Source organism: Benincasa hispida, chromosome 1, assembly GCF_009727055.1.
Source record: "Benincasa hispida cultivar B227 chromosome 1, ASM972705v1, whole genome shotgun sequence".
Lineage (NCBI taxonomy): Eukaryota > Viridiplantae > Streptophyta > Magnoliopsida > Cucurbitales > Cucurbitaceae > Benincasa > Benincasa hispida.
In genome coordinates, this window is record NC_052349.1 from 35,455,878 (window position 1) to 35,527,966 (window position 72,089).

Consider the following 72,089-nt stretch of genomic DNA (forward strand, 5'->3'; position numbering starts at 1 on the left):
ACTAAACATATTGAGATTGATCATCACTTTATCCAACTGACTAAACATATTGAGATTGATCATCACTTTATCCAAGAAAGTGTTACTCGAAATCAACTAATTGTTCAGTTCGTGCCTTCATATGATCAGTTGGCAGACATTCTCACTAAGGCATTAACGACTACTCGTTTTTTCAGCCTTCAGACCAGGCTCACAGTCCTTTCCAAGGTCTATTCGCTTGTGGGGGATGATAGAAGATATTTCTTTCTTATGTTTTTACTGTTTTGTCTCTGTTATTTCCATTATATTTTTTGTTTTTATTGTTATTGTGTATCGTATCATTGTTCGACACATGTCACTATTTTTCCTATTTAAATGAATGCCTCGGCCTTTGTTTTCATATAGAGAGCATATTATCCATTTGTTGGAGTTAGTTACCGTAGGTGATCATCGAATTGGCCGTTAGAGGTGGTAGCCATGCGAAATTGAATATTAAAGGTGGTATTCGCCTAAGTTAATCGATGGAGGTGGTGGTCATTAGAGGTGGTTGTTGGAGTTTGGTGGCTAGAGGCGGTGTTAAAGTACGTTGTCGACAGTGGTTGTTATGGCATTGGGTACGAAGGTGGTTGCCGATGATGATTGTTGTCGAAGTTAGTCGTCGGCAGTGGTTGATGGATGGATTCATTAAAAACATCGAAGAGAGGGAAAAAGTAAGAAGGGAAGATGAAATTTCTCGATAAATGTTCAAACTTCAATAGTAAATACTGTTGAAGTTGATGGAATTAAGTTATTTAATACCGACTTGTGAAGTTGGTGGGCCAACTATTGAATTGAGTTAAACCCAACTCAACTCAACCCAAGTTAATGCCCTAAACACAACCATCTCAACTCAACCCAAATTAATGCCCCAAAAACCTCTATGTGTAATTGAATGGATACACAAACAGTTGAAGCAAACAAACATAACTGGAAGAAAATCAACGTTTTTAAGTTAGAAAAAAATTGCACAAAGTATCCCAGCTGAACTCAACTTTGCACTCCAAATAAAGTTTCATTATTAACTTTAGAGACAATTATTACGTGTTCAACTTAACTCAACTAGACGTTAAATGTTTTATTTATTTATTTTTTATATATTAGGGGCACTTGCAAGAATAGCAACAAAAAAAAAAAATTATTAAATTTAAAAATTTAATAATGGTTTTTCAAAATTTACGAATATAACAAAAAATCATAAAAGCAGATTTCTATTTTTATCATTCCAAGTTTACCTTTATTGATGTATCAACATGTATATCAATAGTATATTTGATATACTTTATGTCTAGTATATCGGTCATTTGATATACTTTATATTTGGTATATCAAATGACTAATAAACCAAAGATAAAGTATATAAGTTATATAATAGATATACCAAATTTATCATTCATATCATATTTATCAATGAAGAAGTGCTTGTTTATTTACTATTATTTGTTTGACTTAATTTTAGTTCTTATTCGTTTGTTATAGAATATTATTTTTCTATTACATTATAATCAGCTTATAATGGTTCAATCCGTTGTGTAAGTAACCATTTTGAGTGATTTGAGTGAATGTTGATAAACTATTGGTACACCAATGTTACACTTGAAGTTGAATTTTGAACATATGTTGATATATAATTGATATACTTGAACACATGTATCTTTAATGATATACCAATGTTTTATACTTGAAATGAATTATGAGTTAATGTTGACATAATACTAATACACCAATGTTAAAAGTTTATTTAGTAGAAATGATGCTTTACTACTCCTATATTAATGATAACTTGAAATTAGGATTTTTTTTAATGAGCATCGATACAATATCGATAACTAATTTATACGTTAGATGATTTTTCAATAAGTAACTAACTATAACTTATAATGCACTAATAATATATACGTTTGAAATTGAATTTTGAATGAGCATTGATATACTACTTCTACACTAATACAATACTTAAAATAAATTTAGATCATGAGTAAGTATACTATTGATACACTAAATATGTATATGAAATGAATTTTCAATGACTACTAGTATATTATTGATTGTTACAATTTAAATAAAGTTTGAATGAGTGTTGATACATTATTGATATACCAAATATTTAGTATTGCATTTGCAACTCATTATGGTATACTGATATACTTGTAATTCATTTTGAATTAGTACTGATACACAATTGAAATACAATGTTAAACTTTAAGTATAATTCTAAATGATATACATCATATTTGGTATATTTACAATAACATTTATATGCTTTTTTTATTTTTTCTAAATTAGGTATATCAATCAATTAACATACAAAATATGAAATATTTATTATACAATTGATAGACCAAATTAAATATAATTCATATACCATTAACATCGTATAAAAAGTTTGAAAATAAAACAGATTAACTAATATAATTTATATTTGATATATCACTTGACAAAATTAATGCATTTAACGTAAACCATCAATATCAAAGTTGAATAATAGAATGAAAATAACTATATATCATCACGAAAAAGATAACAATAAAATTTGTCATAATCTAACAAGCAATGTTGACTATAACACAATTAAAATCATGATATATCACTTATATAAATGATATTATTTAAATGAAATTGATGTATCAAATATAATGTATATTAGTTGACTGATATAACAAAATATAAAATACATTAGATATACCTATTGATACATAAATGAGGGTAGAAACCGTAAAAATAAAAAAATGGTCAGGATTCTGATTTAAATTTTTGTTGCTATATTTGCAATTTTAGAAAACATAATTATATTTGCAAATATGTTTTGTTTTTTCATTGCAATTTCCCTACACATTATTATTTTTGAACTGTAAGGCTAAAACCCCAACATCACACATTGTATGTCAGCTGATTGATTAAAGTCACTGACGTTGAATATCTCCGACCGACTAGACAGGGATTTTCCTCTCTCCATTTAACGCCTTTTTTCTGTTTGGGAAAGTGTTGTTATTGTTTCGTTTCCTATCCTTACACGGAACGGAAGCTAATTACAACCTAATTCTCCGATTCCACTTTGATTCTGAAAATTTCCCGGTTGTAGTTCTCTTCCGTTCGGTAGATCAGCCATTGATTCTTCCACTCTTCTCATCCCTGATTACTGTATTCGTTTTTCCCATCATTGAATTTCTCTGTTGCCTCAAGCAGCAAGCAAAATGAGCTCCATCTCTCTCTCCAATTCGCATGCTCTCGCGCGGGCTTATCCTCATCATCTTCCTCACTCTCAGCGTCAGCAATGGTGTCCTCGCCCTCTGCTTTCGTCCAATTCTCTTTCTAAGCTACAGCGGTTTGGGATCTCCGACCGATACTCTGCTCGACCTCCCTTGCCTTTGGTTCTTGCTTCTTCTGGAGCTGGCGTAGTTGATTCCTTTCCGGTTAGTCATTTCCTTCTCACATTCTTTTCGCTGCATTTGTTCTATTCAACTTCTTCATGGATACGTTTGTTCTTAGGTTATTTACTGGAAATGGGACTCTAATTACTGGTTTATTGTCATGTAGTGAACGAGATGTTATCTTCTGGGATTCTTTTATGTAACGGGCCTCTTCGCTTAATTAAGATTTATGTGTCTGTATTCTACATGAATAACTATGAACATAACCGCAAAAATTTGCTTTCATTTCTGCTGTGAAGTAATAGAGAGATTGTACTTTTTCTTCACGACGATTTATCCAAGGAAAAGAACCAGCGCCGTCTATGATTATGCTGCAAAATTTTAGAATGGAACACAACTAAAGCAGCTGCTCGAAAGTGCTTATTAACAATTATCGGTCTATTCCTTTTGGTGCTACTGCATATAGGGTATACGTTATGTTTATAATGTGTTTTGTTTTAGAGAGGGAGAGTTTGGGGAATTGACTTGTCTATGACTATTTTAGACCTTCGGTTTTAAATTTCTGTTCGACTGCTTGGCTGTCGTGTTTCGCTCTTATTGTATCATGATGATTTTCAGATCAGAGGAACATATACGGTTGGTGATTTTATGACGAGAAAGGAGAATCTTTATGTTGTTAAACCTACAACAACAGTTGATGAAGGTGCGGTTGATTGAGGGATTTAATTTTAATTATTTTGGTTAGAGTTGCTCATGATAATTGTTTAATTCATCGGCTTTTGTGGTTACAGCATTAGAGGTCCTGGTGGAAAAGAGGATAACTGGTTTTCCTGTTGTCGACGATGATTGGAATTTGGTAGAGTTTTTCCTTTCACCATTTTTTGTGTTTCTCATGAGTGTTTTTATATTGCCATTGCCAACTTAATGTGGAAGTGAATTACCGAAGTTTGATGATATTCTTGTGGAGGGGACTGGGGAAGAGGTCTTCTCTTTGTTGTCAGTGTCACTGAGAATCTTGCAAAAAGTATCAACATTATTTTTCATTTCGTTTTTTGAGGGGTTGGGGTGTATGTGCATCTATGGTCAAAGCGTTACTCTTGAGCCATGTCAGGAATTTTAGTCCATATACGTTGAGAACTTAAAGGGTACTGCTAGTAAAGAATCCAAACTGTTATTGAAGCTGATTGATTACCGTTCTTTCTTAATAATTTAGTTTTTCATTTTGCTGTGGCAGGTGGGAGTCGTCTCAGATTATGACTTATTAGCACTCGATTCCATTTCAGGTATTTTAACTTCTGCTAGCACAGATTTCAACTTAAATCACCATTATATGAGGAATTGTTCTTGCATATTTTTCTGTTGAAATCGGATTTCTATCAATTTTTTATTTGTTAAATTACTAGTAATTCTTCTCATTTTAATTCTTAAATTTGAGGTGCTTCCTTCAAATAATTTTTGTTTTATGAGAGACCTGAAACATTTTGAATGATTGTTTGGAATGTGAACATGAAATAAATGTCAATTAAAATTTTACCACCGGTTGATTTGATTCTGTTAAAAGATAGAAAATAGAGAACACTAGGTTTACGTGGAAAATCCTAGAACAGAGAGAAAAAATCACGATAGAGAGTCTCTTTTTATTATTTTTAACTCACAATGAAAGTTACAATAGAAGTCATATTTATAGGCTCTAGCAAGCCCTAAAATAAAAAGGAAATAAACCTAGGGTAAAATAAAATACTAAAATACCCTTGGGGTTATAAACTATCAACAAAGCCTCTTATTTCCAATACTCCCCCTCAAGTTGGGACATAGATGAATCCGACCCAACTTGCTAACACGAGTCAAAACTTTGCCTGAGTAACCCATTGGTGGGAACATCAGCAACTTGTTGACTAGATGGAATATACGGAATACAGATACTGCCACTGTCCAATTTCTCCTTTATAAAGTGTCTGTCAATCTCCACATGTTTCGTTCTATCATGTTGTACAGGATTATTGACTATGCTTATAGCCGCTTTATTGTCATAATATAGCTTCATAGGTAGAATACTGTCTTGGTGTATATCAGACAATATTTTCTTCGATCAGATTTCTTCACAGATTTCCAAACTCATAGCTCTGTATTCAGCTTTAACATTGCTTCTAGCAACAACATTTTGCTTCTTACTTCTCCAAGTAATTAGGTTACCCCACACAAAAGTACAATATCCAGAGGTAGACTTTCTGTCAATAAATAATCCTGCCCAATCAGAGTTGGTATAAGCCTCAATGCATTTTCGGTCAGTTTTTCTGAACATCAGACCTTACCTGGTGAGCTTTTCAAATATCTTAGAATCTGATTCATAGCTTCCATATGTTCTTCGTAGAGTGCGTGCATAAATTGACTAACAACACTGACAACATGGGAAATATCTGGTCTAGTGTGAGATAAGTAAATTAGCTTTCCCACAAGACGCTGATACCTCTCTTTATCAACAAGAACTTTGTCAATAGAATCTCTCAGTTTCACATTGAATTCAATAGGAGTGTCAGTAGGTCTACATCCAGTCATACCCGATTTTTTTTAAAAGGTCAAGAGTGTATTTCCGTTGTGAGACAGAGATCTCTTCCCTTAATCTTGCCACCTCCATTCCAAGGACATACTTTAGATTCTCTAGATCTTTGATCTCAAACTCATCAGCCATTTTCCTTTTCAGCCTAGTGATCTCAGCAGCATCATCTCTTGACAGGACAATATCATCAACATACACAATTAGAACAACACTTTTCCCAAATACTGATCTTTTTGTAAACGTGTGGTCAGAGTGTCCTTGAGTGTAAAGACGAGACGCATTCTGCCTCTTAGAATATAATTTCTATACTGCATCCTAGATATCGCTAGCAGTCGCAGCATACAACAATGGTTTCCTTATTTGAGGTTCCATACTATTAATCAGCAGTGATTGAAGTAAGGAGTCTTCTCTTTTCCAAATGCGCTCCTAAGGATCCCCTGGCCTAGGTCTTGGTATCTCACTAGTTAGATACCCAAACTTGTGACGCTCTTCAAGAGTCATTTTAATGGACTGAGACTAGGAGAAATAATTTTGACCATTCAACTTTTCTCCTGCAATTAACCCTATGGAATTTCCCATAGTAGTTAAAGCAAGGAAAGAGGTTACCGGATTCTTTGGATACATTGGTAGACCAGAAGGAATATCAAAATTCACTGTACTAGAATTTAAGTTTGTGGACGCACGTAGGGTTGCCCTAAGAGCAGCGATTTGTTGTTGAAAACTTGCCTGAAGATTAGCCAATTGTTGTTGAACCATTACCAGAGATAAACCAATCGAACTTTGATGTTCATAACTAGGCGGCTCATGATGAGGAAGGCCCGACAGCTGCAGATAGGTTGCTTGCGACTGAAAGGGAAAGGAGCCGGGGATTCCCGACATTGCCGCGGTAGGGGATTTACCTTTGTGGTAGGCGGACGACTCACCAATCTCGGCTTCAAGGTGTAGGTTTCGGCTACTGGCAGTGAGGTTGGAGGGATAGGCAGCGGCAACTCTCGGTAACAAGGGAGGAGTGCTGGCGGCATTGTGAAAAAGGGCGGCGACAATAGGGTTTCCATCAAAGGGTTGCAACGGCGCTAGAGTTGGATGGATATGCAAGGATTGGAGGTACCGATTAACCGCGGTTTGGACAGCAGTAACAGCGACAGTATCGACGGCGGCGGCAGTAGCGTCGGTGATCACCGGCAGCTGTGGTGGAAGCGGGGCTGGTGCAGAACTAAGATTATCTTACATCGGTTGGTTTTTACCGGTGGCGGCTAGGCTTTCTTCACCACACTCTGATATCATGTTAAAAGATAGAAAATAGAGAACATTAGGTTTACGTGGAAAACCCTAGAACAGGGAGAAAAAACCATGATAGAGAGTCTCTTTTTATTATTTTTAACACACAATGAAAGTTACAATAGAAGTCATATTTATAGGCTTTAGCAAGCCGTAAAATAAAAAAGGAAATAAATCTAGGGTAAAATAAAATACTAAAATACCTTTGGGGCTATAAATTACCAACAAAGCCCCTCATTTCCAACCGATTCATTGAACTTTATTTGATTCAAAGGGTGGACAAGTAACAGAACGTTTTGCAGTTTTGGATAGTTCATATGGATACCAAAAATTTGTCATAAGGAGTTGTTTAGTTTACTCTCTCTTGCTGGACTCTGAATGCAAAACTACATGCCCTCTCACATCTTTATATGGATACAGTCTCTCAATCAAGTATCATTAATAAATTTTTTGTTCTCTTCTCCTAATAATTTGTACTCACCCCACATTTTTTTGCTGCACATGCACCCATCTTTTCATTCGCTCATGCATGCATAAAATTCAGTCTCTCATTTCAGAATCTCTCTTTTGCTTGCTTGCTTTACTCACACCCATGCCTTCCTTTGCAAAAATCTAGAGTACAAACAAACATTCTTTGCAAAAATCTAGAGTACAAACATTCTTTGCAAAAAACCTAGGAGTACAAGTTTTTGGATTACCTTGGGTCCATCATTCTTTGGATGGAAATTTGGTTGGGATGACATGCAGCCGTCCTCTTAAGATGAAAGCAAAGAAACTGTGGGTCAGTGCTAAGTCGACACTCTGAAGTATTTGTTGGAAAGGGAAAAAGATTATTTTGGGATATGCTCAGGAGGCCTTATAAAAGCTAGAATTTCAAATATATTCTTTTTTGAAATTGAAACAATACTTTTCATTGATATAATGAAAAGAGTCTAGTGCTCCAAAATACAAGATACCAAGAACAATTAACAAGGATATATATCGAGTAATACAGAGACAGAGAGACATAAATTAAGCTGAATTAATGAAAATATTCCAGTTCAACAAATGTCCTGAATGTAATAATTGGCAAAATCTTTAGAATGAGAACACCATGATGAAGCAAGAAAACAAGCTGAACTCAACCAATCTGTCCAGTCAAGCGGCTTGTCATGGAAAATCCTCAAAAGCTGCGTGACATTCTCCCAAAAAGAGCTTTCAAAGACCCAATTCGCTGACACTTTTCCTAACTTGAAAACAGTGAATGATTAATACTCCAAATCTTTGAAATGCTAATCAATAGGCTTTTCAAACTCAAACCAAACACTCCAGATGACTGCCAACCAAACCTGCGTGAGATTCTTCCAAAAAAAAGCATATGAATCTCCAACTCCATTTGAATGATAAAGCCAAATGCTAGAAATTCAAATATGAAACAGTTACTGATGGCTGATTTGCTCATTTGCTGATGGCTGCCATTGTTCTAATATCTTGTCTATATTACAATGAACATCTTTTTGAGCAATAGTTGGAAACTGTGTTATGGGTTCTGCAATTGTCAAGCTGATAGATAGTTCAATGTCTCATGTTTATTAATGTGTGTTCATACGTCGTCAATCATTTTCTTTGTATTGTATTATATTCCATTTATTTCATTTCTTCNCACCCCCATTATTGGCAATTAGGTGGTACGCAAAGTGATACCAATCTGTTCCCTGATGTTGATAGTTCGTGGAAAGTATGTAAGCAATGCCATTTATCTTCTGATTATTTGCCTTTTCTTATTACTCAAACATGAGGGATGTTTAAAAAATGCAATGACCCAGAAAACCCGATCAATGCAACCAAACTGTTTGGATTGGTTTTCAGTTATACGTACCCAAATCATCAGAAAGTTTTGTTTTCTGTTTTGATTAACTTTTTTACTCCAAAATATTATTGTCCTTCTGTCTCTCTGTTTCTGTCTCTTTTGGAAAGTACTACAAAATATCATTGATCTTTGGAGTACTCATTTTCACAAAATGAAATATTTATTTATGCATTTAACTACTGTTTGCAATTTATGGCGTGAAAACAGGTGAATAGGTTATTGAATTATTACAATTTTTACTGTTTTTTACGAAATGTTGAAATAAATAACTTGTGCTTATTATTATTTTTTTATTAGAGAAAAATAAGTTATAAGTCTAATAACCCAACTCAACCAAAAATACTACGTCAGCCGGATTGGGGTTTCACTCTCATCTGATCAGGTTTATTTGGTTGGACAAATTTGCAACTGAATATTTGTGTTGGGTTCAGAATGTCTCTTAACTTAATTCAGCATTTCAGCTCAATTTATTGGAAGAAAACCTTCAGTAGTTTACATATAGGCATTTTTTTCCGTTTTCTATAGTTCTATTCTTTTTGGTTCCAAAGTTGTGTTAAATTTTCTATATAGCCAGAAATTTTCTCTAATATTGACAGCCCTTGTTTAAGTAAAATCTTTTGGAGAAAGAGTCACAGGAATTAGCTCTTCCATTGACATCTCTTGGTTAAGTAAATTATTTAGAGAAAGAAGAGTTACTGAATGTAGCTCTGCCGTTGACATCCCTTTATTAAGTAAAATTCCTTGAAGAAAGAAGAATCACATGATGATCATGACCGTGAATTATGTGGATCGGTGGTTCACCACCATTTTTTAATTAAAAAAATGATAGAAGTATATTTTTGCTGAATATGGTTGTAGACATTCAATGAGATTCAGAAACTGCTCAGTAAAACAAATGGTAAAGTTGTTGGCGACCTGATGACATCTGCGCCACTAGCTGTTCGTGAAACTTCAAATTTAGAAGATGCTGCCAGGTAATCATTTTATATCTTTCTCTTCCGCATTATTTTACAATCGGGATCTACATAATCTATGGTTCCTTCAATGTTTCCACCTAGATATTTAATCAATTATTCTTTTAAAGTATGCCATTTCATTTTATTAGGTACATTCTTAAAAAAATGAAAAGAATACTTCTTTTTCCCCTTTTTTATAACTGTTATTTCTTAAAGATTATGATGTGTGGGCGTCCATGTTATTCCTTAACAAGCATCATCCTTCTCTGTACTTAGTTTTGTTTCAAACTTCTCCATTCTGTGTACATCAGTTGTGCAGATTTTTTCCATCTTTCAAAAAATAACGCTTAAATGACAAATTTTAGAGAGAAGACTGGAATAAAAATTTACTCATTCTTTTACAAGTTAATCTGTGGCTACTAAGGTTTGAAACTTTCTATTGTTTATAGGTTGTTGCTTGAAACAAAATATCGTCGGTTGCCAGTTGTAGATGCAGATGGCAGGCTGGTAGGAATATTTATTTTTCTTTTCTATTCTTCCTTAAAGCGCAATAAAATTTTAAATCTCCCTCTGTCTTAGTTGCTTCTGTTTAAATGTTAAAGGTGGGGATCATTACTAGGGGAAATGTTGTTAGAGCTGCTTTGCAGATTAAACGGGCTGCTGAGAGGTCGACATAATTCTAGAACATCGACTGGCATCACTCTGAGGTAAACGCTACCCAGAAGCATAGTATTATTTGTAGATGATGAATGTAGTATCTTATAGTTTACACAGGGTTTGGATTGTTACAATTACCTGAAGTTGTGGGATTCCATCCTGAAGTAAACTAGAGCTTTGAAGGGAAGTTTATTGATTCTCTAAGATTCTTTCTTCCCAATTTCCTTACTAAGAAGTGTTGGTCTATGTCAATATTGGGTATCCCCAGCATTTCAGGTCAGCCCACAGTAAGATTTCTCTATTAAGTTGGTCATTATAGTTTGGAACCTCATTGTTTAAAATTTTCAGACATTTTGAATATAATTAGCATCGTTTTACTTCTTTTGGATTTTTTTAAATGTTAGTTTAACACCATGTGGGGTGATAAAGATTCAAATCTCTAACTTTTTTTGTCGCCTTTTGTAATTGGAAATAGTGGTGAGAATACATAACGAAAAATCTACCTTTTGTCCTATACTTCCATAAATTTTGTTTGAGCTTGTGGATCGCAAATCATTTGAGTCATTTTCATTTTTTAAAGGAACTATTTAACAGAACTATGACTTCTAACTTGTATTAGTGAATGAAGCTAACATGTAATATAGATTATTTGTTGGGTCTCTAAATCCAATAAGTTTCTTGTCGAATGATTAGGGGTAAATTACATAAACCATTTTTGTTTGAAGTATTGGTGGAAGTAGAGAGGGGAACATGGAGAAGGGAAGCTGAGACTTGAGAGTAAAATGGATTAATTTTTTTTGACAGAGAGTTTAGGAGAGCAATTTATCACTTGTAAAAATCCAAGGGTTTATCTTTTAAGTGTGACTGTGCAATTACCGATTATCAATAACATATATATTTTTAATAGGTTGAAGTTTAGAAATTAAAATAGTATAATTAAGATGGGCATGGCTTAAGTATATAAATCTTAAAATGTGAACATAAATAGAAATCACTGCAGAGTGTGAATTCTGAACTACAAATTAGATTTGATTTGAATTGTAAACAAGTTCATGGCTTAAAATTTCTGAGAGTTTGTTCAGCTCGAAATTTCGGTACGGGGGAAATTTTTATTTTTCCCTATTCTCAAAATTTCGTAATTTCGAGAATTTGATGGAAATTTTGATTTTTTTTAGCAATTTGATTCTATGGAAGTTTTTAAGGTTTATAGGCTTATCTTGATTATATGAATGGTATAGTTTCGTACATCAATGTATCATTTCACTTTAAAATTGGATCGATATAAGTTTTGTTTTTTACCATCCAAAGCTTTCATTTCTAAGAAACTAAAATTGAGAAAATGATAACATAAATTTATTTTTAAATTTATTCAAGTTTTTTTCATTGAATTCTTACCTCATTTCACCTCAAAATTGAGAAAAATAATAACATATATTTATTTTTAACTTCATTCAAACATCTTTTCATTGAATTTTCACATTATTTCACCTCATAATTGAATCGGTGTAAGTCTTAGTTTTTTTACCATCCAAAGCTTTCATTTCTAAGAAACCAAAATTAATAAAAGTAATATATCTGTCTCTTATACACATCTAGATGTGTATAAGAGACAGTATATTAACTTTTAACTTCATTCAAACTTTTTTCGTTTGAATGTTTACATCATTTCACTTTAAAATTGAATTAATGTGAGTTTTGCTTTTTTACCATCCGAAGTTTTGATTTCCAAGAAAGACTTAGAAAACTATGGTTATAAGCAATAGTAATACACAATAAAACTATGGTCCTTCAATATTTGATCATAACAATTTCAAGCCTAACTTTCCACCGAATAATTATTATCCATATGAAGGAAGAAAATCATTGACCAATAAGATGTATCCATCAATAGGGCTATATGTTGGTCATATGCATCCTATCATTTTAATTTAAATAATTATTTTCAACATTTTCAATATAAGATAACCTAGGAGCAATTTTGTAGTTTCTATTCTAGATTAGATGCTCCAAACTCCAAAGTTATCTTCTTGGTATTAGACATGTAGGTTTTGTAATAAATAACTTACAATTATTTTTTATGCAAACATTTCATATCCTTTAATTTTACAATTAATTGTCAATATTTAATTTAATTTTATAATTATCTTTATATTTCTTTTTAAAATTTTTGCTCTCGCATCAACATTTATACGATATTTACACTATATCTCTAAATGTTGTCTTACTTTATAGAAATAACGATTAAAAATGATCAAATATAGTCTAATTAGGTCATAATAAAAATTTTATTAATTAAGTATAACAATTTTCATAAAGTTTCTCGAAATTTTCATCAATGTCAATATTTCTATCGATACTTTCATAAAATCAGAACCTAGATATTTTCGTCGACATCGGTATTTTGAACTTCATATATAATTACAAGAAAATTTTAATAAACTACATGGAGCAAATTACAAAATTAAAAGTTTATGGATGTAATGGTGACAAAATTTAATTTAGGGGGTAATTGATCAAATTAATAATTAGGGGTGTAATTCTTGGTTTGTGCAGGTAATTTTTCCAGTAGTTTATTAGGAAACTCGAAAATTAAAATAAACATAAGAAAATGGAGGGAGTGCACTAAGAAAAGGTAATTTTTGGCAAGAAAAAATTATAATTAAATATAGAAATTTAAAGCAGAAATATTGAGAAAGATTAATATTTGTTACATATGACATTAGAAATAAGTCACTTGCATTATTTTTCAAAAAAGAATGACGCATTGTAGGCCTTTGACCATGACAAAAAAGAATCCTTGTGACGTATGATATTAGAAACAAGTCAGGAGACATTATTTTTTCTAAAAAAGAATGAAACTTTGCCGGCCTTTATTATTACAAAGATGAATATTTGTGACATATATGGGTTAGAATCAGAATGAAGGTATGAAATATCAATGTCGATAAAATTATAGAAATCCTAATTTTAAGGAAATGTTGATGAAAATATTGATATCAATAAAAATTTCAGAAACTTTATGAAAGTTAATCACAATGGTTATAATTAGTTAATGAAAATTTGATTGTGGAAAAAATGGAAAAATAATTACATATAAAATAATTGTAAATGGTTTATTATAAAATGATTTAAAGAGAAATAGAAAAATAATTATAAAATAATACCAAATCTTGAAAATTAATTGCAAAATTAAAAAAAAAACATGAAATATTTGCATATAAAATAATGAAGATAAAAAATTGAAAAATCATAGCATTAAACTAATATAACATAACATAACGAGGATAGAAAAACCATACTATTAACCATAACAATGATGTAAAAAGCATAACATTAAACATAACACAACATAATGGGAAAGAAAGAAGAAAAAGAAAACTCTACAAGTAGATAGATCTTGAGAGAAAATGAGAGAAATATTAGAGAATTCACATCAATTTAAGTTTGAGGTGAAATGATGTGAAAATTCAATGAAAAAACCTTGGAATGAAAATATGTTGTTTTTTGAAAATAATATATTCTTTTAATGTTAAAAAGAAAAAACTTCAATTGAGTTAGCATATGTAATTCCTTAAAAAAAAGACCCTAAATTTCGATAGAAAATATCAAAATTTTGAAAAATTAGGAAAAAATTCAAAATTTCCCCTCCAAAATTTTGAGTCTTATCAAAATCTCAAAATTTAATTGAAATTTCAAGATTTTAATAGAGATTTTAAATGATGATTAGAAACAAGCCACTCAACATTATATATTTATAAAAAATAAATCATTACAAGCCTTTGAAAATTATAAAGATTTGGTGATGCATGTGCTTGAAACAAGCCACTCGCACTACAAGAACTAATGCATATGATAGCTAACGAAAAAAGTTATAATAAACTTTTTATAGTTTTTAACTTTTTTCGAAGATCATGACAATCTATGTTATTAAAAGTCTAGGACTTTTTATAGCGCTTTTATATGGTTATAACAAATGCTATAATAGAGTATGATGATATAGCATATATACATTACTGAAAACTTTTTATAGCATTAGTTATTAAGGCTATCTTTAATGTATAATAGCTTGTTTGCCACATGATAATCTTTTTCTAATGCTATCTTTACCATATAATAACTTTTCCTTAACGTTATTTTTAACTTATAATGATGTCATTGTATCATATATCTAGCTTTACTTTTATACTACAACCAACTTACATATTAAAATTTCGTAATAATTTATATTACAAGTACTTGTTTTTAAGCTAAATACACACACAAAATACTTCATAATATGTAAAATACTACGACCTCTTTTCATAATTGAAATTTCATAATCCCACTTATACATTACAAATTTTTTTTTAAAAAAATTATTCAAAATTACAAGAAATATTCCAAATATAATTTGCAACTATATAAGTTGACAAAATACAAAATTTACAAGTGGTCAAGATTGTGACACCACGGTATCGTTTCATCAATTAGATTTAAGAGCTTGACGTTGTCGAGTTGGATCAAGTGCAAGCTAGATCATGAGTCGAATTGAGTCAAATAATGAAAGCAAATTGGGTGTTGAAGTTGTCGCTTGAGGTGAAATCAACATTGAGATCGTGAATAAGAAAAATGAACTAGTTGGTGGAGTGACATTGAAGAAACTTTTGCTATATAACAAATCAAGAAACTTTACATAGAATATTTCTGAGAAGATCTTGAAAAATTTCTGAGATAAAATTGAATACAAACTTTTAAATAAATTCCTATTATAAAGAACCATGACAGACAAATACTTCACTAGAAAAAAAATGTAAAGAAATATTAGAAAATGTTAAGAATATAACAACAAAAGTAACACCAAATACATCACAAAAACACAAGATTAACTTCAACAAGCTCTCAAAATAAAAAATCAAAGAGAAAAAAAAAAAGATACATACCTTCAAATGTTTCTCCTGTGTTCAATTACCTTAAACTCTTGAAACCCTCCATTATAAAAAGGAAAAACCACAAGAAAATTAACAATCTAACAACAAATCAATACCTTTCTGTTGTGGTGAAAAATGATCTTAGCTAAGGTGTGTGCAGAAAATAGGACAAATGAAATCCCTCAACTTTTGTTCAATACACCTGATAAGTTATAACATCATGATTAAACTAAAGCCATAAGAAGCATTTTCTTGAAGTATGATTGCTTCAAAATTTCTTGTTTAGTTTTATATGTGGACATGCCCCACCAAATTTCACTGGATACATACTTAATTAGAATTTAATATAATGTAAGTGTTTGAATAGGTAACAATGAGTAATAGAGTAGCAGTGTCATATTTCCTTGCACCTACACATTGACAACATTAAATTTCAGCTCAAACATGTTTTTCTTCAGAGCTACCTGTTAAAATACAACCATAGAAACAAACTAAGCAAGACAAATTATTGTTGAGAGAAATCTCTATCAAACATCTATATGGAAAACAGTCAAAGCAACATACTTTGTCCACTTAATATGCCAACGAATACATGCAAATATATTCAATAGAAATACATTTAGTGCTGCAAACATGAGTACTCAGTTTGAAATCCATGAAAACTAAGTTAAAACACTTAAAATTTAGTGCTACAAATGTGATTATTGTCGAAAAGTTTGTCATTATTAAACTTTATTTGTGGCATTTAGTGTGACTTTTGGGTTTTGTGATTTTTAGTTTTTTGTAACCAATAGTGATTTTTGAGTTATAGGAGTTATGTGAGTTATGAGCATTTGATGACATTTATAGCTTTAAACCATTGACATTCCTATGGTTATGTTTGTAAGCCTATATAAAGGCATGCTTAGTTGAATGGAAAATATATCTCTCATTTTTCATATTTGTCCTCCACGTTTTTTTTTTTCTAACATAGTGGTATCAGAGCTAGTAGAAAATATTGAGAGAAAAATGGCCAATGGTGGGATAGGTTCACTTCAACTACCAATGTTTACCAAGCTCAACTATGACAATTGGAGCATCAAGATAAAAGCATTACTAGGAGCATAAGACGTGTGGGAGATCGTGGAGAACGGTTTCCAAGAGGCAGAAGCTGGAGCCGATCAAGCGCAAAGAGATGCGTTAAAGGAGACAAGAAAGAAGGAAAGAAGGCCCTTTATATCTTGTATCAATCGGTGGACGAAGATACGTTTGAGACTATCGCCAATGCAGAGGCGTCAAAGGCGGCATGGGATAAGCTCCAATCAACTCATAGAGGAGCCGATCGTGTGAAATAGATACGGCTGCAAACCTTACGTGGTGAGTTTGAATTTTTACAAATGAAGGAGACGGAGGTGATAGCGAAATATCACACAAAAGTAATGGCTGTCGTCAACCAATTAAGATGGAATGGTGAAGAAATCACCGATGTTCGTGTCATGGAGAAGGATCTACGAAGCCTAAATACAAAGTTCGAGATTATCGCCACGACGATCGAGGAGATACAGGATCTCGAGAACATGACAATTGAACAATTTATATGCTCGTTATAAGCCTATGAGGAGAAAAAGAAAAGGAGGATGGAGCAAACAGAGACCGTTGAACAACTTCTCCAACTCAAAATCAAAGAGGAGAATAGTCGTGGACGTAGAAGAGGTCATGGTGGTCGAGGCCATGGTGGAAGAGGTGAAGCCAACACCAATGTTTCTCAAAACTCGTCTGAATCCTCAAGAGGAAGAGGAGGTAGAGGTCGTGGAAGACGTGGTGGAAGGTCTGGGAGAGATAAATCTCAGGTAAAATGTTATAGTTGTAACAAATATGGACATTATGCGAATGAGTGTTACTTATCTCAAACAGAGTCGATTGATCGAAAGTATCAGGACCGATCAACCACTAGCACATCAAAAGCCCATCAAGGGCAATCCAATTATGCAGAGGAGAATGGAACCTTATTTATGGTTTCAAAGGGAGAAGAAAAGAGTCAAGATAGTATGTGGTATCTTGACACAGGAGCCTCGAAATCACATGTGTGGAAAACGCGAGATGTTTGTGGAGTTGAACGAGATGGAGAAAGATAATATTGTCTTTGGAGACAATTCTTTAGCTGCCATAAAAGAAATAGGTAAAATTCTCATTCGGTTAAAAAATGGAGAAAATCAATATATCACAAATGTTTATTACATTCCCAATGTAAAAAATAATATATTGAGTGTAGGACAATTGTTAGAGAAAGGTTTTGAAGTACAAATGAAAAACAATTGTTTGTATTTGAGGGATAATCATGAGAGACTTATTGCTAAAGTCTCCATGACCACAAACCGATGTTTCTTTTGAATATATGTAATGATGTTCCAAAATGCTTGAAGACGTATTATGAAGATCTCTCTTGGCTATGACATCTACGGTTCGGGCACCTCAATTTTGGAAGTCTAGAAGATTTGTCGAAGAAGAAGATAGTGCGAGGTTTGCCACACATTCACAAGCCAAACTAAATGTGTGAAGGGTGTTTTCTTGGCAAACATCATCGAAGTAGTTTTCCGAAGGAGTCTATGACAAGAGCAAAGAAGCCTTTAAAACTCATCCATGCTGATGTGTGTGGAATGATCAAACCAGAGTCTCATGTTAAAAGTAAATATTTCCTTCTCTTTATTGATGGTTTTTCTAGAAAAACATGGGTATACTTTTTGAAGGAAAAATCTGAATTTAAAGCACGTGTGGAGAATGAAAGCAACCTTACAATCAAGGCCATGAGAACCGATCGAGGTGGTGAATTCACATCAAATGAGTTTAAACAATTTTGTGATGCAAAAGGAATCCAACGCCCGTTAACAGTCCCAAGGACACCACAACAAAATGGCGTGGTGGAAAGGAAGAATCGGACAATCTTGAACATGGCAAGAAGCATGCTAAAGACAAAGAAGATGCCGAGGGAATTTTAGGTGGAGGCCTTAGCTTGTGCGGTTTATTTGAAAAATCGAGTACCAACTAAAATTGTGCTTGACAAGACGCCTCAAGAAGCATGGAACAGAAGAAAGCCCGGGATTGGTCACTTCAAGGTGTTTGGGAGTATTACATATGCTCGTGTCGGAAGAAAAAAGGACCAAGCTCGATGATCGAAGCGAGAAACTCATCTTCATCGGCTATGATGCAAGTTCAAAGGGTTATCGTCTTTACAATCCTTTGAATGAAAAGGTAATGATTAGTCGTGATGTTGTTTTTGATGAGGAAGCTTCTTGGGATTGGAATATACAAGAGAAGGAGTATGATTTCCTTCCATATTTTGAAGAAGATAATGAAAATGAGCTGACCAAGGATGAAATGGGTGAAGGCTTGCCCATTCCAGTGCCACCTCATTCGACCGATCGATCATCATTTTAAGGTTCATCCAGTGATTGGAGAATGAAATTGGCCCAAGAGGAACTCGAAGTATACGGGAACTTAATGAGTTTTCAAGAAGCCATTACAAGTAAGAAATGGAAGGATGCAATGGATGAAGAAATTCGAGTGATAGAGAAAAATGACACATGGGAGTTGACCAAGCTTCCAAAAGGGCACAAACCAATCGGAGTGAAGTGAGTATACAAGACAAAGAGAAAAGTCAATGGCGATGTTGAGAGGCACAAGACGAGACTAATGGTGAAAGGGTATAGCCAACGACATGGCATCGACTATGATGAGGTATTTGCCCTTGTTGTACGCCTTGAAACTATTCGTTTGATTATTGCTTTGACAGCCCATAATCATTGGAAGATACATCAAATGGATGTCAAATCGGCATTCTTGAACCGAATTCTTGAGGAAGAGGTCTACGTGGAACAACCATTGGGTTATGAAGTCAAGGGTGAAGAAGATAAAGTGCTTCGATTGAAGAAGACACTTTATGGTTTAAAGCAAGCACCAAGAGCATGGAATTCGAAGATTGACAAGTACTTTCAAGAGAAGAAGTATATGAAGTGTCCCTTCATTGAGCTGCCTCTACATCAAATGTAAGGTGAAAGCATACTAATCATTTGTTTATATGTTGATGATTTAGTATTTACCGGAAACAATCCTAGCATGTTTGATGAATTCAAAAGAGAGATGGCAAAGGAGTTTGAAAAATGACGGACATGGGTCTTATGAGTTACTATCTTGGGATTGAGGTCAAACAAGGTGAAGATGATATTTTTATATCCCAAGAGGAACTATGCTAAAGAAGTGCTCAAGAAGTTCAATATGAATGATGCTAATCCAGTTCGAACCACCGATGGAATGTGGAGTCAAAATCACCAAGCAAGATCGGAGGAGAGAAGATAAATTCTACATATTTCAAAAAGCTGGTTGGAAGTTTGAGATACTTGACATGTACAAAACCAAATATTCGGTTGGAATTATTAGTCGATTTATGGAGGAACTGACAACAACATTTGCAAAATGGCAAAAAGGATAACGTCGCTACATCAAAGGAACGATTGGGTATGGTCTTTTCTATGTCTCTTCTAGCATTTTTGATATTGTTGATTATTGTGATAGTGATTGGAGTAGTGATTTGGATGATCGAAAGAGCACTATGGGATTTTTTGTGATAGGTGATTGGAGCAATTTTTATTGGTGAAACGGCGTTCACATGGATGTCAAAAAAGACCCATAGTCACCATTATCAACATGCGAGGCATAGTACGTCGCAAAAAACTTCATGTGTATGTCAATGCAATTTGGCTAAGAAACTTAAGTGGAAGGAGTTGAAGTTTCAAAATGGAAAGGTCCAATGGAGATTTTTGTTGACAAAAAATCGGCCATTGCCTTAGCCAAAATCCGGTATTTCATGGGAGGAGCAAGCACATTGATACCCGATTTCACTACATTCCGGGATTGCATTATGAAGAAAGAAGTGGAACTCAAATATATCAAAGTCAACAAGACCAAGCGGTGGATATTTTCACAAAGCCCCTCAAGTTGGAGCTTTTATCAAAATGAGGAGTTTACTTGGTGTAACAAATCAAGTTTTAAGGGGTGGTTGAAAATTTTGTCATTATTAAACTTTATTTGTGGCATTTAGTGTGACTTTTGGGTTTTGTGACTTTTAGTTTTTTGTAACCAATAGTGATTTTTGAGTTATAAGAGTTATGTGAGTTATGAGCATTTGATGACATTTATAGCTTTAAACCATTGGCATTCCTATGGTTATGTTTGTAAGCCTATATAAAGGCATGCTTAGTTGAATGAAAAGTATATATCTCATTTTTCATATTTGTACTCCACGTTTTTTTTCTAACAATTATTCGGTTTCAAATGCAACTAAGTTTCTCACCTTGAAGAAGAATCTACAATATCTCAAGCATAGTAAGCTTCAAGTTGGTAATCTTTCATGGGTACTGAGTCTACTTAGTTCTTGATTTCAACCAATAAGTAAACAGGTAAGGCATAACCATCAACACAAATGATCAGCCGTTGTGGTGATGGTGAAGCTTTCTTGAACTATATTGAACTAAACACAAACATCAAACCACTTAATAAGTATGACTAAACTTATCTAAAAGCGCATTTTTAGATAAGTTTGATCAAACATATTAAAAAGAAGAAAACGAGATCTATTCCAAATGTCAATCGAAATGTCACCGAATCTTCAAAAGCCAAAAAAAGTTCCAAAAAATAGCAAAGAAAAAGAATCAAGAAACAACATTACAATTTACAAACCACAGGTTTCACATCATACAACTCATCACAATGAACAAACAAAACAACCAATGTTTGAAACGACAATGAAGAGATATAAGTTAATAAAATATCCTGATTAACAAAAACCAAAGCAGACATTACAAAAACGAAAGCAAACATTGATAAAAGAAAGAAAACAACCAGACAAAAGCTCATAAGAGTGATAAAAATTAGAGATGACAGCAAAAGCAAATCGAAATCTCAATTGAAAGCCGAAAACGAGATCTAAACAAAAGCAAATCGAAAGAGGACTGTACTAAGTCAAGAAAAGGAAGAAAAGAATGAAAATGGAAGAGCCAATTGAGAGAATTGATTAGCTACTCTCGTTTTCAGGCTCAGCCTCTCATGGTTGTAAAGACGAGGAGGTGGAGCAAAAATAGAGAGAAGGAAGGAACTCCAGTGGAAAAAAATAATTTATTTTGCACATGAGGTTCTTTTTGCCCTAATAATGTTCTCATATCCCCACAGAGACCAAGTTCCTCTCGTCTACAGCAAGCTTTATATCTAACTTTAAAACATTCTTGATCATTTCCACCAGGTTTGAGACAAAACTATACGAAATAATGAAAACAAAATTAAAAGAAAAAACTATTTTCAACTTGTCTTCAACCAAAATAATTTGTTGCTATCTGTGAGAGCAGAAAATAAAAATGAAAAAGGAAAAGGAAAGGTGGAAGAAAAGAGAAGTGAGTCACTACCATTCTGTTGAGAATTTGTTTTCTCTCCACCAATCAAACTAAGCCAAGTGTGATATTCTTTATTCTTTTTGTATTATTATATAATCATATTGTAGGGCAATGAGTGTATAAAAGTAAATAGGGTGTAGCTACCAATTATTGATTAAATACAAAAGGAGAAAACAAGAAAGTTGAAAAGGCTCCCAAAGTCAAAATCTCTTCATATTCAACTTGGTATTAAAGCCACCATGGCCGACGCCACACTCACCGGAAGTTCCTCCACCGCGAACCAGTGAAGTTCACCACACCACCCCTCAATCAGCTCCTGGATGAGCTCACCACCACGAAGCTAAAATGCGACAACTTTATGTTGTGGAAGAAGCTCACGCTGCCTATCCTCCGAAGCTACCAGCTCGAAGGACATCTCTCAGGACAAATACCCTACCCACCGATGTTTGTCAAGTCTACCTCTGAAGCAATGTCCAACTCCTAAACGATCAGTGACAACAGAGTCAGCTCATCGGTTGAATGGTCACTGAATCCTCAATATGAAGCATGGCTGGCCGTTGATCAACTTCTACTAGGATGACTGTACAACTCCATGGCTCTAGATGTAGCAATTCAACTTATGGGGTACGAGAATTCCAAAGAAATGTGGCAAGCCATCCAAGAGCTATTCAGAGTTCAATCTCGAGCTGAAGAAGACTACCTAAGACAGCTGTTCCAATAGACAAGAAAAGGCAGTCAGAAAATGAGTGAGTACCTTAAGCTGATGAAGATGAACTCTGACAATCTTGCGCAGGCAGGCAACCCTTTGTCGACAAGAGCACTAATCTCACAAGTTCTCCTTGGCCTTGATGAAGAATACAACCCAGTAGTCATAGGCATCCAAGGTAAACCAGGTATTTTTTGGTTAGATATGCAATCCGAATTTCTTTTTTATGGAAAATGATTGGAACACCAAAATTCTATCAAAATACATAGATTTTTTGCCCAGCAGCCTTCTGTCAATGTAGCTTTTAACAGGAATAAAAATGGAGGGAAGCCACATTTCAATGGGAATAGGCAATAGGGTAATAGCTCCAAAGGCAACAGCTCTAATCATAATCCATTCAATGGACAAGATGGCGGCCGAGGTCGAGGAAGAGGTCGAAACAACAACTCAAACAAACCAACATGTCAAGTTTGTGGGAAGTATGGTCATTTAGCCTTGGTATGCTATCATCGGTTTGACAAGGAATACTCTCAGAACAATGGACAAGGCAGAAGAAATCACGAGTCAGTTGGCCCCAACAACAATGCTGCTGCTATGTTCACATCCTCATAGCCCTCCAACCTCTTCATGGCTACACCAGAAACAATAGTTGATCTAAATTGGTACATTGACAGTAGAGCTACTAATCATGTCACTCTTGATTATAACAACATCAACAACCCAACCGAGTATGGAGGTAATGAACTGGTCATTGTAGGTAATGGTGAAAAACTACATATATCTCACACTGGTCAGTCATGTTTATCTGATGGAAGAAATGAGTTTATACTAAATGATGTCCTATGTGTGCCTAATATAGCAAAGAATTTGATTAGCATATCCAAGTTTGCTCATGATAATGTTGTGGTTGTTGAATTTCACACTGACTATTGTGTCATTAAGGACAAGGCTACGGGCAAAACATTGCTGAAAGGGGAGCTTGACAGAGGATTATACCATTTATAAGGGACTGAAGTACTAAAAAACAACACAAAGAGAAGAGGGAATGCTCTGTATAACAACCCGACTGCTCTAGTTCTTTCAGAAATTAGGATAAATTTGGTTGAGTCAATTAAAATACTAGATTATGTTATTAGAGAATGTAATTTACCAGTCAAATCGAATGAAGGAAATGAATTTTGTGATTCATGCCAATTAGGAAAAGCAAGTGCCTTACCATTTCCTAACTCTCAATCTCGAGCATCTAACAAGTTTGACTTAATACATACAGATGTATGAGGACCAGCCCTTATTGAATCTACTGATGGATATCGATACTACATACTATTCTTGGATGGTCACAGTCGATATGTGTGGATATACCCTATGAAACAGAAAAGTGAGACATTGGCAGCGTTCAATCACTTTACTCAATTAATCCAAACTCAATTCAAATATGGGACCAAAATGCTTCAATCAGATAATGGTAAAGAGTATGACAGAATACATCACCTCTGTGAGTCCAAAGGCATCTTAATAAGAAAATCATGCCCCTATACCTCTGCACAAAACGGCAGAGCTGAGCGCAAGCATTGACATATCATCGAAACCGGACTCACGCTACTTGCACAGGCATCCATGCCTCTGTCCTTTTGGTAGAAGGCATTCTCAACAGCAGCTTATCTCATAAATGGAATGCCTACCACAGTGCTACAAGGTAAGTCGCCCGTCACTGTGCTGTTTGGTTCTAACCTTGATTTTTTTCAGTGTCAGGACATTCAGATGTGCTTGCTACTCTTACCTAAGGCCATACCATAGTAAAAAAATTCAAATTACACTCAGAGAAATGTGTGTATATTGGTCCCAGCTCATATCACAAGGGGTACAGATGCCTTAGTCCATCGAGCCGAATTTACACCAGCAGACATGTGAAATTTAATAAGAATGACTTCCCTTTTGCATCCTCACGTGCACCACGATCGCCCAGACGACAGACAAAATGATTGCTAAACCTCCATCATTTAGCACGATCGCCCAGACGACAGATAACATGATCGTTCAACCTCCATCGTTTAGAATGATCGCTGAGGTGACAAATAATGCGATTGTTCAGCGCCCATCGTCTAGAATGATTTCCCAGACAAAAGACAACGCGATCGCTCAGTCTCCGTCGTTTAGAACGATTGCCCAGGCCAAAGACACAATGATCGCAGAGAGTCCATCAACTAGACAAATCGGCGAAATCTCATCGCACAGAACAATCACCATAGCGAAGAACCCCATGATCACTGACATTCCATCGTCCAACACGATCGTCTAGGCGATAACCCCTCCCATAGCTGAGTCTTTAATCCCGAGCCTTCAACCCATACTCAATAACCGACCTCAGTCACAGTCATTCCTACAAGTAAATCCAACACCACCATATGCTCCCGACTATGCTCCAAACACCACAAACCAAACATCTTCACCAGGCTATGCATCCCACCACAACCTAAATCTCTCCCCGACGGAGAGCCCCACCCATCCCTCACCGGTGCCCTTGACTCAAACCAACCCAGTTCGACATGACAATCCCACTATACCACATATATCACATCCTACTGATAATTCAACCTCTACCACCCTGCCAAAGCCTACCATCTCCTCTCGCCCTTCACCTGTTCCCACTCACCCTATAGTAACAAGAGCCAAAGCTAGCATATTTAAACCCAAAGCCTGGATAACAAGCAAAAGCACTGATTGGTCCCAAACAGAGCCCACAAGAATCACAACTGCACTTGCAACTCCTCAAAGGAAGAAGGCAATGGATGAGGAATACACGGCTCTCATGAAGAACAAGACCTAGACACTCCCCCATCTTCGTCTCACAATATAGTTGGGAACAAGTGGATATTTCGACTCAAAAGGAACATGGATGGCTCAATACAGAGATACAAGGCTCGACTAGTTGCAAAGGCCTTTCATCAACATCATGAAGTAGACTTCTTCGAGACATTCAGCTCGGTCGTGAAGTCTTCCACAATCTGAGTAGTCATTAGTGTTGCTATGTCACATGGCTAGACCCTAAGGCAACTTGACTTCAACAATGCATTCTTAAATGGAAAACTCGCCGAGGATGTCTATATGTGTTAACCACCCAGGTATGTCAGCTCTCAGTACCCGAACCATGTCTGCAAACTAGAAAAAACTATCTATGGCCTGAAACAAACACCACGAGCCTGGAATACAACTCTCAGCTCCGTCCTCACAAAATGGGGATTTTATCAGTCCCAATCGGATACATCCTTGTTCATCTACCGCACGAAGGGATCTATTATATTCCTACTTGTCTATGTCGACGACGTCATTATCATAGGTAACAACTCTCAGTTAGCAGAGCAACTTATAGAAACTCTTGATATTCAGTTTGCACTCAAGAACTTAGGACAACTTTGATATTTTTTGGGAATACAAGTTCACTATTTAGACTCCGGCCTACTGATCAACCAATCGAAGTATGTGGATGACCTACTGCATAAACTTAAAATGACGGATGTGAAACTAATGCCCTCGTTAAGTGTGCAAAGCAGGAAACTATCAAAGACTAATGGACAGCCCCTCTCGGAACCTTACGTATATCGCAGCACCATCGACGCTCTTCAGTACTTAACTCATAAACGGCCGGACATCACCTATGCTGTCGACTAACTAAGTCAATTTCTTCAAACTCCAACTGATGTCCATTGGCAGGCAGCTAAGAGAGTCCTTCATTACATAAGTGGCACAAAACACTATGGTCTTTACTTCCAACAAAGCCCAAATCTAAATGTCTCTGCCTACTCTGATGTTGATTGGGCATCCAATCTCGATGATAGAAAATTAGTGGCTGCCTATTGTACCTTTGTAGGAAACAACATTGTATCATGGTCTTCGAGGAAGCACACGGTGGTTGCACGGTTGAGTACAAAATCTGAATACAGGGCACTCGCTCATGCTACATCTGAAGTCCTCTGGCTTCAACAACTACTCAGTGAGATGGGATTACAGTCAAGAACTCGACCGACCATATGGTACAATAATCTAGGGGCAGGTACCTTAGCTGCCAACCCGGTGTTTCACTCTAGAACTAAACATGTAGAAATTGATCTTCACTTTGTCCGGAACCATGTTTTAAAAGACGACATCACTATTCGATATGTACCTTCGGTAGACCAACTAGCTGATTACCTCACTAAACCACTCAACAACTCACACTTCTATACATTACGGTCCAAACTGGGAGTACTTGAAGTACCCTCCAGCTTGAGGGGGGATGTTAGAGCAGAAAATAAAAATGAAAAAGGAAAAGGAAAGGTAGAAGAAAAGAGAAGTGAGTCACTACCATTCTATTGAGAATTTGTTTTCTCTCCACCAATCAAACTACGCCAAATGTGATATTCTTTATTCTTTTTGTATTATTATGTAACCATATTATAGGGCAATGAGTGTATAAAAGTAAATAGGGTTGTAGCTATCAATTATTGATTAAATACAAAAGGAGAAAATAAGGAAGTTGAAAAGGCTCTCAAAATCAAAATCTCTTCATATTCAGCTTTATCTCATACCATATTTTAAAAGGATTTCAATAGGGAGAGAGCGACCGATTTACTCCATCTGAACTTTGAGTCATCGTCTTCTGGGATAAAGTGGCTGATGGCTCAACAAAAGAAATCTATAAATTCATGGAGAAGAAAGAAGTAAGAGAAGAAGAAGAGGGGAACACTGTTTAGGTATAGAGAGAAGATGATAAGGGAGAAGTGTAAAAACCACAGAAAATTGAGGGAGGCATTTGAACAATGGAATTTTTCTACCTCCCCCCAAAAGCTTAACATTTTTTCGTGCCTTCCCCACAAAAAATTTCCCCTGTTCCACCTTTTTTTCCCAACTTTAATAGTTAATTTTAGACAAAGTTATCTTCAAAAGCTATAAAAAGAAGTATTTGTTGTAGTGTTGGCATTATTAATCAAACAAAGAATAAAACTTTGCAACATATGGTGTTAGAAACAAGCCACTCGAATTTATTTTTTAATAAAGAATGAAAATTTTCATGCCTTTGATCATTACAAAAATATATTTTTGTGACATATATGATGTTAGAAAGCCACTCTATTGATTGTTTTATGAAAAAGATTGAAACTTGGTAGGCATTTTGACACCTACACAACTGAATATTTATGACGTATTGGGTTAGAAACCTGAGCGAAACTTTGACTAAAGAGAAGTGCACCTAAACTCTACATGACAACAACAATAAATTTATAATTTAAGGAAGAGATGACATGCCAAAAAAAAAAAGACTCATATGCTAAAGTCAGAGATCAAAGTTGTAGAATAGAGAAAAAGTCAGAAGTTTAAGATCTAGATCGCAGATCATGATCAAGATCTATGTCCCATGATCAAGATCTACGTCCAATTCAAGATACCTCGTATGAAGTATCTATTTATAGAAAGAATGTGATAAAATTTACATTTTCATTTTAGAATTGGATTAGATGGATGTTTCCTTATCATATATAGGATTAGATCTAATTAGATAAATGATTTGCTGATACTTGGCTCGTATAGATTGACTTAAGAAAAAAAAGTGTTTTTCAAAAAACTCATTTTTATTTAAACATTTTTTATAAAAACTTATTAAAATACACTTGAAAAAACTATTTTGAGTGATTGTCAAACACTTCAATTTCTTCTAAAACAACTTAGTTTTAAAATTAAATACTTGAAAATGTATTCCAAACACACAATTAAACTTATTTGAACCAAGTCCACTTTATTTTGTATTTATCTCCTCTTATCTTTCCTTGATTTTTTGCCTATTTCGATAGGTCCAAATTCATTCATGACAAAACTAGCCCTAAGCATTACTTTTCAAAAAAAGAGAATGACACTTTACAGGCCTTTTGGCCATTACCAATATCCCATTAAATACAACAAACAAATAAAAATAAAAATACAAGTTAGAAACAATCACAATAAACAATACTACTTGCCGGTTAAAATGATGTAAATCACAAGCATCAAAATCGTCTCCTTTCATTCACATCTTCCCATATAAAACTATATTGAATTCATCGACCTTCATTTGAGTCGTTCATTAATGGCGGATTTCCAAAGCTACATAATTTTTTGCCTCATATGGTTAGTTTCCACCTTCACAATTCGCTTAATCTTTGCCAAAAACAAACATAACGTAACTCTCATCTTCCTCCAAGCCCTTTTGCTCTCCCTATCATCGGCCATCTCCATCTCCTCGATCCGTTGCCCCGCAAAGCTTTCCACAAGTTCTCGACCCGCCACGGACCCTTAATGCATCTCCATTTAGGATCGGTCCACTTGCGTTGTAGTTTCGTCACTCGAAACAACGAAACAAGTCTTCAAAACTCATGAATCTTCCTTCTCAAATAGACCCCATTTGTCAGCAGTCGACTATTTAACCTATGGGTCAGCTGATTTCTCCTTTGCTCTGTATGGACCTTATTGGAAATTCATGAAGAAGCTTTGTATGTAGGAGCTTCTCGGTGGTAGAACGCTCGACAACCTCCGCTCTATGAGAGAGGACGAGAAGCGGCAGTTTCTACGGTCATTGCAGTCGAAGGTGGCGGAGGGGAAAGAAGTTGATGTTGGAGGAGAGTTGATGAGGTTGAGAAACAATGTGAAATCTAGAATGACATTGGGGAAAAGATGTGCTGAGGAAGAAGAAGAGGTTGAGGGGATAAGGAAATAGGTGAAGGATATAGCTGTTCTTTCAGGGACTTTTAGGGTGTGTTTGGTGTGTGATAAAAGTAAAGAGTTTAGTTGAGTTGGGTTGGTAATTATTATTTGGAAAGTTAAATTATCTGGGGATTAAATTGTCTGTTCTGTTTGCAGAGTTGAGTTGAGTTGATAATTATTGTCTGTATTTGTTGTGCAGAGTCGAGTTGAGTTGAGTTGGGGATCTGATGCAGTTTTTTGTGAATGAGATTAGTTCTATTTTTTTATGTTTGTTTTTTATTTTATTTTTTTATTTTTTAGTTTTATGCTTTACTATTGTTGATTAATTTTCAAATATACACGTATTTTCTCAAATCATTTATGACATAAACTAGACAATCTCAAATTTTTCTCAATTTGTAGAACATAATAGATTATTTTTCATATATTCTTTTCAAAAACTATAATAATTCTAGTTCTCTTCAATCGGTAAAACATACTAACAAAATATATTTCATATTGCTGCTCAATTAATTGGTATATTGTATATTGTATGTATATATATTGAATGTTTGTATATATATTGAAGGTAATTATCCCAATTACTAATTGGTATATTGTATGTATATATATTGAATCTTGCTAACTTAACCTTATTATTTCATATATCATAGTTTATTTTTATATAATATGGATAATATATTTGGAATTAAAATTGTACATAGGATAATTACCTTTCATTTGATTATGATGGTGAGAATGTAATATAGTACAATAACATTTTTCATAAGATCACAAAAATAATATGAACCGACCGAACATGTGGTCGTTTCAAAAAAAAAAAATTCACAAAATATATGTTCTTTTCGATACTTATAATATCCGTGTTATAATACAAACACAAAAATTACATGTCATGACGTATGCAAAAGTTATCATTCTTTTTGACATGACAGTCCATTATCCATTTTCTATTATCCAAAAGAACTATAAACAAAATATAGGGGTGTGGTCAGTCTACATGTTTCTTCCTAGTAGACGGAGGCAATACCTCTTCCGTGCGTGTTCTGGTACTGCAAGGAAACAATCTGTCTTCTGAATGTCTGTGACAAGGAGGTCAATAAGGGTGACCTGATCATCCTCATCCAGGCCATCAATGTTGTATATGGCATTTACTACTTCCTTCCGATGCCCGAACTCCAGCTCATACTTTTCCTTTTGCCACGATGTAAGTCTACCCATGTGTATGCTCTGCATTTCAACAGTCGATCTCATGATGTCGATCATTTCCGTTTGGAATGATGACCTCTTCCTCTTACTGCCTCGAGATGACTCGGCAGGTGCACTCGCTCTACCTGTAGATTGCTCTACTGGCTCTTCATCTATTTCATCTTGATTTAATGGTGATTCTGTCTGGTGAACCTTAGGTGTGTGACAGTCTTGTGATCCAAGTCAAATCTCATCTTCAAACTTTCTGAATGCATTCGTCGCCATCACGTAAGGGTCCTCACTTGATTGCCCTACTGCTTTGTCTTTCCCAAATACGGTGGAGAGGTCATCGTAATGTGGGAATGGCTTGTTCCACATCCCCTTCGCATTGGGATGACTCTACATTGATACACATACACATTATTAATATTTATATTATAACACGTACCCGTACATTTTTTTTTCTAGAATCTTACACAAACCCAAATATCGAAAATATCCCTCTCGACTTGGACACATTTGAACTTCTCGTTCCAGCCGAACCACGACTGACTTAACATCTCTGATACTACGTTGTATTGCTTCTTCAGACTCTTCATCTTGCACTCAATGGTGTGCTGATTCAGTGCGCACCTGGGAACTTTCTCATGCAGAATCGCTCCAAGTGTTGTAGGTATCCTGGTCGAAACGTCCCATTGTCGGGCCTCCAACCGGTCTCCACCAAATACAATAGAGCTTCCACCAACTTAGCGTCCTCCACCTTCGACCATACGTGTTTAGACCTCTTACCATTACCTGCCATTATGCTGCATGCATACGTTTGTTGAATGAAAAGATGCTATAAATTAAACACATGCATAAACAAAGGATAAACTGCTGAAATTATATGTTCCAATTTAACTTGTTCACACAGAGTCTTGGCATAAAACATTTTCACGACATAGTTGGAATGTTCCATAATTAAATTCCATTTAGTAGTAAAAGAAAAGTAAGCAATGAACATTGAATAATCAGGCTCTTTGCCATTGAGTAAACATTTCGACTGCTAAGTCATCCCTGAACTTGGTCCATTCCTCCGATGATTCAACAAATTCAATATGATCCCCATCAAGACCAATTGATGCAGAATTCTCCTCATTGGGCATGTCAAGCATTGCATCGATTCCCATCTCCCTTGTGATCAAGTTGTGAATAAGGCAACATGCAGTTATTGTTCGACATTAGACTTGTATTTGGTAGAATGATTTTTCCCTAAGAATAGCCCACCGCCCCTTTAGCAACCCAAACGCTCGCTCGATAACGTTCCTTGCTGAAGAATGTTTCATGTTGAAAAATTCTCTTGTAGTTGTCGGTGCGTTTCCTGCTCCACGCCAATCGGAGAGATGGCATCGTTCCCCTCTGTATGGTGCCAAGAATCCTTCAGCGTTGGGGTATCCAGCATCACATAGGTAATAGTATCCTGTACACGTTTCAAAATGTCATGCACATGTGTTGTGGCATGTACGCATGTTTAAATAACGTATACGGTTATTATAATACTCTTTGGAACCCTTAATCCATACGGTCGCGAAATCGCATTCCTAAGAACCCTTGAATTGACTGCAGACCCTTCCCACCCTGGAAAAACGAAGACGAACTCCTCATTTTGATCACACGCCGCAAGAACGTTTATGGCAATCTCTCCCTTTCTCGTCCTATATCGAGGTCGATCGACGACATTAACATTCACTTTAATGTATGTGCCGTCTAGCGCATCTAGATAATTCTGTTTCTCTCAAATGATCAGAATGAATTAAAAAAAAAAATCTATCGTTGCATGTATATTTATGACGTATTCATATAAAAAAACTGAGTACTTTTTGTACCTGAAACCACTTCCATCTTCCATCGGTGCATGTATTTGTGATTGGTTCTATTTTTCTTAACAAAACAGTGTGAAGTTGTAAGATTACCCTAAGAGCTGCGTTGAAATATCTCGAAATTGTCTCACCAGACCTCGAAAAGTTTCTGCATACCACTCAATTCTTGACATTGTGTGCAAGAATGTGTAGGAATATCACAACCATCTCTTCGACGTCTATACATCTTGTTGGTTCCAAACAAACAGCCGACCGTAGCATATTACATAGAATCGTAAAGGTACGTCTATCCATTCGGGTGCTTTCACGACATGCCAAGTCATTCTCATAAATTAGGCAAAGAAAGGCCAACTACCTAATGCAGTGCCTAGCATATGTTGGTTGTCTCTCTATCCTTCGGTAGTTGTTCAATTACGTGGTTAGTGTTATGAACAACTGTATTTGAGAGTGCGAAATAATTCTCATGATCGAAAAGAGGTCTTCAACAGTATCCATCTTTATAGGGAAAGGGATACACAAGTTATTCTTGAAAGGGTAAGGTATATGGCGGATTATATTTCATGATTAAGAAAGAATAGAAAACGATGTCAAGCGTTGATATTGGGCATATTGGGTTATAGTTTAGATTTATGGTGTTATTTCCCAATATACCTATAATGATATAGAAATACATGTTTTCAAGGGCTTAGTGGGTTTTTTCCTAAGGATAGGATTGAGGGTATTTTAGTTAAGTCTTTTTAAGGGCCTAGTGGGGTTTTTTTTTTTTTTCTCTCTTTCTTATTCTTCTTATTTTTTTTCCCTGGATTAGTTTATGAACAATTTGTATTAGCTTCTAAAAATTTGTCATACTCCTAGTTCCTAGGATAACAAATTTTCACTGAAAGATGTGTTAAAACGATGTATATAGAAAAAAATATGCATTTTCCTGTTAAAACGATGTATATAGAAAAAAATATGCATTTTCCATACTTTCAAAACTTGGTGTGGTGTGCAATATTTTTTTTAATTCTTATGTCACCGATTAGAAACTATATTTTTCAAAATTAAACATTGGTTATAATATTAAAACCATCGTTTCATTACAATTACATAATTTAAAAAAATTTCAATTTTGATTGTGAAACGATAGTAAGACATACTAAAATTAATCCTAAAACTAGCTTGATAATAACACACAAAAAAGTATAGAATACGTTCTTATTGAAGCTGGAAAAAAAAGAATTGAAATGAACGTATTATTAGATAAAAAAAATTACAGTACTATTTCACCAATAATTCATCAAAAATTTGAGAAGTATTAAATTTATGGTGTTATTTCCCAATGTACCTATAATAATCTAAAAATACATGTTTTCAAGGGCTTAGTAGGTTTTTTTTCCTAAGGATAGGGTTGAGGGTATTTTAGTTAAGTCTTTTTAAGGGCCTAGTGAGTTTTTTTTTTTTTTTTTTCTCTTTTCTTATTCTTCTTATTTTTTTTCCCTAGATTGGTTTATGAACAATTTGTATTAGCTTCTAAAAACTTGTCATACTCCTAGTTTCTAGGACAACAAATTTTCATCGAAAGATGTGTTAAGACAATGTATATAGAAAAAATATGCAGTTTTCTATACTTTCAAAACTTGGTGAACCGATTGTATGAATATTGGTGTGCCATAGTTTTTTAATTCTTATGTCACCGATTAGAAACTATATTTTTCAAAAATTAAACATTACTTATAATATTAATACATCGTTTCATAACAATTACATAATTTCAAAAAAATTTCAATTTTGATTGTGAAACGATGGTAAGACATACTAAAATTAATCCTGAAACTAGCTTGATAACAACACACAAAAATGTATAGAACATGTTCTTATTGAAGTTGGAAAAAAAAAAGAATTGAAATGAACGTATTATTAGATAAAAAAAAAAAATACATAACAATACTATTTCACCCATAATTCATCAAAAATTTGAGAAGTATCAGACAAAAAATATAATATCGCCAACCATTAATAAAAAAATTTGTGAACTAGTATTCCTAAAAAATGTGATCAACAATGAACAAATAACATATTTCCATTAAAAAAAAAAAATAAGTCCTAAAAAAATGAGATACTCTAAACCTCAAAATAACAAACCTCCTCAAACTAATTAGGAATGATTTGTGTAATTAGTTTGGACCCTACAAGAAACACAAAATAATGATAGTTAGATTAGAAATAAAATAAAATAAATTGAACTAAGGAGTAACCAACAAAAAAAATAAATTGAACTAAAGAGTAACTAACAAAAGTATACATTTTTTAAGGTTTAACACCCATAGTGGAGAACTAAAGAGTAACTAACAAAAGTATACATTTTTTAAGGTTTAACACCCATAGTGGAGAAAGACAGTGGAAATATAAAAAGTATGAGTGGGAAGTCAGGGAGAAAGAAGTGGTTATTGGAGAGGGTTGGGTGCATTGGAGAAAGAAGTGGTTGTTGGAGAGAGTTGGGTGCATTTATTAAAGAGTGAAATTAATTTAACCTCATTAATTAAAGAGTGGAATTAATTTGAATGTTAATTGAAAGTAAGTAGCAGCCACGTTGGTAGTAAAGTCAAGTAAATACAAATAGTAAAGTCAAGTAAATAGAAATACTAAAAAAAGAATGATTACAAAATGTTTGATCTCGCTTATGAGGGTAAATTCACTCAGGATGAGTATCTCGCTAGCAATGCCGTCTTTGTTGATGAAAACTCAGACAGCTCCGATTTATTCCTTTGATATCTTCATGAGCGAGATCCTCCTCATGAGCGAGATCAAGCATTTCTTTAACAAACTGTCTTCCTAGCGATGCTCACCTTACCAGCGAGATTCAGCCCACATTTCTAGCGAGATTCCCTTCTAGAGTGAGATCCTCATCACAAAATTAGCGAGATTTCCTTCTAGAGCGAGATCCTCATCACAAAATTAGCGAGATTTGACTTGTCGAGGGTTGAAGTTTCGACTTATGTATGTCGAAACTTCAACCTTCGACAACCTTTTATACATATTGTTTCCAAGTTTTTCTTTGTTTGTCGAGTTCTCAACGTTCGATTAATGTTTGACCTATGTATGTCGAAATTTCAACCTTCGACAACCCTAATATACATATTATTTCCAAGTTTTTCTTTGTTTATTGAGTTTTCAACGTTCGACCTCTACATTAATCGAATCCTCAATCCTCGACTTCTAGCCTCGATCTCCCAAAACAACAATATTTATATCCTAATTTTGAGGGGATAAAAAATGAGAGTTTTGAGTGGATAAAAAAAGGAGTTTTAATAATCCATAGATTTTCTTTATGGGCTTAACAAACATGGGTAATAAATACCCACCCAACTCAATAACTCATACCTATTTATCAAACATCTCCTTAATGTTTCAGATTATATTTGGTTCTGTAAGAATTTGGACTTGCAAAGGCTTGGGAAGAGGCTTAAGGAAGTTCATGAGAGGTTTGACGAGATGATGGAGAGAATGATAAAGGAGCTTGAAGAGAATAGTGGTGATGGGAAAGCGAAGGATTTGCTTGATATTTTGCCAATATCTAATTAAAATCTATCATGTGACAATTTTCTTTTTAAATTGCTTATTTTTATATTTTTCTATTATGTATAAGAAAATGCTGCATGAGATTGCACTTAATCATTGTCCTTCTACAATATAATTTTTTTGGAGTGGATAGAGTGAGGTATTATAGTTCTTTGGAACTCAAATTAGAGCAAATTACACTTTTGGTTCCTAAGATTTGAAATTAGTGTCTATTTGATCTCTGAAGATTCAAAACAAACACTTGGTTTGAAAAATGGTCTCTAAGATTAATTTCATCTTTAGTTGACTAAGGAGAAAATGAAGTGGCATGTTGAGGTAACAAAATTTACCTGATGTCGCAATTTTTAATTTTATTTTACTTTTGTTCATCTCTTTCCCTTTGTCTCTCCCCTTCTTTTCTTTTTCTCTCTTTTAGGTGTTCTTGTTGTTCATGTACAATAATCAGTTGAAAACTTTCCATAGCTCTAAGTTATTTCCTTGTTTTGGTTCTGAGTTTTGTCATAAATCTCTTTGGAGATCAAAAGTTAAGAAAAACTAAGAGTCAATAAAAAAATTCAATTTCATAGTTCTTAATTTTTAGATCCAATTCAATCCTTGCAACATTACTTAACTTCTTTTCTCTATTTTGGATTATAGAGAAAAAGAAGATGAAGAGGTATTGAGAGACTAGAATATAGACCATGAGAATCCAATCAGCATAGGAGATTTTTTTTTTTTTTTTTGAAAGACCAGAGGCAGAACCTAGGAGATAAGAACGGATGATAAGATATTATAATAACCAACTCAACACTCCAAACATCTCTTTTAACTTAGGTTGAACAAATAAATCTATTCAAAAGGATTTGTGATTGCTAATTTGAATCATTTTGACAGCAGGGACAGACAAATCAACAATAACAATAGAATGGGCATTGGTAGAGCTAATAAACCATCCAAACATATTGGAGACAGCAAGAGAAGAAATCCATAGAGTTGTAGGAAAGAATAAAACCATTAAGGAATCAGACATTGCCAATCTTCCTTATCTCCTAGCAATAGTAAAAGAGACATTAAGGCTTCATTCAAGCCCATTGATAGTGAGGGAATCAAGTGAGAGTTGCACAATAAATGGTTATGAGATTGCCCCAAAAACTCAAGTTTATGTGAATGTTTGGGCCATTGGGAGAGACCCAAATCATTGGGAAAATCCTCTTGAGTTTGAGCCAGAAAGATTTATGGACAAACAAGGAAGTGTGAGTAATGGTGATTTCAGAGAACAGAATTTTCAGCTGTTGCCATTTGGGTGTGGGAGAAGTTTTCCAGGAACCACTCTTGCTTTGTTAATGGTTCAAACTACTTTGGGTTGTATGGTTCAATGCTTTGATTGGAAGGTTAAGGGAGGAAATGGGGAAGTTGATATGGAAGAAGAGCATGGTCTTACACTTCCTAGGGCACACCCTTTGGTTTGTGTTCTAAAGCCTTGTCTAATTCCATTTTAAAGCCATATTATCAAAGTTCAGAAGTGTGTTTGAGAAATAGAGGTAATCGTTAGAATAAATATATTTTACTAAATATACAGCTTCTATGTTTATGACTTTAGCTTTAGTAGAATGAGTTATCATAAACTGTATGTATTTTAATTTCTTATATGTCTTAATCAACTGAGCTATATATACACGTTGGCAATATTAAATACTATCCAATGTGTGTGTATATAGATATACCTAAATCAATTTCATGCCTAAACACATACTATAGTAACCACGGGTTATGATAATGAACTCAACGTCCCAAACAAGTCCTAAGCATTTGTATGAAATTCCATGACAAAACTTGTGAAATACTATATACAATGAAAGTTTTCAAATAGTTTTACAATACTTATGTATAGGTTAGAATAATTGGAAACTTCAACTATTATAATGAAAAGTTCTAATATTGAGTGAGTTATAATAGCCCAACATCTTCTTAATATCCTTGTTTGTTAGGCCCCGTTTGTTTCAAAGGTTTTCCCATGGATTTCAGACACACATTTAATATTGCTGTTTGTACAGAATTCCACTTTTTAAAACCCAGGATATTATATTCGGAGGACTTTAAAATCCATTTGATATTGATTTTTTAATACTGCAAAAGTATGAGATTTTTATGTATGGGAGATGAACCGTAAAAATATAGTTTAATTAATTAATAAATTAATATCAAGTATTCATTACTATTAATTTTAATTAATTATAAAATATAAATATATTATTTAGACTTAATAAATTTCAATTAATACCTTTGTCACAAATATTTTATATTATCTTAATTATGTAATATAAATTATTATTATTAATTATCAATATTCTAATTAATTTTTTTTGTTAATTTAATATTTTTAGTAATCAATTTAATTATATTTAATTAAAAAAATTATTTTTATTTTTTATCCTATTAATTTAATTAATTAACATAACAATAAATTAATTAGTATTAAATATAATTGATCTCTTACATTTAATTAAGTAATTATTTATTTTTAGTTCATATATACAAATTACTAAATTGAATACAAATATTTAACTTTCAGACATTAATTATCTTGCACATCTAAACACACACATTAATTATGTTTAATATCTAAATCTATGAAACAATATCTGCGATCCAAACGGTCCATTAGAGAATTTCACTTTTTTAACAATATATCTAATTGTAGTGCCAAACTCATGAATGATGATAATATCTCCCTACCCTATTAAAAAAGGGAAAAAAACTTAGGTGTAGTCAGATTGCATTCATATTTTTTCTTTTTTGAAAATATATAATTTATTAAAAAAAATTATTTATGTAATAAAAAAGAGGAAAATACGGTAATTACAAATCATTGTTCTTGAGAAAAGAAAGCCAATTCCAAACCAACCATCTCTATTGTTTGACTTTTGAAGTCTATCTACCTTCACTACATATCTTCCCTATGAGATGAGCTAATCATTGAGCTATCTCTCTTGCACTCAAAAAACACTGCACATTCACACACAAAGCCTTCCCCACATTCACCTTTATAAATCCAAACCCAAATCTTTCTACCATTACTCACTCAAATCCATGGCTTCTGATCTCCACAAACTCCCATGCCTCCTCCTCTTCTTCTTCTTCTTCTTCTTCTTCTTCCTCTTCATTACCATTTCTTATGCAGAGCTCTGCAACCCAAATGACAAAAAAGCCCTTCTCAATATCAAAAAAGCCTTCAACGATCCCTACATCCTCACCTCATGGGACCCGCAAACAGACTGCTGCCATTGGTATTGTGTCAAATGTGATCGGACAACCCACCGGATCATCTCCCTCACCATCTTTGCCGACGACCGTCTCACCGGCCAAATCCCGCCGGAAGTCGGCGACCTTCCATTTCTACAAACCCTCATGCTCCACAAGCTCCCAAATCTCACCGGCCCCATCCAACCGACCATAGCCAAACTCCAAAACCTCAGATTCCTCGACCTCAGCTGGAACAGTCTCTCCGGCGAAATTCCTGATTTTCTCAGCACTCTCAAAAATCTCTTCGTTCTTACCCTCTCATTCAACAAACTCACCGGAAAAATCCCAAATTCCCTCTCGCAACTCCCTAATCTCGGCGGTCTCCGATTAGATCGGAACCAATTAACAGGACAAATCCCTGATTCCTTCGGCTACTTCACTGGTGAACAACCCCCGTCTTTGATTCTTTCACACAATCAACTTTCTGGGAAAATCCCTTCTTCTTTGTCGAGATTAAACTTCCCTTCCATCGATTTCTCCCGCAACAAACTCGAAGGCGATGCGTTTATGTTCTTCGGCGCCGACAAGATGATCCAGATTCTTGATTTGTCGAGGAATTTGTTGGAGTTTAACTTGTCGGAGGTGGTGTTTAATCAGAGTTTGACTTCGTTGGATCTTAATCATAATAAAGTGTTTGGAGGTTTGCCGCCGGCGATGACGGAATTGAATTTGCAGTATTTGAACGTTAGTTATAATCGGCTTTGTGGTCAGATTCCGGTGGGTGGGGCTTTGCAGAGCTTTGATTTGTATTCTTATTTTCATAATAAGTGTTTGTGTGGGGCACCGCTTGGTCCCTGCAAATGATGGAAAATGGCGTATCCGACACGTGCTTATAGCCAATTTCTCAATTTTAAATATATCGATATCATTTGATAATGATTTTTAATTTATAGAGTTTACTTCTCCTTCGAATTCATTGCTTCGTTATATACTTTATATTAATAGTTTAAAAAAATAAATTAATTTTAAAAAGTTAAAAAAAATAATTTTTATTTTTAAAATTTTATTAAAAATTCAATCATTAAAAAATATGTCAATATAATAAATAATGAGAAATGAATAAATTTAATTTTTAAAAATAAAATAAAATGGTTACAAGATTATCTTCACTTTTTGTTTTTTCTTTTGTTTTCAACCTTGAGGATAAAATAAAGTTAGCTCGTTGAATTTTGTGCCGGATTTTAAGTAATTTTCTTTTTTCACGGAGCTTATTAGAAGACTAGTTCCAATACTAAGTGAAGTTTAAAAGTAAAATACATATTTGGTATTTGAGTTTTAAAGTAGAGTAAATTTAGTCTCTAATATTTTAAATTGATCCGTGGTTGAGTTTCAAGAATAGGTTAAAGGGTCCATCTATTAAAAGAAATTATTTAATAAAAAATGATATGGACAAACATTACATGTGAGTCTAGGTTGGAGCTGATTCCATGCATGGTTTAAAATTTTCGAGCTTTCGATGACCTCAAAATTTTGATTGGGAAAATCTTGTTTTTCATGATTTTGACGAAATTTTTAGATTTAAAAAAAAAATTAAATTTTTTGAATTAACTACGTTAGCTTAGTTAAGTTTTTTAATTTTGTGATATTGATTACACATAATTCTATAATTTCACGAGTCAATGTTAGTTTCTACAAACGATTAAGCCTTCTTTATGTGTTACTTTTTCTAATTTCTATTTTTTTTATAAAAAAAATAGCTTTATTTTCAACCAAAAGCTTTCATTTCTAAAGAAGTTGAGTTTGAAAAAACCACAAAAAAATAACATGTATTTATTTTTAACCTCATTCAAATTTTTCATTAAATCTTCACATCATTTCACCTCAAAATATTCCTAAACTTTATATTATTTTGTAATTATTTTCAATTTTTTTTTAAAATTTATGATCTCGCACAAATATTTACAATAGATTATATTGTCTTATTTTAAAGAAATTGTGATTAAAAATGGTAAATTATAGTCTAACGGTCAGTCAAAGTTTTCATTAACTAATTATAATAATTTTAATCAATTTTCATCAATTTCCATTTTTTCCAAAATTTCTATTAATATCGATATTCTCATCGATATTTCCGTCAATATCGATATTTCAAACCTTGATCAAGTCCAAGTCAACCAAGCCAAGTATTTAACTTCATGAGATTTTATAAACATCCAAGGACTAAAATCTAACTTTTAAAATTATGGGGCTAAATTTTCACTCTTTTGACAACCAGGATTAAAATTGTAATTTATTAAAAAATCTACTTGTTTTCTTTTGTTTTTTTAATTCCTAAATTCTATTATAGTTAACACAACTAATGGTAAAAAAGAAACATTAATTCATTGTCATATGAAATATAATAACACTGGGATCATGTCAGATAAAATAAATTCTTAAAACCATGAAGAAGAAGCCAATTAAAACATAACAGTGAATAATATTCAAGCGAAAGCGTGTGATCACCTTGCAATTTTGTTTTCGATTTTACACAAACAAAATATGGTATAAAAATAATAATATAATGGATAAACAATCAAGATTAACATGCATTTAAGAGAAGAAAAGAGGGAAGAGTTGAACCTTACCTTCGTAGATTCCTAAATTCTTTATGATTCCCTTCGCGTCTTTTTCGGAATGTCTCTTCAATGATCAAGGGACACTACCTTAAGTGAAGCCTTGTCATTTTCTAGGATCTCAAGAATTGGATGTGTGGTTTCCAATACTTGGAAAAGGAAGAAGAAGTAGTAGAGAAAAGAAGAGAAATTTTGAAAGAAATAGTAGGAGACTAGGATTCAGAATTCCCAATTCAACTGTGTTACAAACATGGATCATGAAGACCTACTTATAGGGAGGAGGGGTGACCCCCTTCTCCTAGTCTTTCCTATTCCTACTCTAGTTCTAATTTAATTAAATAATTTTTATTTAATTAATTAGTTCAATAGTTAAATAACCATATATATTAAATCAAATTCAATATATACAATTAATTAATAAATAAATAAACATCACATGTTTATTTATCTATACTTCTAAAAAATTAATTAATTAATTAATTAACCATTAATTAATCAATTAAACGACTATATTAAATCATATTTAATATAGAATTAATCAACATATAATTGTCACATATTTATATGTATACATCTCTTAATATTTGAATCTTATTCAAATATTTTCTCTCTTAATTTTAGATCACATATATAATTAATCATATTATATCAATCTCATTAATATGCAATTGATTTGAACAATTCAAACCATTCATCTTATATATCCTTTAGTGACCTAACAAGGGGGCCTTATGGACCTATAGATTAGAAGCTCCAATGATATAAAATTAATTAATTAAACTCTTTAATTAAATTAATCAATTTTCGTTAACTACCGGTCACTCCACTAAAGACCGATAGCTACACTCTTCGCACTGTAGATTTATTTATGTGTCCACAGATATAACCAATCAACAGTGAGTCAAGTCTTCACAAATTGCTCATAACTATAGCTAGTTCAAAATACCATTTTACCCCTATAGTTACATCCAACTCCTTAAATACCATTGATCCCTTTAATGAACAAACAATTTATAGTCCAACTATAGATTAACACCTTTTGGGCCAGCGAGAAGTTGAGGCCTCAATGTTTAAGACCCAGAATCAGCTATTAAGGAAGCAATTTATCAATTATCTACTTTCCCTAAGGTCGAGAAATGAATGAATTTCATCTTGTGTAGTTGTGTTCCCAGCTCCCTACTCAAACAAGTCCCCAAAATGGTAGACATGTTGAGTTGGCTAACAAGGTCACTCTCACTCATACAAATCAACAAATCAAAGGATTGCCCTCATAGACAGGAGTTCACAACTCACTTAGGATTAAGGTCAAGTTACCTATGGTCATCCTAGTAAAATGTAAGTCTCTTCTAGTAATGGTGTTATATAGAGAGACTATTCATTTTGTGGTTCGGTCTTATACAAACTCTTTGTATATAATACCCCTGCGTGCATGTCTCCACATGAACGATCAGGATCAGATCATTTATAGCAATTCACAACAATTTTAACATCTACAAAACAAGTCGTATTCGTAGTGTCACCAGGATAAGGTGTCCACCTTATCCTGCTACAAACCATTTAAGTTATTACTTAAACATGATCCACCTGTATGCCTTTACATACATGTTTAAGTTTTATAAAATAATCTTAGATCTTAGTTTATTTTCTTGAAGTAATACAGTCTAAATGTTAATAAAATACCTCCTATTTTATTAGATATATAATTTATCTTTACAAACTACAAGATACACTCGATTTAGGATATTAACTCCAACAATCTCCCACTTATCCTAAAATGAGTGGATGTACCGTATCAAATACAATACAATGAATAAGTGGAGTATAAAGTATCAAATATAAAAAATGGGATGTATAGTATCAAATACAATACAATAAACTAGGCCATACAATATACTCAATAACAATTCCCACTTGCCCTAGATTAAGTGACTGATATCTTGTAGACTCATGCTCTCTAGTTGACCCTAAAAAACTTGAGTTGTGAGCGCCTTTGTAAATGGATCAGCAACGTTCTGCTCCAAGGAAATCTGTGTGACAATCATGTTAGGATATACTAGCATGCAACGGAAGCAATCAAAATCAATAAGCACTCTAATTATATTTAATTTGAGTTCTAAAAGCATGCTTAAATAGAAACTTCAGAAGAGGATTTCTAAACTACATACCTTTGATGAATTCTCCCAATTTCAAGTCTTCACGTGATTCCAGCTCCAATTCAATAGTGAGCCACCAAGAGATCTTCTCTATTATTCTTAGCCTTGAATTTGAGTGGTGAAACTCCAAGTTGGAGTGAATTTGTGAAGGAAAAAAATGGGTTTTTAGATGATGACAAGCTTTATGTAGATAACTTTTTTCCAGCAACCAACCTCTCATTCATTAGCAAAAAAAAGGAGTGTTTTATACATTACTGACATGTAGGTCCTCAAGTTCAGTAACCTTGACATTTTCAATTTGCTGAAGAAAGTGGGAAATATGTGTGTTTCATGGAGGAACACCTCATACTTCATCAAGAAGTGGGAAATTCCCACATTCACTTAATGTCCATTTTATTCATTAATTAGTTTTAATTAATTCTCAAAATTAAATAATCATTTCAAATTCTGAATTTGAAATTAAAATGAAAAAAAATCTTGGATTTTAATTAATTAAACAAGTTTAACTAATTAAATAATAGTTTAATATCAAATATTAAATTAATCACACATCTAATTTAAAAAACATGAATCCTATTAATATAATTAATATTTAAATCAATATTTAAATATTATTAACTCTCCAGGTTCATTTAATTTTGATAAATTAAACGTTAATTAATTATATCAAATATAATTATACAAACCCTAATTTGAATTTGAATTTATTCAAATTTAAACTCTAATTTCAATTTGAACATTTCAATATGCAATTCAATTTGAACAATTCAAATTGATTGAAGGAACTCTGATCAAAGAGTACCTCTGAGCGGAAGCAAGATCGTTCCAAACTCATTGTGATAGAAATACCGCATTCACAATCAAACAAACTGGTTATGCATTTAACAACAAATTACAACATGCTTTGGACTTTAAACAATAAAGGAATGAGATACATACCAGTTGAAGATCTCTTCTTCGCTTTAAATCTCGCTCTCGTCAATCCAGTCAATCTCGCTATCGCTGAGATCGTCAAGCCTATCGTTCACTAAAACTCGTTGTTGTCTACCCCCAAACGGACTCTTCACGACAAGGCAGCAATGGAGAACACGACCACTCGGAAACCTCGGTATCCTCGGAGTGAAAATCCAGGAGGTGTGGGCTTTGTTAGATTTGGTAAAGGAAAGGAGGAAGGAACGATCGTTTACCACGACCAAGCAAGTGGGAGATATCGAAAGTCTATTGTTAGATGACTGCTTGATCATTAGTAAAAGGTGCATGATCGTGTAGTAAATAGGGCCTGATCGTTTAGACGATCGTTTAGTAAAACGCTTGGGTGCGCGATCGCCTAGAAAAATCTAGACGATCGTTTAATAAAAGCGCACGTGTACACGATCGTTTAGTAAACTTTGAGCTACCGTGTATGCTCTCTGTTTACTAGGCGATGGGCAGTGTACTAAATCGGAGAGCGAATATCTAATCTCTTTGCAAAATGAAAACCATTTTCATTTTATCCTTCAGTTACGAGAACTGATTGCAACCTCCCACTATCTCATACAATTACGGAGAAAAAATCGTCAACAATTATCCGCTAATTGTTTAATTAAAAAATAAATATAATCATCTTATATTTATAACCTATAGTTTATTATCACATCAAATGCAACATATAAACCATATCCCTTTTCTCCTCTACTAGATATAAATCATATTTATATCCTTTTCCTCCAATTAATATATCTCATACATCATGTTGACCATATCATATATAATGCACCAGTTCAATCATATCATATATAATCGAACTTCCTCTTATCAATTTGAACACTTCAAATTAACCCAAAAACTGATTCTCTGAAAGAAATCAGACATGAGGAATTCCATGAGTAGCGGAAGGATTGTTCCAAATTTCAATCGTATTCGAACAATAACAATTACAGTACCAAAAACAAAAACATACGGTCATACATAAAGCGAAATTACATCATGCTTTCCTAAAGATCAAAGGATAGAATTAACATACCTTTGAAGACTCATCTTCAACACCCTTGATCACGAATGCTCGATCACAGCAACACGGCAACACGCGAACAATCGTACACTATGACCGCTCACTGCACGATCAACGCGAACACGAACACAACGATAACCAAGGTCACGAACACAGCGAACGCAACGAACGGCCTCCACAGAATCTCGACTGATGTCGAGTTGAGTATGACACCACCACAATGGCTACCTTGGTATTCTCAGTGTGAGAATCCAAAAGTGTGGGCTCTGTATGGACTTGGTTAGAGGATGAGACCAGAGGAGAACAATTGTGTAAACGATTGAGAAAGTGGGAGATGACAAAGTCTATCGTATAGATAATGCCCAATCGTGTAAAAAACCCTATGCGATCGTTTAGCTAAAGCTGGACGATCGTTTAGCTCATTGGCTAGTTGAGTGGCTATCGTATAGAAACATTCCACGATCGTCTAGTCTTTCCAAGCTTTCATTTAGTAAATCGTATTTACTTGACATCTTTTCCGTGAGTAGTTTCCGAGAATGGAATTCTCAATTCAACAACTACTAAATTTAGGAAAATATTTTTCCTTTTATCTCACGGTTACCATGAAAACCACAATAACCTCCCACTCAATTGTTTATTAGAGAAAAAGAGATAATTATCCAATAATTAATATTATTATAAATATATATGATAACGAACTTATCATACTATATTTATAACTTATAATTTTAATATTTCATCTCATGAAACATATAAACCATAGCTCTTTTTCTATTTCATTGTCCTTAATATAAATCTCATTTACATTAATCCTCCACTAGATGTATCTCATACATCACACTAATCATATCATATATAATCGAAATACCTATTGTCAATTTGAACATTTCAAATAAATAACAAGAATTGATTCTCAACTTGAATCCATTGAGCTACCAAGGGGACCTTATGGACCTATAGCTCGAAGCCATACGATATGTGAATAACTGACTAAACTCTTTAGTCACGGGATCCACCATTCGTTAACTACCAGGCACTCCACTAAAGACCAACAACCGAACTCTACTTACTACATATATATTATATGTCCATCTTAACCAATCAATAATGCAATAACCCTTCACAGATCACTCGTAAGTATAGCTCGGCCAATAACCGTTATGCCTCTATAGTTACATCTAACTTCTTAATTACCACTGACCTTTCTAATGAACATAAGTCATAGTCTTACTATGACTGAGTCATCTCTTCCAAAGAGAAGCTGTGGCCACTATGTTCAAGCCCTGGAATCAACCCTTAAGGGAGCAATCTATCTACTTACCCCTATTTTGGAAAAATAGTGCATACTATCTTGTGTAACTGAGTTTCCAGCTCCCAAATCAGACAAATCCTAAAAAAGGTAGGCATGTTGAGTTGGCAATCTAGCCACTTTTACCCATACTAATCAAAGGATCGCCCTCAAAGGAAGAAGTTCCAAAACACTCAGGATTGAGATCATGTCACCTATAGTCGTTTAGGTGAGATGTAAGTCTCCAGTATTAATGGCGTTATATACAAAGACGAATCATCTTGTGGTCCGGTCTTATACAAACTCTATGTATAGGACCACCTTGCTCGCATGTCTCCACATCAATGGTCAGGATCTACCATCTGTAGTAGTTCACAACACTTGCAAACCTCTACAAAGCAGGTCGTATCCGTAGTATCACCAGGATCAGAAATCCCTCCTTAATCCTTATACTACAGACCTATTTAGGTTATTACTTAAGGCATGATCCACTTGTATATCTCATATATATGTTTAAGTTTACATACAATAACCATGGATCTTTGTTTATTAGATATGAGTAAATGCCAGAATGAAATAACTCTTATTTTATTCATAACAATGTGTATAGATTACAAACTACGAGACTCCAGGAGAATTAGGACACCAATCCCAACAATCTCCCTCTTGTCCTAATGCCTCAGGAGACTAATGTACAATACAATATAAATACATGTACAATATACAATAAATTAGGGCATACCCCAGTATCATCTCCCACTTGCCCTAGACAAGATGCCGCATGTCCCACAGACCTAAACTCTCCAAGTGACCCTCGAACACTTTAGTCGTGAGAACCTTTGTAAAGGGATCAATAACGTTGTGCTCCGACGCGATCTTCGTGACTATCACATCACCGCGATGCACAATCTCCCTGATCAAGTGGTATTTTCGCTCTATATACTTTCCCTAGTGATGGCTCCGAGGCTCCTTCGAATTTGCCACTACCCCGTTGTTATCACAATAGAGAGTGATCGAAAAATCCATATTTGGAACAACTTCCAAATTTGTAAGAAATTTCCTCAGCCAAACAGCTTCCTTAGCTGCTTCACAAGCAGCTACGTATTCGGCTTCCATAGTGGAGTCCGCGATGCATCCTTGCTTAATGCTTCGCCACACTATAGCCCCTCCATTCAAAGTGAACACTGACCTCGACGTCGATTTGCGAGAACCTCTATCGATCTGAAAGTCAGAGTCTGTGTATCTTGTAAAGATCATATCCTTATCTCCATACACGAACATGTAGTCCCTCGTTCTCCGAAGATACTTGAGGATCGTTATGACCGCCGTCTAGTGATCAAATCCTGGATTGGACTGATACCGACTGACAATCCTTACTGCATAGCAAATGTCGGGTCTGGTACACAACATTGCATACATTAAGCTTTCAACAGCTGAAGCATAGGGAATCCGTCTTATCTCCTCAACCTGTTGAGGTGTCTTAGGATATTGATCCTTAGACAAAACGATTCCATGCCTGAAGGGTAACAAACCTCTCTTGGAATCCTGCATCTTGTACCTCATCAACATTTGATCGATGTATGATGTCTGAGACAAGGTTAACCTCTTGTTCTTACGATCCTGAATGATCTGGATCCCTAAAACATACTGTGCCTCGCCCAAATCTTTCATTTGGAACTGGGTAGCTAGCCATTTCTTAATGTCAGTCAGATAACCTACATCATTCCCAATAAGTAGGACATCATCAACATACAGTACCAGGAAAGCTATTGAGCTGTTGATGATCTTCTTGTGAACACAAGGTTCATCAACATTCTGATCAAAGCCAAACGACTTGACCGTAGTGTCAAATCTAATGTTCCACGATCGAGATGCTTGTTTCAACCCATAAATGGACCTATTAAGCTTGCAAACTCTTTGCTCTTGATCTGGAACTACGAACTCCTCTAGTTGAGTCATATAGATGGTCTCCTCAAGATTACCATTAAGAAAGGAAGTTTTGACATCCATTTGAAATATCTCATAATCATAAAATGTGGCTATGGACAAGAGTATCCTGATAAACTAGAGCATAACAACAGGTGAGAAAGTTTTCTCATAGTCAACTCCCTCGACCTGGTATAACCCTTTGCCACGAGTCTAGCCTTAAAAGGTTTGCATCTTTCCATCTACATCTCTCTTTCGCTTATAGATCCACTTGCACCCAATAAGTCTTACCCCATCAGGCGGATCCACAAGCTCCCAGACATTATTGAAGTACATAGACTCCATTTCCTGGTTCATGGCCTTAATCCATTCATCCTTGTCAACATCCTCTATTTCTTTCTTAAAAGACAATGAATCCTTGACCTCATCATTAGAAATGACGTTCTGGGCTTCAGTCAAACCCATGTAGTGATCTGGTGGGTTCATAACCTTCCCACTACGTCGAGGTAGTCTCAACTCTGGAACTGGTTGACTAGATGCACGGACCTCAACAACTCTTGTTGATCTATCGGCCTGTTCTACAACTCTTATTGAACCCTCAGTATTCTCAGTCTCATTAGAAATCTCACATAAAACAAGCTTACTCTGTGGCTTATGATTCCTCATGTGGTCTTCTTCCAAGAAGATAACATTTGTAGAAACAAACACTTTGTTCTCACTCGAATCATAGAAGTATCCACCTCTCGTTTCCTTGGGGTAGCCTACAAAGAGGCAAACTTTCGAACGCAGTTCCAACTTCTTCAGGACCCCCAAATCCTGAAGTAGCGTAAACTACCTTTACGGCCTCTCCACAACTCAAAAGGTGTTTCAGAAACACTTTTCGAGGGAACATTATTCAGGATGTAGCAAGCAGTCTCCATTGCAAAATCCTAAAACAAGTCTGGAAGATGAGCATAACTCATCATAGACCGAACCATGTCCAACAAGGTTATATTCCTCCTTTCTGATACACCATTCTGATGAGGTGTACCGGGGGCTGAGAGTTGGAATACAATTTCATGTTCTATCATATAGTTCTGGAGTTGGAGGTCCATATACTCTCCATCATGATCAGAGTAGTGTTTTTATCTTCTTACCTAACAAGTTTTCAACTTCAGCCTTAAACTCCTTGAACTTGTCAAGAGCTTCATACTTACGTTGTATTACGTAGAGATACCCGTACCTTGAATAATCATCTATGCAAGAGATGAAATATTCATGCCCACCTCAAGCCCTAATACTCATCAGACTACATAGCTCAGAATGTACAAGCTCCAAGGCTTCCTTGGCTCTGTAAACTTTTCCAGTAAAAGGTTGTTTGGTCATCTTGCCTTTGAGACATGATTCATACACCGACAAGGAGTTTTCTTCTAAACTCTTTAGAATCCACTTTTCACCAATTTCTCAATCCTATTGAGGTTGATGTGACCTAACCTTAGATGCCAAAGATGGGCATTTTCTTTAGGAAAAACCTTTGGTCTTTTAGCTATAGTTGTTGTACTGAACATTTCAGTGTTAAACAAGGCTTTTATGACTAACGACCTTAGTACATGTAAGTTACTTTCCATCGAACCAAAACCAATCTCCATTTCGTTCTTGAAAATAAACACTTTATTCTTAGAAAAGGAGACGATATGCCATTGTTCAATGAGACAAGAATTCGAGATTAAGTTCCTCTTGATATGAGAACTACGAAAACATTATCTAGTAACAGATAGCGTTTCTTGTCTAAACTTCAGCCTGCCTACAACAACAACTGAAACAACCTCACCAGTGCCGACTCGAAGAGTCATCTCTCCATGTGGCAACGTTTTCCAGGAACTAAATCCTTGGTAAGAAGAACTAACATAGTTGGTAGCACCTGTATCTAGTATCTAGGCAGAATCATCATTCTCTACCAAACACGTCTCCAAGACCAATAAATCAAATTTATTGTCTTTAGACATCCTCCTTTTTTGGAGAGTAGTGAGATCTGTATCATAACCTAAATAAGCTCCAAGTTGCATTTTAGAGAACATTTATCTTCCATGAACCTTAACAGAGTCAACAACAATTGCTTTCTCTTCCTGGAGTTTAACTTGAGAACCGACATTACTGGTTTTGTCATCCATCCCTTTGTACTCGAAAAGTAAGAATTGACATTCAAACAAATCTTGCAACGAGTCCATGATCTCGCATGCAATGACCATGTTCTCAACCCTTTTGGCCAAAACATTAGGTATGCTAGCCAAAATGTGAGGTCGGGCCAATGAATTAGTCTTCATCCACAACTCATATGCATTGCGAACATTTCGCGGTGCATCAAGGGTCGGGACTTGAGGGCGCTCCTCAACCATGAAAAATTCGAGGTCGTTTGCCACAAAAAACGTTTTATAAGATTCTTTCCACTGTCTGTAATCGGTCAAATTAAAGGCTTTAAACAGAAATACAAACATATCGCTGAAAACAAAAACACATTGACCTACGTTATGTTTTAAGCAAATACTCATTGAAAAACATACAACATCTAATAAGATTTAGTAAAACTAACATGAACCTCGTGTGACATCTAGTTTCGCAATGATGTTTCAAAGATTTAGGACAAAAGCTGCTGAAGGGAGGTTAATTATCCCTCCTCTGAATTGAGAAGTTCTTAACCAATCATTAATACCAAAAAAACTCTTACTCCTATAATGAATAGCCATCATTGATTTGGTCAAGAGATCATTAACTTACTTAACAATCTCTCATAAGTGTGACCTGCCACTTTAGGCTCTAGAGATCCGCCCCAAGCAGCCAATTCAAAGGGAAAAAAATCGATTGGGGCAAAACCTAAAGCGGCCCTATCCATTTCTGAAGTTCACCTTGATCTTAACCAACTGCATAAAACCCATCCGAATAGGGACGCTCCCAGAGTGCCACAAGGGAGTACAAAATAATCTCATGGTGTGAACCAATGATAGAGACCGTAGGACGATTGACACACACCTTTCACCCACTTACTATAAACACTCTCTCCGTCCACCTTAATATTGACTCATGCAAACACCATCCAAAGGGGGATACTTCCAGGGCACTACGAGGCCAAGCATGAATCTCACGGTGTGAACATACAGGGAGAAATGTGAGTGGAATCATTGACATATCAGATACATCTCTTCCTCCCACTGAGTATTTTATAACCTAGGGTTTAGTTTACTTAGAAAAAACACGAATAAGAATTTTAACTAAGTGACTATTTAGGTTTGCCCAAGAGTAACTTTTACCTTGGATAGTTAAACAACTTTTAATCATCATCCATTAAACTCTTTCACGGAGTCTTTGACCAATTGTCGCATGCTTGTAGAAAATCTATCTAATTCACCTTTTCATGTAGGTTCCCAGGTAGGGGTGTTCTGTTTCTATCAGCTTAAGCACTCCAGCCTAGACAGAACTTGCCTTAGACAAAAGGTCCCTTATAGATAGATTTAATACAATTTTTAATCTTCTATGTCAATCAATTTAATCCTATTAAACTGATTTAAAAAAGATTAAAACTAGGTTATTAATCCCATTAGAACCTTTGAACTTAGATCTATCTCAATCCAATTTTAAAACCCTTTTAAAATATGAGTTCACCCTAAGTTTGCATGCAACTCTTTCTTATCGATTTTAGTTCTAATTTCCTTTATAACACTTATACCAGAAACAACCAAAACCACAACATAAAGCTAATACATACAAGGCATTCATAACGCTTATAAATAGGCTAAGTGTCATGCTCCATGCATTGTTCATTCATTGCTACCTTTTTATATAACACTTATACAAACAAGCAATGAACCAAGCAAAACATGCTTCCATTCACCCTTATACTATAACACTTATAATATAAAGATGATGCATGATAATGCTCACTGCATGCAAAAATATAACTCTTATATTTCATGATGCATGCGCATGCTTTCATGTAATTTCTTCATGCAATATAATAACACTTATAATACATGATGCATGAATAATTGCACAACCTAAGGTGGGTTTCAAATCGATATGTCAAACACTTTGGCATATAAACTATATACATCACATGTATAATAAACAAAAGTTGATGAACCGGGTAAAATTGCCTAAAATACTCAAAACTACAAGCTAACTATTACAAAAACAAGGAGTCCCCGGTTCAAATAGGCAAACCAGGTTTTGAACCATCCGGGTGAAGCAACATGTCTCCACTGATTGTGTACCAAACTTCCCCATGATCGTAATGAAAGATCAAACGCTTTACTCAATCCTTTACCTATGCTTCCAGAGTTAAACGATTGTTTAGCAACGATCGTGTACCTTTTACTATGCGATGAAACATGAGGTACGCGATCGTGCAGCGCACTCTGCAACGCAAGCCTTTTACGATCGTCTAAATGACAACAATGCAGTGAAGCACGATCGTCTAAACGATCGCTGAGCGAGCGCCTTTGTATCATATACCACGTGATCATGTAGTCAGTAACTATGCGATGAGGCATGCTAACTACACGATCGTTTAGCGCGCACCTTTTTCTAAATGATAAGCATNGTTTAGCGCGCACCTTTTTCTAAATGATAAGCATCATATGCTCCCACTACGATTGTCTACCTCCAGCGTCTACGCGATCGGGCAACCAACGTTACGTGATAGAGTAAACGATTTACCCCATCATTTAGTATTAGCTAAACGATCGTTTAGTAAATACTACATGATCGTATAGAAAAATCTACACGATCGTTTAGTTAAATCACAACGATCTTTTACCTAAGGCTACACACACAACCAACTCTTTGTCTTCTTCTTCGCTCAGAATCGCATCTCCATGCTTCGAAACTTCATCACGACTGACTCGACTAACTCAAACGCTTTGAATTACAGACTCGATAGCATGTTAATTATGCCAAAAAACATAGGGGCCCTTACAAATTAACACTTTATAATTTAAAGAAAGCTTTAAACAGAGGCAATTAAATGCGTAAACATCTATCAACGCCATCCATAAACACATTTAACAAATAAACAAAACGCAGAAAACCCACCTCGACTATAAAAAAAGTTCAAAATAGAATTGAAATTTGGAATATTAGAAGAACCTGGCTCTGATACCGATTGAAGGAAATCGGACATGAAGATTCCCATGAGCAGGGAAGGATCATTCCAAATTTTAATCGTATTCGAACAATAACAATTACAGTACTAGAAATAGAAACATACGGTATGCATAAAGCGAAATTACAACATGTGTTTCTAAAGATCAAGGGATAAAATTAACATACCTTCAAAGACTCATCTTCAACACCCTTGATCGCGAACGCTCGATCACAGTTACATGGCAACACACGAACGCTCGTACACTATGATCGCTCACTGCACAATCACCAAGGTCACGAACATAGCGAATGCAAGGAACAACCTCCACAGAACCTCGATTGATGTCAAGTTAAGTATGACCCACCACAATGGCTACCTTGGTAGTCTCGATGTGAGAATCCAGAAGTGTGGGCGCTGTATGGATTTGGTTAGAGGATGAGACCGGAGGAGAACAATCATGTAGACGATTGAGCAAGTGGGAGATGACAAAGTCTATCGTATAGACGATGCCAACCGTGTAGCAAACGATATGCGATCATTTTGCTAAAGTTGCACGATCGTTTAGCTCATCGGTCAATTGAGTGTCTATCATATAAAAATACTCCACGATCGTCTAGTCTCTCCAAGATGTGGTTTAGTAAATCGTATTTACTTGACAACCTTTCCGTGAGTAATTTCTGAGAATGGAATTCTCAATTCAACAACTACTAAATTTAGGAAAAAAATTTTCCTTTTATCTCACGGTTACCATGAAAACCACCAATAACCTCCCACTCAATCGGTTATTAGAGAAAAAGAGATAATTATCCAATAATTAATATTATTATAAATATATATGATATCAACTTACCATACTATATTTATAACCTATAATTTTAATATTTATCTCATGAAACATATAAATCATAACTCTTTTTCTATTTCATGGTCCTTATTATAAATCTCATTTACATTAATCCTCCACTAGATGTATCTCATACATCACACCGATCATATCATATATAATCGAAATACCTCTTGTCAATTTGAATATTTCAAATCAACACCAAGAACTGATTCTCAACTTGAATCCATTGAGCTACCAAGGGAACCTTATGTACTTGTAACTCAAAGCTCCAATGGTATGTGAATAATTGACTAAACTATTTAGTCACGGGATCCACCATCAGTTAACTATTAGGCATTCCACTAAAGACCGACAGTTGGACTCTTCTTACTACAGATATATTATGTGTCCATCTTAACCAATCAACAGTGCAATAACCCTTCACAGATCGCTTGTAAGTACAGCTCGGCCAATAACCGTTTTGCCCCTGTAATTACATTTAACTCCTTAAATTCCATTGATCCCTCTAATGAACATAAGTTAAAGTTCTACTATGACTAATTCATCTCTTCCAAAGAGAAGTTGTGGCCAATATGTTCAAGCCCCAGAATCAGCCCTTAAGGGAGCAATCTATCTAGTTACCCTTGCTTCAGGGAAGGAGTGATTCCATCTTGTGTAACTAAGTTCCCAGCTCCCAAATCAGACAAGTCCCCAAAAAGGTAGGCATGTTGAGTTGGCAATTTGGCCACTCTCACTCATACTAATCAAAGAACCGCCCTCATAGGCAGGAGTTCTCAAAATACTTAGGATTGAAGTCATGTCACCTATGGTCGTTTAGATGAGATGTAAGTCTCTAGTATCAACGGTGTTATATACAGAGATGAATCATCTCGTGGTCTGATCTTATACAAATTCTTTGTATAAGACACCCCCATTCGCATATTTCTACATCAATGGTCAGGATCTACCATCTGTAGTAGTTCACAACACTACTTCCTTAATCCTTATACTATAGAACTATTTAGGTTATCATTTAAGGCATGATTCACTTGTATATCTCATATACATGCTTAAGTTTACATACAATAACCATGGAGCTTTGTTTATTAAATATGAGTAAATGCCAGAATGAAATAACTTTTATTTTATTCATAACAATGTGTATAGATTACAAGCTACGAGAATCTTGAAGAATTAGGATACCAATCCGAACATTATCAACTTGAATTCATTGAGCTACCAAGGGGACCTAATGACCCATGATTCGAATCTCCAACGGTACGTGAATAGCTGACTAAACTCTTTAGCCATGAGATCTACCATCCGTTAACTACCAGACATTCCACTAAAGATCGACAGTTGTACTCTTCTCACCACATATATACTTTTGTGTCCATCGGATATAACCAATCAATAGTACGATAACTCTTCACAGATGCTCGTAAGTATAGTTGGGCCAATTTACCATTTTGCCCCTGTAGTTACATCTAACTTCTTAAGTACCATCAATCTCTTTAATGAACAATACAACATAGTTCTACTATGTGTGGACACCTCTCGAACCATGAGAATGTGTGTGGCACCACATAGTTCAAGTCTCGGAATTAGCCCTTAAGGGAGCAATCTATCTACTTACCCCTACTTTGGGAAAGGAGTGAATTCCATCTTGTGTAGCTGAGTTCCCAACTCCCAAATCAGATGAATCCCCAAAGTGGTGGGTTTGAGTCGATGATCTGGCCACTCGTATCCATGCAAATCAAAGGACCGCCCTCAAAGGCAAGAGTTCCCAACTCATCCAGGATTGAGATCATGTTACCTATGGTCATCCTAGTGAAGTGAAGTCTCTATCATGAACGACGTTATATAACAAGACTATAACACTTCGTGGTCCGATCTTATGCAAACTCTTTTGTATAGGACGCCCCCGCTCGCATGTCTGCAAATGAATGATCAGGATCAGACCATCTGTAGCAAGTCACAACACTTGTAACTATTCTACAAAGCAGCATCCATAGCGTTACCAGGATAAGATTTCCCTCCTATATCTATATAATACAGACCATTTTGATTATCACTTAAGACATGATCCACCTGTATGTCACCACATACATGCTTAAGCTACAACAACAACCAGGGATCTTAGTTTATTGGTTTGTGGTAAAGCAATTAAAACATCCAATGTTCCATAGATAATAGTGAAGAAAATATCATATATTATTACATCACAAGCGTTTGCTCAATATTGTGTTTACAAACTACAGGACCCAACGAGAGTTTAGGGCATCAACCCCAACATTAATATCATTTCAAATTCACTCAAGTCACTAATTCAATGTTTTCATGTTTTACGAGCTAGTAGAGAGACCTTATGGACCTACAAATCATGTGCTCCAATGATTTAAAAATAATTGGCTAAAACTCTTTAAACCAAATTAATTAGTATTCGTTAACTATCAAGTCACACCACTATAACTCGATAGTTGCACTCTTCCCACTGTAGATATATTTATGTCCACTTGATTTAACCATAATCAATAAGTCGACCTTTCACAAGTTGTGCATAATACTAGCTGGGTCAATTTGTTGTTTTACCCCAGATGGTATGTCTTGCTCCTTAAGTTCCACTAATCCTCTAATGAATAATTGGTTTGTGATCTAATCACTAAATCAAATTCCTCTCGGGCCAATGAGAGGGTGGAGCCCCTTGTTCAAGAACTAGATTCATTACTTAAGAGAACAACCTTTCTTCTATCCTTAAATCGGATAGGCGTGAATTCCTTATTGCACCCTATGTCCTCAGCTATCTACCCAGTCTTACCTCTGAAATGGGAGGCTTATTGAGCCAGCGTTGTTAAGCTAACCCTCACCTATGCAAATCTAAGGATAATCCCGAATAAACAGGAGTACATAGTTAGCTTAGGACTAAGATCGAGTTACCTAGGTCATCTAAGCAAAATAGTCAGTCTTAAACAGTAAACAACATTATAAAGTAAGATTGACTTATTTTTTGGTCTGATCTTATGCAAATTCATTGCATAGGACACCCCCATTCCTCATGTCAATACATAAACGAACTAGGATCACTTCATTTGTAGCACCTTTACAACAACTTGTAACAACTACAGATTGGGCTGCATCTGATAGTGTTACCATAATAAGGTACCCAACCTTATTCGTACACTATAGATCATTTTGACTATTTACTCGAACCTGATCCTTTTTTATGTCTCCACATAAAGTTCAAGTATTCATGTAATAGCCATGGATCTTAGTTTATTGGATTTAGACTTTATAAGTGCAATTTATAGATTCAATAACAACTTTATTAAAATAAAGTCGAATAACATCTTTATTGATAATAGAATATGTTTAACTTTACAAACTGCGAGTTTCAGGACATACAACCTAACAAATCACATCTTCTAATTGCACATTCTTCTTAATGAAATGATACTTGCACTCTATATGCTTTCCATGTTTGTGACTACGAAGCTACTTGGAGTTTTCCACTGCACCACTGTTATCACAATAAAGGGTGATGAGCAAAGTCATGTTTGGAACAACTTCCAAATCGACTAGAAAATTTCTGAGCCACACAGCTCCCATAGCAGCTACCTATTCTGCCCTTATTGTGGAATCTAAAATACATCCTTACTTGATGCTCTGTCATACTATATCTTCTCCATTAAAAGTGAACTCTGATCTTGATATGGATTTCCTGGAATCCTTATTAGTATGAAAATCAAAGTCAGTGTATCCTATAAGTATCAAATCCTTAGCGCCATACACAAGCATATAGCTTGTCATTCGCTTAAGATACTTGAGAATGACTTTGACCGCTGTCAATTGATCAACTGGATTGGACTGATATCAACTGACCACTCCCAGTGCATGGAAATATTAAGCCTAGTACACAATATGGCATACATTAGGCTACCTATCACAGATGCATAAGGAATTCGTCTCATCTCCTCAACCTCTTGAGGTGTCTTAGGACATTGTTGCTTAGAAATAACAATTCCATGTCTAAAAGGTAGTAAACCTTTCTTGGAATTCTGCATTGAAAATTTAACAACAATTTTGTTAATATACGATGCCTGAGACAAGGCTAGCGTTTTGTTCTTACGATCCCTTATAATTTAGATCCCTAGAACGTACTGAGCTTCACCCAAATCTCTCATTTGGAAATGAACAGCTAACAATTCCTTAATTTTGGTCAAAAAACCTACACCATTCCCAATGAGTATGATATCATCCACATACAACACCAAGAAAGCTACTCAACCGTTAATGATCTTTTTGTAAACACAAGGTTCATCAATATTTTTATTAAAGCCATAGGTTTTTACTGCAGCGTCAAACCTTATGTTCCAAGAAATAGATGTCTGTTTCAATCCATAGATGGACCAATTTAGCTTGCAAACTTTTTACTCTTGACCCTGTACTATGAATCCTTCTGGTTGAATCATGTAGATTATCTCTTCAAAATTACCATTTAAAAAGGTAGTCTTGATGTCCATTTGTCGTATTTCATAGTCATAATAAGTGGCAATAGACAAGAGAATCTAGATAGATTTTATCATAGCAATATGAGAGAATGTTTCTTCATAGTCCACCCCCCAACCTGGGTATAACTTTTTGCTATTAATCTAGCCTTGAAGGTTTGCATCTTTTCATCTACTCCTCTTTTCCTCTTGTAGATCCACTTGCAACCTCAGATTTTACCCTATCATTTTGGTCTACAAGTTCCCAAACATAATTGGAGTACATAAACTTCATTTCTAGATTCATGGCCTTAGTCTAATCATCTTTATCAAAATCTTCCATTGACTTTTTGTAAGACAACGAATCCTCAACACCATCATTAATGATGTTTTGGGCTTCTTTTAAACCCACGTAGCGAACAGGTGGGTTCACAACCTTCCCACTACATCGAGCAATCTCAACTCTTCAGATGGATTAGTTTGACTAGACGAACCGACATCAACATCTCTTGTTGATGTACTAGCCTCTTCAACAACTCTTGTTGAAGTTTCAGATTTTCAGAATTTTTTCTTGAAACTATTTTGTTTCGTAGTTTCTGGTCCCTCATGTGGTCTTCCTCCAAGAATGTAGTGTTTGTCGATACAAACACTTTATTTTCATTTAGATCAAAGAAATACCTGAAGAAATCTATGAAGGCCTTGAGCAGAAACGTGGATCCTCCCAATTTTTTGTTTCCACAAAATCAAATTTTACAGAAAGAAATTTATGCAATCAATAGAAAATAAAACATGCCAAAAATAAAAGAGAAAAGGAAAAGTAGGGTTTCAAGAAGACTATTACCCTTGAAGAAAACACTCTTCGTGTGAATCCTCTTCTCCAAATCAGTGACGATCAAAAGGATGCCTTGAACCAAAAGTTTTGTGGACGACACCACGATAAGTTTCCTCTGTATTCTCTTTTGGGATGAGAATTACTGAGGAGATGTGGGCTCTGAGAATTTTGGTAGAGAGGATAAGAGAAATTGAGAAGAAAAAAAACTTTCTGTAGATTTCTCAAAGAAATCTAAGACCATCATATGACCCTGACTCTCCAACCTTCTGAGAAGAAGATATCACACAACCAACTTCCCCACTCACTATGTGAGGTGAGAGAATTAAGGGGAAAGAAGTTATTTCCCTCCCTTTAAATTTAAAATTTAAAATTTAAATTAAAAAAATAATTTTAATTTAAAATAAATAAATAAATTATATATATATATATATGTTATATCATATATAACACATAACCTACAGTTTTCGTTGTATCATATACAATATAACCTATAGTTTTAATTCTCTTAAATTAACTATATGAATCTAATTCACATAATTAATATTTGAATTATATTCAAATATTTATTTCCTCTCAAATAAACTTTATATTATAATGTATCAAATACATTATAGTAGTTAAGTTAAATTAATTATATCACATATAATTAATTCCTTCAATTAATTTGAACAATTCAAATTAATCTAAAATTAATTCTCATTAACCCTGTTGAGCTACAGAGGGGACCCCATGGACCTGTAGATTGAAGCTTCAATTGTACTTAAATAATTAATTAAACTTCTTTAATTAAATTATTCAACATCCTTTAATTAAACTCCTTTAATTAATTATTCAACATCCATTAACTGTCGGACACTCCACTAAAGACTGACAACTGCACTCTTCGTACTACAGATATATTTCTGTGTCCATTGGATATAACCAGCCAACAGTGTGATAGCCTTTCACAAATTGCTCGTAAGTATAGCTGAGCCAAAGTTAACATTTTGCCCCTATAGTTACATCTAATTCCTTAAGTACCACTGATCCCTCTAATGAACAATAAGTCATAGTCTAACTATGACAAAACCTCACTTCGACCAAGAGAGGGTGTAGCGTCACATTGTTCAAGCCCCGGAATCAACTGTGTTCCCAGCTCCCCAATCAAATGAATCTCCAAAATGGTAGGCTTATTGAGTCGATGATATGGTCACTCTCACCCATACAAATCAAAGGATCGCCTTCATAGGCAGGAGTTCACAACTCATTCAGAATTCAAGTCATGTCACCTATGGTCATCCTAATGAAATGCAAGTCTTTATTATAAACGACATTATATAATAAGACTAGACATTTCATGGTTTGGTCTTATACAAATCCTTTTGTATAGAATACTCCTGCTCAGATGTCTTTATATGAATGGTCAAGATCAGATCATTTGTAGCACTTTACAATAATTGCAATTGTTGGGTTGTATGTCCTAAAACTCGTAGTTTGTAATGTTAAACGTATTCTATTATCAATAAAGATGTTTTGATGTTTATTCAATAAAACTGTTGTTAAATATGTGAATTGCACTTATAAAGACTAAATCCAATAAACTAAGATTCATGACTATTATTTGAATACATGAACTTTATGTGGAGACATAAGAGTGGATCAAGTTCAGTAAATAGTCAAAACAGTCTATAGTATATGAATAAGGCGGGGTACCTTATTCTGGTAACACTACTGGATGTGACCCACTCTGTAGTTGTTACAATTTATCGTAAAGTGCTATAAACGAAGTGATCCTCATTCGTTCATGTATTGACATGAGAAGTGGGGGCATTTTATGCAATGAGTTTGCATAAGATCAGACCAAGAATTAAGTCACTCTTACTTTATAACATTGTTTACTGTTTAAGACTGACTATTTCAAACGATGACCTAGGTAACTTGACCTTAATTCTGAACTAACTATGAACTCCTATTTATTTGGAATTATCCTTAGATTTTCAGGGGTGATGGTTGGCTCAACAGCGTCGGCTCAATAAGCCTCTCATTTCAGGGGTAAGACCGGGTATAGCTGGGGACATTGAGTACAAAACGAAATTCACTCCTACCCACTTTTAGGGATAGTAGAGAGATTGTTCACTTAAGTGGGCACACCTGGTCTTGAATAAGGGGGCCCACCCTCTCATTGGCCCTAGAGGGACTCGCTTTAGTGATTGGATCACAAACGAATTGTTCATTAGAGAACTAGTGGGACTTAAGGAGCAAGATGTAATCTCGGGGGTAAAATAGCTTTTGACCCAGCTATTATTACAGGTTAACTTACTAATCATAGTTATATCGAGTGGACATAATATATCTACAGTGAGAGAAGTGCAACTATTGGGTTTTAGTGGAGTGACCCGATAGTTAACGAGTGGTGGTTAATTAGGTTAAAGAGTTTAGCAGGTTAGTCGCGGATCGTTGGAGCCCATGATCTGTAGGTTCTTGAGGTCTCCCTACTAGCTCGTATCAGACTAAATCTTATAACAGTGTGACGAACGAATTTGAAGTGTTCAAATTCGGGTTTTGGGACAAAGCAGTAAATATATACAATATATTTAACCTAATGTTTATTGTTAATTAAATATAAAGAGAGAGAAAATAAGAGATATTTAAATAAGATTTAAATATCAAGATTACGAATAGGAACTCATATTCATTAGGATTATTGTTGCATTTAATATTAAATTAATTAAACTATTTAATATTAATTAATTTTAAAATTGATTTTTAGAATTAATTTTTAAAATTAAAAGGAATTTGTCAGAATTGCATTAAAAGTCAAATTGTTGACTAGGTCAAAAATACAATGGAAGTCAAATTGTTGATTTTTGACTTTTGAAAGTCAAAAAGTCAAATTGTTGACTTTGGACTTTGAGAGTCACTCTTTGACCAAGTTAGTGGAAAGATCCAACATTTGTGAGTGGGAAATGCCAACTCTTGCATGGCTAAGTGTTGTCTTCATTTGAAGATACGTCCCACTAAATCCCACTTTGAGTTGGTGGATTTTTTTAGTGTCAAATTCTCATCAAACTCAAAGTTGGCATGTAATGATCTTTAAAAGAAAGTGTTTAATGAATTTTAAAAACTCTTGGCCATAGTGAAATTGGATGAGATTATATGATAATCTCCTAACAATTTTCTCTCTAAGACTTAACCTTTTTCCTCTCCAAATTAGTCACTCATCGAATCCTACCATCCCGTTCTAAGGCTGAAGAATAGTTGGGAAGACTCTCGTGGTGGTCTACAAACCGTTCGTGAGGATATTGGAGCTAATTTGAAGAAGCTTCAAAATCTACAAAGGTTGTATTCTTTTCCCCAATTTATTTGTTTCAGTTGCATGCTTATCCTTTGTAATTAACCTAATTAAAGTACTTTATATTCGTTTTTCTTCCGTTGCGCATGTGTTCATTCCATCAGTAACATCTACAAAGCGGGTCGTAATCGTAGTGTCACTAGGATAACATATCCAACTTTATCCATCTACTACTGACCATTTAGGTTATCTCTAAAGGAGAACCACCTGTATGTCTCTACATACATGTTTAAGCTACATATGATAACCTCGGATGTTAGTTTATTGATATGTGGGTTTAATGCTACTAAATGTCAAATAAAACATTTCATATTTTATTAAATAAATAAAATGTTTATACATAAACTACAGGACCCTACGGGAATTAGGACATCAACCCCAACAGTACGCACCTCTCGTTTCCTTGAGGTAGTCTACATATAGGCATACTTTCGAACGAGGTTCCAAATTTTTGGGATTTTTCATAAGCACATGGATCAGACATCCCCAAAGTCTGAAGTTGCGTAAACTACCTTTATGGCCTCTCCACAACTCTAAAGGTGTTTTAGAAACACTATTTGATGGAATGTTGCTTAAAATGTAAACAACAGGCTCCACTGCAAATCTCCAAAACGAGTCAGGAAGTTGAGCATAACTCATCATAGACCGAACCATGTCCAACAAGGTTCTATTTCTCCTTTCTGATACACCATTCTGCTGAGTTGTACCAGGGGCTGAGAGTTAGGACGTTATTTCATGTTCTATCATATTGTTTTGTAATCTTAAGTCCATATACTCTCTGCCACGATCAGATCATATTGTTTTTATCTCTTTACCTAACAAGTTTTCAACCTCAATATTATATTCCTTGAACTTTTCAAGTGCTTCACCCTTGTGTTGCACTAGATATAGATACCCGTATCTTGAATAATCATCTACAAAATAGATGAAATAATCATACCCTCCTCTTGCTTTTACATTCATCAGACCATAAAGGTTTGAATGTATAAGTTCCAAGGCTTCTTTGGCACTATAACCTTTTCAAGTAAAAGGTCTTTTTGTCATCTTGCCTTCAAGGCATGACTCACATACAGGTAAAGAATTTTCTTCTAAACTATTAGAAGTCTATTTTCCCCCAATCTCTCAACCCTATTAAGATTAATGCGACCTAACCTTAGATGTCAAAGGTAGGCATTTTCTTTAGGAGAAATGCTTAGTCTCTTAGTAGTTGTTGTCGTTCTGAACATGTCAATATTTAGGACAGCCTTTGTAACTAACGACCTTAGTAAATATAAGTTACTTTCTTTTGAAGTAAATCCTATCTCCATTTTGTTTTTGAACATAAACACTTTACTTCCAGAGAAGGAGAGAGGATAATTTTGCTCAATCAAACAAGAAATAAAGATTAAATTCCTTTTCATATTAGGAACAACATATAAGTCATCTAATAACATATATCGTTTCTTATCCAAGAGTAGCTTAAGCCTACCTACGGAAACAACTAAAATGGGTCTGCCAGTACCAACTCGAAGAGTCATCTCCTCAACTTCCAACTATCTCCAGGAATTAAATCCCTAATAAGAAGAATATACGTGATTAGTAGCCTGCATCAACTATCCAGTCAGAATCTTTATTCTCTACTAAGCACAACTTCAGGACAAGTAAATCAGATTTACTATCATTGGATCTCTTCTGGAGAGCAGCAGGATCAACTTGAACACCCTTATTATGAACTCCAAGTTTTCCTTCGAGGTCAAACCTCTCTGATAAACTTCGCTAGAGTAGCAACTTTTACCTCCTCTATTTGTCTCTTGACATTCAATACGGATCGGAGTTCAAATAGGGAGCTAACATGACTGGTTTCGTCTATATCAACTCCATCCTGCTTGAATTGTGAGGACACTCGCTCAAACATCTTGCATTGATTGCATGATCTGAAGTACAATGATCATGCTCTCAAATATTTTGGCCAAGGCATCGGGTATGCTCACCAAAATGTGAATCGAGCCTCAAAATTGGCCTGCATCCACATTTTGTATACATCATAAACATTTCTTGTTACATCAAAGGTTGAAATTGGAGGACATTCCTCAGTCAAGACGAACATAAAGTCGTTAACCACGAACATAGTTTTAATCGATTCTTTCCAAGTTGTGTAATTGAATACGGTCAATATTTCAGCATTAAGAAGGTTTATTGAAGCTCTAGTCCTTTTTGCTGATACAAAACAAATTATTTATTTTAGACACTTAAGCAAAAGTTCATTTTAATCCAATTAGTTTGGCAAAAACTAATAATGAACCCAACATTATTCTATTTTGCAATGATGCTTTAGTGATTTAGGACAAAAGTCATCTAAGGGTGGTCAGTCACCCCTTCCTTGAATTGAGACACTTCTCAACCAATTATTACACCAGAATAACTCTTATTTTTATAACGATTAGTCACAATTCATTTGGTCAAGAAATCATTAACTTGCTTAATAATTTTTTGTAAGTGTGACCCTTCATTTTAGACCCTAGAGTTTCATCCCAATGAGCCAACCGAAGGGAAAAACCGATTGGGACAAAAACTAAAGCGATCCTATCCAGAAACCATTTCTAAAGTTTGCCCCTGATATTTGCCTAATTCACAAACCATTCGAAGGAGGACGCTCCCAGCGCGCCTCAAGGTCGTGCAAGAAGGTCTCACGATGCAAACCAATGAAGGAGACTATAGGACATATTGATACATATCCTTCTTCCACTTATTATAAACACTTTCTTCATTCACCTTGACATTGACCCATGAAAACACTATCCGGAGGGGGACGCTCCCAAGGCTCCTCCAGGCCAAGCATGAGTCTCACAGTGTGAACTTTTAGGGAGAACTGAGTAAAAAAATTGACATATCATATATTTTTTTCCTCCCACTGAATATTGTACACAAATGGGTTTATTAACTCTGTAAAAATCTGTAATTTTAACTAAGTCTTTGTTAATTTGCTCAATATAACGTTTATATTGAATATTTAAATAATATATTACTTCATTGTTAAACTTTTTAACAAAATCAATCACTTATTGCATGCTTATAAAATATTTGCCCAATTTACACTCCAGGTCAAAGGTAGAGGTGTTCTGTTTCCGTCAGCTTAAATACTTCAGCCTAGATAGAACTTTCCTTAGACAAAAATCTCTTATGGGCAATTATTTTATAAATTTATTCTCTTATTGAAATTCTTTTTGATCTTATTAAAACGAATTAAAAGATTAACCTATTTATAATCTCTTTAAAAACGTGTTTAATATAAGTCTAGGTTATTTAATTTTAAACCATTGAAAATCAAATTGGACCTACGTTTGCATGCAACTCTTTATTATAGATTTTAATTCTAATTTCATTATACATATAACCATTATAAAATAATGAAAAATAAATCTATAATTGCATTCAAAGACATTGATTAAATATAACATTTATATTTATCTAAGTAATGTCATGCTTAGTGCAAAATTCATTTTAATTGAAAAATATAACACTTATATTTAACAATTATTAATCGCACATATCCATCATGTCATCATACATTATAACAATTCTTACCTAGTATGATGCATGAACATGCTTAATGTACTATATATCTAAAATAATATAATACTTATAATAAGATGCATGAGTATGCTAATTAAATCACATATCCCAAAAGTATAATACTTACATTTTGACATGATGCATGAACATGTTTATCCTAAGGTAGGATTTTGAATCTAGATGACATACTTTATGCACTATTAAAAAATAATTTAAAATTATACATCTCATGCATAATTAAATTAACAAAATAGCAAAATTGACGAAATAAATAAAATCTAAAACTGTAGATTTTGGAAAATCCTAAAAGGAAATGGCAAAAGACAAAAAGAAAAAGATTGCTTCTATTCAATGGTGACAACAGATAAACCAAAGCTCAAAACAATGATCTAACCATTCAAAACGAGACTCTAGGTGTCCTAAACATACTGGCCAAATAATTTCAGCACGATCCAACATTTAAAACTCCAATTATCGATAAATTTGTATAATTATATGGGTTCTTTCCACAACGACTTTTTGCCACGAAAGACACAGACTTATAGACTCGATTTACAGTAAAAAAAAAAAATAGTCCATAAATACTGGGTTTTACATTGATCTCATCAATTAAAACTGTAAATCTAAATGCCAAAAGCCTAAACAGTCACCCGCAAACCACAATTAAAATCACATACATCTGATGCATATATTTTAAAAGCAACCCACCATTCCATTCTGATTTTGTTTCTAAAAAAAAATAAATCAAACTTGTACAAATTGGGCTCTGATACCAATTGAAGGGATTGAATCCCAAATGGAAGCATGTGATCGCCTTGCAATTTTGTTTTCGATTATATATAAACAAAATAGGTATAAAAATAATAACATAATGGATAAACAATCAAGATTAGCATGCATTTAAGAGAAGAAAAGAGGGAACGGCTAAACCTTACCTTTGTAGATTCCCAAATTTTTCATGATTCCCTCCACATCTTCTCAAAATGTCTCTTCAATGATCAAGGGACACCACCATAAATGAAGCCTTGTTATTTTCTAGGATCCCAAGAATTGGATGTGTGGTGTCTAAGACTTGGAAGAGGAAGAAGAAGTAGTACAGAAAAGAAGAGAGATTTTAAAAGAAGTAGTACAGAAAAGAAGAGAGATTTTAAGAGAAGTAGTAGGAGACTAGAATTCAAAATTCTCAATTCAACTGTGTGACAAACATGAGCCATGAGAGAGGAGTGACCCCCTTCTCCTAGTATTTCCTATTCCTACTTTAGTTCTAATTTAATTAAATAACTTTTATTTAATTAATTAGTCCGATCATTAAATAACCATATATATTAAATCAAATTTAATATATACAATTAATTGATAAATAAATAAACATCACTTGTTTATTTATCTCTACTTCTAAAAAATTAATTAATTAATTAATTAATCAACTAAACGACTATATTAGATCATATTTAATATAAAATTAAGCAACATATAATTATCACATATTTATATGTATACATCTCTTTAATATTTGAATCTTATTAAAATATTTTTCTCTCTTAGTTATAGATCACATCTATAATTAACCATATTATATTAATCTCATTAATATGCAATTGATTTGAATAATTCAAATCATTCCTCTTATATATCTTTTAGTGAGCTAATAAAGGGACCTTATGGACCTACAGATTAGAAGCTCCAATAATATAAGATTAATTAATTAAACTCTTTAATTAAATTAATCAATTTTAATTAATTATCGATCACTCTTGTAACGATTAATAGTTGCACTTTTTGCATTGTAGATTTATTTTCTATGTCCACTGATATAACCAATCAACAGTGAGTTTGAAGGAGCTGGTGAAGGTCCAATGCGGAAGTGGGAATTGGTCCCAAAAATTATTTTCATATAATACAGAATCACATTTTAACAGAAAACCTAGGTCGTGCATACTAATGAAAAATTACAGCATGCATAAGGGAATTTTTTACAGAGAGTTTTCTTTTTCTTTTCTTTTTTTTTTTTTTTCACAGAGAGCCCTCTCTTTTTGTAAAACTAAATCTTTGAAGAAGAAGACTTTAATCCACCAAAACCACTCATATATGTATGTGTGGTTGAGAGAGATCAAAGGAGGGAAGTTATTTCCCTCCCTTTAATCAAAATTAATTAATTTTAATTTAAACTATTATATATATATATAATATTACGTGACATAAAGCATATAACCTATGGTTTAATACTATATCACATACAATATAACCTACAATTTTACTTCTCTCATTAATGACATTTAATATAAATCTCATATATATTAAATTTAATTATATGAATCAAATTCATATAATTAATATTTGAATCATATTCAAATATTTATTCTCTTTCAAATAAACTTTATGCTATAATGTATCAAATACATTATAGTAATTATATCATATATAATTAAATTAAATTAATTATATCACATATAATTAATTTCCTCGATTAATTTGAAAAATTCAAATTAATCCAAAATTTATTTTCATTAAATCCCTATTGAGCTACAGAGGGGACCTTATGGACTTATAGATTGAAGTTCCAATGGTACTTGAATAATTAATTAAACTCCTTTAATTAAATTATTCAACATTCATTAACTGTAGGCCACTCCACTAAAGACCAACAACTATATTCTTCGCATTACAAATATATTTATATATCCATTGGATATAACCAGTCAACAATGGAATGACCCTTCACAAATTGCTCATAAGTACAGCTAGGTCAAAATTACCATTTTGCCCTTATAGTTACATCTAACTCCTTAAGTACCACTGATCCCTCTAATGAATAATAAGTCATAGTCCAACTATGACCAAACCGCTCTCGGACCAAGAGAGGGTGTGGTGTCACATTGTTCAAGCCTCGAAACTAGCCCTTAAGGGAGCAATTTATCTACTTTCCTCGACGTCGGGGAAGGAGTAAATTCCGTCTCGTGTAGGTGTGCTCTCAACTCCCCAATCAGACAGATCCCCAAAATGGTAGGCTTATTGAGTCAGCAATTTGGCCACTCTCACTGATACAAATCAAAGAACCGCCCTTATAGGTAGGAGTTCACAACTCACTTAGGATTCAGGTCATGTCACCTATGTTCATCCTGGTGAAATGTAAGTCTCAATTATGAACGACGTTATATAATGAGACTAGTCATTTCATGGTCCGATCTTATACAAACTATTTTGTATAGAATACCCTCACTCATATGTCTCCACATGAATGAACAGGATTAAATCATTTGTAGCACTTTACAACAATTGTAACCTCTACAAAGCGAGCTGTATTCGTAGTGTCACAAAGATAAGGTATCCAGCATTATCCATTTACTACAAATTATTTAGATTATCACTTAAACATGATCCATCTATATGTCTCTACATATACATTTAAGCTACAAATGATAACCTTGGATGTTAGTTTATTGATTTGTGGGTTTAATACTACTAAATGTAAAATAAAATATCAAATATTTTATTAAATAAATAAAATATTTGTATAATACAATTATAAACTACATGACCCAATTGTTGGGGTTGATTCCCTACATCTCGTAGGGTCCTATAGTTTGTAAATTTTGTACGAGCAAACATTTATGTGATTAGTAATATATGATATTTTTATTCACTTTATCTATAAAATATGTGATATTTTAGTTGCATTAACCACAAACCAATAAATTAATATCCAAGGTTATTGTTGTAACTTGAACATGTATGTGGAAACATATAGATGGATCATGTTTAAGTGATAACCTAAATAGTCTGTAGTATATGGATAAGGCTGGGTACCTTATCCTGGTGACACTCTGAGTATGGCTCGCTTTGTAGGTGTTACAATTGTTGTAAAGTGGTCTAAATGATTTGATCTTGATAATTCATGTATTAGACACGCGAGTAGATGCGAGCAGGGATACTCTATACAAAGGAGTTTGTATAAGACCAGACCACAAAATGTTTAGTCTCATTATATAACACCGTTCATAATAGAGACTTTCATTTCACCAGGATGACCATAGGTAACATGACCTTAATCTTGAGTGAGTTGTGAACTTCTGCCTATGAGGGAGATCCTTTGATTTGTATAGGTGAAAGTGGCCAAATCACCGAACAAGCCTACCATTTTGGGGATTCGTCTGATTGGGGAGTTGGGAACTCAGCTACACAAGATAGAATCCACTCCTTCCTGAAGCAGGGGTAAGTAGATAAATTGCTCCTTTAAGGGCTGATTCTGGGTCTTGAACAAAGTGGCACCACCCCTCTTCTGGCTTGATAGGGGTTTAGTCATAGTGGGACTATGATCTATTGTTCATTAGAGAGATCAATGGTACTTAAGAAGTTAGATGTAACTATAGGGGTAAATGTGAAACCCGGATTTTCATTATTCCTACTTAAGCAGATGGTTAAGAAAATTAACTAGGTGGAAGTTAAATCCTATGTTGAAGAGAAGGGAATTTCTAAGTTTGAATAGATTTTTCTTGAGTAGTTTTGAGTTAAGCTTTAATTGATGAAATTTGGCTAAGTGTAAGGTCAAAAGGACCCATGCGTTAAGAGTTAGGGGACATTAACGCATAAGTTGAAAAGGCAACCATGCGTTTGTAAGGTTGGACGCATGATTGGCCGAAGTATTAGTAAGAGGCATTGCCAAGAGTAACCATGTGTTGGAAGCCAAGGAGTAAAATGATTAAGTGTTGGACTATGCGTT

At 34.5% G+C, this 72,089-nt stretch overlaps 2 protein-coding genes and 1 pseudogene across 2 annotated transcripts; all 3 read left to right on the plus strand.

Moving 5' to 3' along the window:
• The first annotated feature begins 2,908 nt into the window (after window positions 1–2,908).
• On the plus strand, window positions 2,909–11,073 carry LOC120083023 (CBS domain-containing protein CBSX2, chloroplastic-like). Its single transcript, XM_039038506.1, has 8 exons — window positions 2,909–3,428; window positions 4,005–4,089; window positions 4,178–4,242; window positions 4,621–4,669; window positions 8,886–8,938; window positions 9,929–10,044; window positions 10,476–10,533; window positions 10,629–11,073. The coding sequence occupies exons 1-8, from the start codon at window positions 3,210–3,212 to the stop codon at window positions 10,701–10,703; spliced, it is 720 nt and encodes a 239-aa protein (XP_038894434.1). The 5' UTR covers window positions 2,909–3,209; the 3' UTR covers window positions 10,704–11,073.
• A 17,730-nt stretch (window positions 11,074–28,803) lies between these two features.
• Window positions 28,804–37,512, plus strand: LOC120077084 (annotated as a pseudogene).
• A 1,454-nt stretch (window positions 37,513–38,966) lies between these two features.
• LOC120069370 (polygalacturonase inhibitor-like) lies at window positions 38,967–40,206 on the plus strand. The gene has a single exon (XM_039021141.1). The coding sequence runs from the start codon at window positions 39,104–39,106 to the stop codon at window positions 40,118–40,120; it is 1,017 nt and encodes a 338-aa protein (XP_038877069.1). The 5' UTR covers window positions 38,967–39,103; the 3' UTR covers window positions 40,121–40,206.
• The last annotated feature ends 31,883 nt before the right edge of the window (window positions 40,207–72,089 follow it).

What these genes read in the sequence shown, in the direction of transcription:
- LOC120083023 (XM_039038506.1), top strand. Translation starts at nt 3,210, where the DNA reads ATGAGCTCCATCTCTCTCTCCAATTCGCATGCTCTCGCGCGGGCTTAT. An exon ending in TACAACAACAGTTGATGAAG is followed by an intron (nt 4,090 to 4,177) that starts GTGCGGTTGATT and finishes TTGTGGTTACAG; the next exon opens with CATTAGAGGTCCTGGTGGAA. An exon ending in TCGACGATGATTGGAATTTG is followed by an intron (nt 4,243 to 4,620) that starts GTAGAGTTTTTC and finishes TTGCTGTGGCAG; the next exon opens with GTGGGAGTCGTCTCAGATTA.
- LOC120069370 (XM_039021141.1), top strand. Translation starts at nt 39,104, where the DNA reads ATGGCTTCTGATCTCCACAAACTCCCATGCCTCCTCCTCTTCTTCTTC.